The sequence below is a fragment of the Symphalangus syndactylus genome, chromosome 19, assembly GCF_028878055.3.
Source record: "Symphalangus syndactylus isolate Jambi chromosome 19, NHGRI_mSymSyn1-v2.1_pri, whole genome shotgun sequence".
Taxonomy (NCBI): Eukaryota; Metazoa; Chordata; class Mammalia; order Primates; family Hylobatidae; genus Symphalangus; species Symphalangus syndactylus.
This window is the reverse complement of record NC_072434.2, coordinates 67,610,672-67,674,057: the sequence shown is the minus strand read 5'-3', so window position 1 is coordinate 67,674,057 and position 63,386 is coordinate 67,610,672. Positions and strand designations below refer to the sequence as shown.

Here is a 63,386-nt window from a genome sequence, read left to right as displayed (position 1 = left end):
GTAGGGAAAACTAGTTAATAGCAGCTAACATTTATTGAGTACTTTATGCCCTGTTGTTATTCTAGGGTCTTTATACATATGAATTAAGATTAATCTTCACAATCGCACCTTAGAGTAGTAGGTCCTATTATGATCCCCAATTCAGAGATGACTACCTTAAGGCATTCAAGGACCTAGTGAGTGATGGAGCTAAGATTCAAACCCAGGTAGTATGCTCCTTTTTAATCACAACTCTGTAAAGACTCCATCAAGCAACAAGCAATTTTTGTACTTTCTTTCTGAGCAGGGAAGCAAAATCTTACTTAAATCATACTATACTGGATTATTTATATGTGTAATTAAAAAAGCAGGGGACGGCATGAGCAGGTCAGCCCAGAGAAGAGTGGCTACAATGCTCTCCAGCCCTGGTTGAAGAACTTGGCATTTGTCTGTGACCAGCAGCTTCTCATTGCAATCTCTAGGGTTACTCATCAACCTTGAACAACAAACCCAGCAGCTGGTTTCCCAAACAAATCATATTATTTAAAAGCAAGAAGAAAGAATGTGGCTTGTCTGTGCAATCCACTATATCGAATAAGGAAAAAACGGTAAACAGATGCTCACAAATTTTTGTCTGTAGGAGCCGTGAGAGATCCTATTGGGCCAATGTAATTCCAATGCTGTCCTGAGAAAATATACATTTGGTAAGGTCATGGACAAGCACTTTCTATCCAAGTAGTAGTTCCGCTCATTCTTCATTTCTTTTCTACTGTGTATTTATTGGTTTTAATATCTTAGATGTGTCTAATAGGCATCTCTAACAATATGTTGAAAACCAAACTCTTTATCTTTTTCTCTCAAACTCTGCTCCTTTCAGTCTTCCCTATTTGAGGAATAGGAATGACAATTTAATTCCTATCTTCCAGGTGCTTAAGCCAAAAACATACAAACCATCTTTGGCCTTTTTTCTCTCACACCCAAGTCCAATCCATTAGACAATCCCATGTCTTTTTTAATAGCTTTGTTGAAGTATAATTAACCTACAATAAATTGCACATGTTTAAAGTGTACAATTTGATAATTTTTGACATATGTCTACACCCATGAGACTATTACCATAATGAAGCTAATTAACATATTCATCACCTCTGAAAGAGTTCTCATGATCCTTTATAATCCCTCCCTCCCTTGTCCCAGCTGTCTTCAGACAACCTTCTGTCACTGCAGATTTGTTTGCATTTTCTAGAATTTGATATAAATGGAATAGTACAGTATACATTCTTTTTTTGTCTGACTCTTTCACTCAGCATAAACGTTTGAAATACATTCAGAATCTGACCACTTCTCCCCATCTCCAGTGCCAGCAGTGCAGGCCAGGCCACCCATCTTTCACCCGAATAACTGCAATAGCCTTGTCATGTTCTTGCTTCTGCTCTTGACCTTCCAAAGTCATAGTCTCAATAGTAGCTAAGGCAATAGTTTTATGAAATAAATGTGGTCATGCCTCTCCCCTGCTCATAACCTTCCCATGGCTTCCCATTTCCAAGTAAAATGCAATTACTTTTTTATGGAGTACACTGTCTTATTTAATTTTACTCCTCTGCCCTTTTACCCTCATTTCCTAACACTCCTCCCTTGCTCTGTTGGTTCCACTCAGATACACCAAGCCTAACCCTGCATTCGTGTATCTGCACTTGCAATTTTCCTTCAGCCTGGAATAATTCCGCAAATAGTCTGCCTGGCTAACTAGTTTCCTCACTTCATCGTGTCTCTGTAACAGTGCCATATCTTACAAGTGAGGCCTTCCCTGATACCCCTACATAAAACAGAACTCCTTCTCATAACTAGCTGGCTCATCACCCTGCTTTATTTTTCTTTAGAGCATTTACCACCTGCCTGATGTTTATCTACTTCACTGCCACCCAACCTCCAATATAAGCTCCATGGAAGCAGCAGATTTGTCTGTTTTGTTCACTGCTGTAGTATCAGTGCCTAGAACAATGTCTGGAATATATAAGGTACTCAACAAATGATTTGTTGAATAAACCCACGGATCTTCACATATTATAAATATATTATGCTATTAACCTAAATAAAGCCTCCATAAAAGGAATAGTACCAAAAGGGAATATACCATGAAAACAAGGCATTTGGTGTCTTCCCCTCAGCGGCATCCTTACCGCCAAGGACAGAACCTGAAATGTATTTACTGTTGAATGAGGGTGTATTTGTTGCAGAGGGAGTGCATGAAATAGCACGTATTTTTTCCCTATATACTACCAGAATATTAAAGCAGATTTAGAACATGATTTTATCTTATTTCTCCTTAGATTAGAATTAATAACAATTCATTGATAAAAAAAAAACTCCAACATGATCTAATTGAATATTATTACTTTACAAAGTGAATAATATTTACTTTGACTAATATTTACATATGCTTTTACATGAAAGGTCAGAGCTCTCTGTTACTGAAGAACTAGCTACTTAAGTGTGTAGATTTTACAGGGTTTTGATTTATCCGCATTTTTGAAAAAATTATTTTCTTAAAAAGATATTGACAAGCCTGGTGGATAATTAGAAGACAGTTCTCAGCTGACCACAATGAAGGTAGGGGTGGTGGTTCTTCCTCCTAGCGTATATAAAATTAGGGGATGAATCAGCATTCATTTTCACTCATAGCACTTGAATATGTGGCATTGATGTTTAACATATACTCTAATCCTATGTGTATTATTTGGTAACACTTCAAATGGAATTTTCAAATGGGTAAAGATTAAGAGTTAAAAATAAATTTGTCTAGTTTTGGGTGGAAGATACATAAAAATGTAAGATTGGAGGGTTTCTGACCTCAGGGAATTTGCAGTCTAAATGAGAAAACAAGAGATAACTGAAACAAATAGGAGACATCACAATAACATATATCATTGTAAACTTGACATGGTGCCTAGCAATGAACAAACAGAAGGTCTAACACTGAAGTTACCAGTAAGAACCTAGTCTATTGCCAATGATAAAATCACTCAGTGTTTAGAGAATGGAGTCAAACATTTATTGACAACTATAGCTTCCACCCAAGATGGAGTAACAGGGACAGGATCTACCCTTTCACATTAAACATCTAAAAATCTGGACAAAATATATGAAATGTTATCAGACATTGGACAATAAGCAATATAGAACAGTAATCCCTAACATAAACTTGAGAGATGAGATGAGTGCTATGATTGCCCTTGCTTACTGCCTGGAGAGTTTCCAGGACACAGCCAGGGAAGGGAAACTCAAATAGGAAATCTTCTTGAGTTAAAGAAACAGATTTGAGAGTTTGAGGAAGCCAGTGTAGCTAGAGTTCACAAAGCAAAGTCCAAGAGAGGAAAAAAAAAATGCTACATGGAAAAGAGAGAATTGTACAGAGACAGCTCCAGAGATCTACAGAGAATTTCCTTCAAGTCTTCAGCTGAAGAACAATAAGCATATGTGTGTAAGGAACTAGCTGATGCCAGGAAAAGAACACCAGGGAGGAATGGAAGAGACAATTGTTAGAGTGCAGAACAGTTTGTATTATCACCAGCCAGAGTAGAGCGAGACTCCGTCTCAAAAAAAAAAAAAAAAAAAATGAAAAATCTGTAATAAACAGGGCATCAAGTAAAGTATTCAGTAAAAGGGAAAAATTAGCCCAAGATTAGAGGCTACCCTGGTCCTGCCTAGCAAAACTTAAAAGCAAGCCTTGAAAAGATCAAAATGCTTCCAAGTAAATTAACTGCATTCCAGAATAAACCTCTAGCATATTTAAAAGAATACAAAAATATCTAACACTCAACAAGGTAAATTCATGATGTCTGGAATGCAGTGAAAAATTATAAGGTATGCAAAGAAGTAAGAAAATGCAACCCATAATGAAGAGAAATGGATCAATAGAAATGATCAAAAATGACACTAATGATGGAATTATTACACAAGGATATGAACACAGTTATAGTCCATATGTTCAAAATGCTATAGGAAAGCATACGTATATAAAAGAGAAACAAGATATAAAAACAATTGAATTCAAACTTAGGTGAAAAAAAACAATGCCTAAGATAAAAAAATACACTGGATAGGATTAACAAAAACTGTATACTACAGAAGACAATATTAGTGAGCTTGAAGATGTAGCAATATAAACTCTTCACAATGAAACCCATAGGTATGAGCTGACAGATGTACAAAGCAAAAAAAGAAAAACAAAAATTTTTAAAAAGAAAAAAATCAAACAATGAAACACAAAGAGTAAAGAGATGGAAAGAAATGAATAGACCATCGTGTGCACAACTTCAACCAGTCCAATGTATGTGTAATTGGGGTCTCTGAAGGAGATGAAGAGACAGAAAACATTTTTGAATAAATAATGAGTAAAGGTATTCCAAATTTGATGAAAACTCATAGATTCAAGAAGCCCAACAAACCCCAAGCACAGGAAACATCAAGAAAACAACACCAATGCACATCAAATTAGCTAAAACCAGTGGTAAGGAAAAAAACTTGAAAAGGATCTACAGAAAATATACATAATATATAGAAAGGAGCAAAGATAAAATGACAGTATACTTCTTTTCAGAGCCATGTCAGCCAGAACGCAGTAGATCAACATTTTTAAAGTTCTGAAAGAAAAGAAAGTTGACATTCTGGAATTATATACCAAAGATGAGGTAGTCTTTCTTTCAAAGATGAGGTAAAGTCTTTTCAATGAATGATGCTAAGACAACTGAATATCCATGTGCGAAAGGGTTAAGTTGAACCCTACCTCCTACCACATATAAAACTTAACTCCAAATGGATCACAGACCTAAATATCATAGCTAAAACCATAAGATTCTTCGAAAAAAACATAGGGGTAAATCCTGGAATAGGCAATGGTTTTTCATCTATGACACCAAAAGCACAAGGAACAAAAGAAAAGAACAGATAAATTAGACTTTATCAAATATAAAACTTCTATGCTTCAAAGGTTACCATGAAGAAAATGAAGAGACATTATATCAAAACAAAATTTAAAAAAAGAAAAATGAAAAGGCAGTCACAAAGAACAGAAGAAAATATTTGAAATTAATATATCTGATAAAGGACTTGTACCTAGAATATATAAGGAACTCTTACAACTCAATAACAAAAAGATAAATAACCCAATTTGAAAATGGGCAAAGGGGCCAGGTGCGGTGGCTCACGCCTGTAATCCTAGCACTTTGGGAGGCCGAGGCAGGTGGATTGCCTGAGCTCAGGAGTTCTAGACTAGCCTGGGCAACACAGTGAAACCCCATCTCTACTAAAATACAACAAAATCAGCTGGGTGTGATGGCATGCTCCTGTAATCCCAGCTACTAGGGAGGTCGAGGCAGGAGAATCACTTGAACCTGGGAGGAGGAGGTTGCAGTGAGCCGAGATCACACCACTGCCCTTCAGCCTGGGCGACAGAGCTAGACTCTGTCTCAAAACAAAACAAAACAAAAAAACAAAACGGGCAAAGGATTGGAATAGACATTTCTCCAAAGAAAATATTCAATGGCCCATAAGCAAATGAAAGGATAGATACTCAACATCATTAGCTAGTAGAGGAGTGTAAATCAAAACCACAATGAGACACTACTTCATACCTACTAGGTTGGCTATAATATAAAAGAGAATAACAGATGTTGGCAAGAATGTGGAGAAATGGGAACACGCATACATTGCTGGTAGGAATATCAAGTGGTACAGGCACTTTGGAAAATAGTCTAGAAGTTCCTCAAGAAGATAAACATAGAATTACCATATGACCCAATAAATCTACCCCTAGTTATATAACCAAGAGCAATGAAACTTATATCCACACAAAACCCTGTCCACCAATGCTCATAATAGCTTATTCATGAAAGTAAAAAATGGAAACAACCCCCATGTTCATTCAACTGATGAATTAATGTTAGGTATAAAATATGGTAGGTATATCAATACAATGACAATTAAAAAGGAATGAAGTAATGATACATACTACAACATAAGTGACCCTTGAATGCATTATTCTAAATGAAAGAACTTAGCCACAAAAAGCCACATACTGTATGGTTCCATTTAGATGACATTTTTCAGAGTAGAAAAATCTATAGACACAGAAAGTAGGATGCCCAGGGCTGGAAGAGATGGGAACTCAAGGACTGATAGATGAAGTGTACAAAGTTTCTCTTTGGGGTGATGGAAATGTTCTAAAATTGATTGTGCTGAAGGCTACACATCTCTATACTAACAACCATAGAACTGTACACTTCAAGTGGGTGGACTGTATGATATGCGAGTTATAGGTCAATAAAGCTGTACCCCTCCAAAAGACTCTCATGTCAAAAAGTAAATTTCTAAATATGCAAAATAAAGCAAGACAAAAATATGGTAAAATACATTTTCACATGCACAAATGCTGAAAGAATTCATCACTACAAGATCTATAATTCAAGAAACGTTGAAGCCCTTTAGGCAGAAAAAAATACCAGATGGAAATCTGGATATACAACAAAGAATAAAGAATGCCAGAAATGTATATATGTGGGCAAATATAAAATATTTTCCTACTTAAAATATATAAAACATGTTTCTTATTTTTAAAATCTCTTTAAAAGATAATTAACTGTTTAAAGCAAACTAATAACAATATATCATGAAATATACAATATATGTACATTAAAATGAATGACAATAAAAGTATAAAAGCAGGAGAGGAGAAATAGAAATAAAGATCTTAAACTATAGATGAAGTGATAAAATATTCCATGAAGGTATAGTATAATAAAGATATATATTATAAACCCTGAGGCAACACCAAAAAAGCACAGAGTTATAGCTAGTAAGCTCACAAAGGAGATAACCTGTGGTTAATTCAGAAGTAGATGATAAAAGGGTAAAAGGGGAAAAAAAAAAAACAGATGGGACAAATAGAAAGGAAATAACAAGACCCTGGATTTTATCAATCATATCAATAATCACATTAAATGTAAATGGTCAAAGGCAGGATTGTTAGATACAATTCAAAAGCAATACCCTACTAGATGCTGTCTACAAGAAAACACAATAGAAACATAATGACACAAATACATTAAATGTAAAAAAAGACAAACCACGCTAACACTAATCAAAATAAGCTAGAGTAGCCATATTAATATCAGACAAAATAGATTTAAGAGCAAAGAATATTACCAGAGATAGCCATTTCATAATGTTAAAGAAGACAACTCATCAAGATGATACAACAATTTTAAATGTATATACATTTAATAATAGAGCTTTAAAATTCATGAAGCAAAAGGTGATAAAACCTAATAGGAGAACTGCACAAATAGTTGGAGATTTCAACACCTCTCTCTCAGTAATTGATAGAACAAGAACCCAGATAATCAGCAAGGATATAGAAGGCTTAACACCATCAATTAACTTGTCCTAATTGATATTTGTAGAACACTCCACTCGACGACAACAGAATACATATTCTTTTTAAGTTTTTGTGGAATATTTACAACAATGTCATGGGCCACAGAACAATATGTTTTTAAAAATTCAAATTATGCAAAATATGTTCTCTGACCACATGGAATTAAATTAGAAATCAATAACAAAAAGATATCTGGAAGATCTCCAAGTTTTAGAAACTAAATATTATGGTTTGGCTCTGTGTCCCCACCCAAATCTCATCTTGTAGCTCCCATAATTCCCACGTGTTGTGGGAGGGACCCGGTGAGAGGTTATTGAATCATGGGGTGGGTCTTTCCCATGCTGTTCTCATGATAGTGAATAGATCTCACAAAATCTGATGGTTTTTAAAATGGAAGTCTCCCTGTACAAGCTCTCTTTTTGTCTGTTGCCATCCATGTAAGACGTGGCTTGCTGCTCCTTGCCTTCTGCCATGATTGTGAGGCCTCCCCAGCCATGTGGAACTGTGAGTCCAATAAACCTCTTTCTTTTGTAAATTGCCCAGTCTCAGATACATCTTTATCAGCAGGATGAAAACAAACTAATACAGTAAATTGGTACCAGTATAGTGGGGCATTGCTAAAAGATACCCAAAAATGTGGAAGCAAATTTGGAACTGGGTAACAGGCAGAGGTTGGAACAATTTGGAAGGCTCAGAAGAAGACAGGAAAATGTGGGAAAATTTGGAACTTCCTTGAGACTTGTTGAATGGCTTTGACAAAAATGGACAATAAGGTCAAGAAGGAGGTGGTCTCAGAAGGAGATGAGGAACTTGTTGGGAACTGGAGCAAAGGTGACTCTTGTTATGTTTTAGCAAAGAGACTGGCAGCATTTTGCCCCTGCCCTAGAGATTTGTGGAACTTTGAACTTGAGAGAGATGATTTAGGGTATCTTGCAGAAGAAATTTCTAAAAGAAAGCATTCAAGAGGTGACTTGGGTGCTGTTAAAGGCATTCAGCTTCAAAAGGGAAATGGAGCATAAAAGTTTGGAAAATTTGGCTGGGCACAGTGGCTCACGCCTGTAATCTCAGCACTTTGGGAGGCTGAAGTGGGTGGATCATGAGCTCAAGAGATCAAGGCCATCCTGGCAAACATGGTGAAACCCCATCTGTACTAAAAATACAAAAATTAGCTGGGCATGGTGGTGCACACCTGTAGTCCCAGCTACTTGGGAGGCTGAGGCAGGAGAATCACTTGAACTCGGGAGGTGGAGGTCGCAGTGAGCCAAGGTCGCGCCACTGCATTACAGCCTGGTGAAAGAGCGAGAATCTGTCTCAAAAAAAAAAAAAAAAGTTTGGAAAATTTACAGCCTGACAATGTGATAGAAAAGAAAATCCCATTTTCTGGGGAGAAATTCATGCTGGCTGCAGAAATTTGCATAAGTAACAACGAGCCAAGACAATGGGGAAAATGTCTCCAGGGCATGTCAGAGACCTTTGTGGTAGCCCCTCCCATCACAGGCCTGGAGGTTTAGGAGGAAAAAGTGGTTTTGTGTGCCAGGCCCAGGGTCCCTCTGCTGTACGCAGTCTAGGAACTTGGTGCCCTGTATGCCACCTGCTTCAGCTGTGGCTGAAAGGGGCCAATGTAGAGCTTGGGCCATGGATTTAGAGGATGCAAGCCTCAAGCCTTGGCAGCTTTCATGTGATGTTGAGCCTGCAAGTGAACAGAAGTCAAGAATTGAGGTTTAGGAACCTCCACTTAGATTTCAGAAGATGCAAGGAAAGGCCTGGATGCTCAGGCAAAAGTTTGCTGCAGGAGCGGAGCCCTCATGGATAACCTCTGCTAGGGCACCGCAGAAGGGAAATTTAGAATGGGATCCCCCACACAGAGTCCCTACTGGGGGACTGCCTAGTGGAGCTGTGAGAAAAGAGTCACCATCCTCCAGACCTCAGAATGGTAGATCCACTGACAGCTTGCACCGTGCACCTGGAAAAGCCACAGACACTCAGTGCCAGCCTGTGAAGGCAGCTGGGAGGGAGGCTGTACTCTGCAAAGCCACAGGGGTGGAGCTGCCCAAGACTATGGGAACCCACCCATTCCATCAGCATGACCTGGGTGTGAGACGTGGGGTCAAAGGAGATAGTTTTGGAGCTTTAAGATTTGACTGCCCCACTAGATTAAGGACTTGTATAGAGCTTCTAGCCCCTTTCTTTTGGCCAATTCCTCCCATTTGGAATGGCTCTATTTATCCAGTGCCCACACTCCCATTGTATGTAGGAAGTAACTAACTTGCTTTTGATTTTACAGGCTCATAGGTGGAAGGGACTTTCCTTTTCTCAGGTAAGACTTTGGACTGTGGACTTTTTTTTTTTTTTTTTTTTTGAGATAGAACCTCACTCTGTTGCCCAGGCTGGAGTGCAGTGGCACAATCTTAGCTCACTGCAACCTCCACCTGTTAGGCTTAAGTGATTCTCCTGCCTCAGCCTCCCAAGTAGCTGGGATTACAGGCGTGTGCTACCACACCTGGCTAATTTTTGTATTTTTAGTAGAGATGGGGTTTTGCCGTATCAGCCAGGCTTGTCTCAAACTCCTGACCTCAGGTGATCTGCCCACCTCAGCCTCCCAAAGTGCTGGGATTACAGGTGTGAGCCACCATGCCCGGCTGACTGTGGACTTTTGAGTTAATGTTGGAATGAGTTGAGACTTTGGGGAACTTTTGGGGAGGCATGATTGGCTTTGAAATGTGAAGATATCAGATTTGGCAGAGGCCAGGGGTGGAATAATATGGTTTGGCTCTGTGTCTCCACCCTAATCTCATCTTGTAGCTCCCATAATTCTTGCATGTTGTGGGCGGGACCCAGTGACAGATGATTGAATCACAGGGGCAGGACTTTCCTGTGCTGTTCTCATGATAGTGAATGGGTCTCATGAGATCTGATGATTTTTTTTTTTTTTTTTTTTTTTTTTGAGATGGAGTCTCACTCTGTCGCCCAGGCTGGAGTGCAGTGGCGCGATCTCGGCTCACTGCAAGCTCCGCCTCCTGGGTTCACGCCATTCTCCTGCCTCAGCCTCTCCGAGTAGCTGGGACTACAGGCGCCCGCCACCACGCCCGGCTAATTTTTTGTATTTTTAGTAGAGACGGGGTGTCACCGTGGTCTCGATCTCCTGACCTCATGATCCGCCCACCTCGGCCTCCCAAAGTGCTGGGATTACAAGCGTGAGCCACTGCGCCCGGCCGAGATCTGATGATTTTTAAAACGGGAGTCTCCCTGTACAAGCTCTCTTTTTGCCTGCTGCCATTCATGTAAGATGTGACTTGCTTCTCCTTGCCTTCCACCATGATTGTGAGGCCTCCCCAGCAATGCGGAACAGTGAGTCCGATAAATCTCTTTCTTTTGTATATTGCCCAGACTCAGGTAGGTCTTTATCAGCAGCGTAAAAACAGACTAATACACTAAATAACAAACTTTTAAATAATGCATGAGGCAAAGAAGAAGTCTAGTGGGAAATAAGAAAATGTTTAACAGTGATTGAAAATGAAAAGAAAACATATAAAAATTTGTGGCCGGGCGCGGTGGCTCACGCTTGTAATCCCAGCATTTTGGGAGGCCGAAGCGGGCGGATCACGAGGTCAGGAGATCGAGACCACAGTGAAACCCCGTCTCCACTAAAAATGCAAAAAAATTAGCCGTGCGTGGTGGCGGGTGCCTGTAGTCCCAGCTACTCGGAGAGGCTGAGGCAGGAGAATGGCGTGAACCCAGGAGGCGGAGCTTGCAGTGAGCCGAGATTGCACCACTGCACTCCAGCCTGGGCAACAGAGCGAGACTCTGTCTCAAAAAAAAAAAAAAAAATTTGTGAGATGCCACTAAAATCCTGCTTAGAGGTAAAGTTATTGCCCTAATTTGCCTCTATTAGAAAAACCAGAAAGGTCTCAAATTAATATCCTCAGCTTCTACCTTAAAAAACTAGAAAAGGAAAAGAAAATTAAAACCCTAGTGAGCAGGAGAAAGGAAATAATAAAGATAAGATTTTTAAAAACCAAGAAAATGAAAAACAAAAAGAAAATAGAGAAAATCAATGAAACTAAAAGTTCACTCTTCAAGAATATCAATAAAATTCATAAACTTCTAGTCAGACTGATCCGGGGGTTAAAAAGAGAGAAGATACTAAATACCAATATTAGAAATGAGAGAGAGGACATCACTACAAATTCTAGACATTAGAAGAAGAAATAAGTTAGACAACTTAGATAAAATATTTAGCCTCTGAAAGACACAGACTACCAAAGTTCATTCAGTTAAAAACAAGGTAACCTGAAAAGCCCTATATTTATTATAGAAATTAATTGGTGGCTAGAAAAAACAACCTTCCAGGCAAGGCACAGTGGCTCACGCCTGTAATCCCAGCACTTTGGGAGGCTGAGGTGGGTGGATCACCCAAGGTCAAGAGTTGGAGACCAGCCTGGCCAACATGGTGAAACCCCGTCTCTACTAAAAATACAAAAATTAGCCAGGCGTGGTGGCACACACCTGTAGTCCCAGCTACTTGGGAGGCTGAGGCAGGAGAATAGCTTGAACCCAGGAGACAGAGGTTGCAGTGAGCCGAGACTGCACCACACCACTGCACTCCAGACTGGGTGACAGAGCAAGACTCCATCTAAAAAAAAAAAAAAAACAAAAAAAAAAAAAAAAAGAAGAAAAAGAAAAAAAACAACCTTCCAACAAAGAAAACTCCAGATCCAGATAAATTGAATGGTGATTTCTATTACACATTTAAGGCAGAAATAATACCAACTGTATACAAACTCTTTCAAAAAATTCAAGAGAATGAAATATGTCCATATTAATTCTATAACACCAGTACTATTCTGATATCCAAACCGGAAAACAACCTTATAATAATGACATTATAAAAGACTTCATGAACACAGATGCAGTAATCCTTAACAAAATTTTAGCAAGTTGAACCTATCAGTATATAATGATGGTAATGCACCACCACCAAGCAGATTTTATCACAGCAATGCAAGGTTGTTTTACTATTCAAAAGCCAATCGATGTAATTTATCATATTAATAGATTAAGCAATAAAATGTACATGATCATCCCAGTAGATGCCACAAAACATTTGACAAATTCCCTTCCTTCCTTTTTTTTTTTTTTTTTTTTTTTAGACCAAGTATTCATGCTTGTTGCCCAGGCTGGAGTGCAATGGTGCGATCTTGGCTGACTGCAACCTCTGCCTCCTAGCTTCAAGCAGTTCTCCTGCCTCGGCCTCCTGAGTAGCAGGGATCACAGGCATGTGCCACTACGCTAAATTTTGTATTTTTAGTAGAGATGGGGTTTCACTGTGTTGGCCAGGCTGGTCTCGAACTCCTGACCTCAGGTGATCCACCTGCCTCATCTCCCAAAGTGCTGGGATTACAGGTGAGAGCCATGGCGCCTGGCCCCCACATTTATTCCTAATAAAAACTTGGCTAGGCGCGGTGGCTCACACTTATAATCCCAGCACTTTGGGAGGCTGAGGCAGGTGGATCGCTTGAGGCCAGGAGTTCGAGACCACCCTGGCCAACATGGCGAAACTCCATCTCTACTAAAATAATAAAAATTAGCCAAGCGTGGTGGAGCATGCCTCTAGTCCCAGCTGCTTGTAAGGCTGAGGCACGAGAATTGCTTGAACCTGGGAGGCAGAGGTTGCAGTTAGCTGTGATCATGTCACTGCACTCCAGCCTGGGCCACAGAACAAAACTCTGTCTCAAAACAAAAACAAAAACAAAAAACTCCCAGCACACTGAGAATAGACGGAAACTTTCCCAAATTAATAAAGAGCTTTTACAAAAAATCTACTGCTAGCGTCAGTCATGTTGGTGATTGACAGAAAACTTTCCCTCAAAGAAGGAAAAAGTCACAGAGGTCTGCTTTTACCACCTCTATTTAACAATGTAATAGAGGTTCTAGCCCGTGAAATAAGGCAAGAAAAACATAAAATGCCTACAAATCGGAAAGAAAGAAGTAAAATTTGCAGACAAAATGATTGGCACTATAGAATATCCTAAAGAATCTAAAAGCCACTAAATTAAAAAGTGAGTTTAGCAAAGTTGCAGAATAAAAGATCAATATGCAAAAATTAATTGTGTTATTACACACTCACAATAAACAATTATGACTTGAAATTAAAAGAGTAATGCTATTTGTAACAGCATCAAAAAATGAAATACTTTGGAATAAATCTGACAACAGATGTGAAAAAACTGAGCACTGAAGAATACAAATCATTGCTGATAAAAAGTAAGGAATAATTAAATGGAAAGCTATGCTATCTTCACAGATTGGAAGACTTAAATGTGTAATGATGTCCATTTTCCCCTAATTACTTGATGGATTTAATACAAGCCCGATCAAAATTCAGCAGGCTTCTTTGTAGAAATTGACAAGCTAATTTTAAGATTTACATGGAAATCATATAATAAGGACAGAAAATAGCCAAAATATCTTTGAAAAGAACAACAAAGTTGGAGGAGTTACATTGCCTTTACCAAGATTTATTATTAAGTTATATTAATTACAACCATGTGGTATTGTTGTAAACACAGACATACAAGTCAATGGAACAGAATTGAGGGTCTAAAAGTTGACCCACACATATATAGACAACTGATTTTCCACAAACATGGCAAGAGAATTCAACTGAAGAAAGGTAATCTTTATAATAAATGGTGTTGAAACAATTGCATAGCCATAACTAAAAAATAAATAAATAACTTCAATCCTTGCCACATACGATATAAAAAATTAACTCAAAATAGATCATAGACCTAAATGTCAGAACTAAAGGTATAAAACTTCTAGAATAAAACATAGGCAAAGATTTTAAAATACACACAAAAAAGCACAATCTCTAAAAGAAGTAAATTAATCTATTGGGCTTAATAAAACTAAACACTTTTGGCTGGGCGTAGTGGCTCACACCTGTAATCTCACTCTTTGGGAGGCCAAGATAGGAGGATCGCTTGAGCCCAGGAGTTTGAGATCAGTGCTGGCAACACAGAGAGACCCCACCCCCCAGCTCTTCCCCCCAAATTAAAAAAGTTAGCTGGGCATGGTGGCAAATACCTGTGCTCCCAGCTACTCAGGAGGCTGAGGTAGGAGGATCACTGGGGCCTGGGAGGTTGAGGCTGCAGTGAGCCATGGTTGTGCCACTGCACTCCAGCCTGGGCAACAGAAGGAGACCCTGTCTGAAACAACAACAAAAAACTTTTGCTGTCTCTACATTCACTGTTATGAAAATGGAAAGGTAAGCCATAGACTAGGAGAAAGTATTTGCAAAACATCTACTCAAAAAAAGAATTTTATTTAGAGCGTATAAATAATTCTTACAACTTATCAATAAGAAAACACTCCAGGCAGGGCGCGGTGGCTCACGCCTGTAATCCCAGCGCTTTGGGAGGCTGACGCGCGTGGATCACGAGGTCAGGAGATTGAGACCATCCTGGCTAACACAGTGAAACTCCGTCTCTACTAAAAAATACAAAAAATTAGCCCAGCGTGGTAGCAGGTGCCTGTAGTCCCAGCTACTCGGGAGGCTGAGGCAGGAGAATGGAATGGCATGAACCCAGGATGCGGAGCTTGCAGTGAGCCGAGATCATGCCACTGCACTCCAGCCTGGGCGACAGAGCGAGACTCCGTCTCAAAGAAAGAAAGAAAAAAAGGAAAAAAAAAGAAAAGAAAACAATCCAATTGGGGAAAATAGGCAAAATATCTGAACAGACATTTCGCCAAAGTAGATACGCATATGGCAAATACATACATGAAAAGATACTCAACATCATTAGCCATTAGTGAAATGCAAATCAAAGCCATAATATTATTATTACACATCCGCTAGAATGGCTAAAATTGGAAAGGCTGATTATAACAAAGATTGACAAGTATAAGGGCAATTGATATAACATTGCTAGCTAGAATTTAAATGGTACAGTCAGTTTGGCATTTTCTTTAAAAGTGAAACCACATCTATCATATGAACCCAGTCTTTCCACCCCTGGGTATTTATTCCAGAGAAATAAAAGTATTTGTCCACACTAAGACTTGTACACACAAATGTTCATAGTAGCTCCATTTGTAATAGTTAAGAACCCCAGATGCCCATCATCAAGTAAATAGATCATAAATTTTAGAGCACTACTGGGCAATAATAAGGAACGATCAATACCAGCAACAGGGAGGCTGAGTGAAATAAACCAGACAAAAACAATACATACTACATAATTCCATTTATGTAAAATACTAGAAAATTCAAACTAATTTATAACGACAGAACACAGATCAGCTGCTGCCTGGTGAAGGGGCAAGGAGGCAAGATAAGGAAGAGATGGACGCAAAGAAATTTGGGTGTCCTTCCCCTCTTGATCATGGTGATGGCTTCAGGTGTATATGCATGTGTCGAAACTCATAAAACTGTACAATTTAAATACTTAAATATCCTTTATACTGAAGTAGACTTGTCAAAAAAACTTATGTAGAGAAAATTTGTAAGTTAGACAGAAAGAGATAAAATTCAACTATCCTTAAAGGTAACTTAAGAGTTACAAACCAAGTAAATCCTGGTAAAGGTCTTAGTAAAAATAAAAACACTATGATTGGTCACAATACAGTGAGTCAGAAAAATGATAACAAACATACATTTCTTTATTCTATCAGGTCAGCCTGCAAAATCTCATTTCCTGCTGGGCGTCATGACGTCTCTTTCGTTTCTTCCCTCTTCTGCGAGTTCTCACTTTTTGTGTGTGTGTTTGGCCAGTGTCTAGAAGATGGATACGCCTTTATGCCTGTGCCCAAGGAGCCCTAAATTTGGCTCCATCCCCAAGGGTGGAGGATGACTCTGAATCCTCATCCATATTCTTCAGAGTGGGAACTCCTAAAAGATAAACAAGCCTCTCTTGCTAATACCAGTTACTTCTCTCAGTAAGAATAAGGGGGTGGGGCATCAGAGAACCCTGTCCTGCCACACAATAAATGCTCAGATGTGTTTTACTACAAATTCTAAGCACTAACAAGTTAAAAGAAGGAGGAAAGTAAGTGATGGTGGTGGAATCTGAACTGAGCTTTAGTGAATACATAGAATTTAGATTCTAAACAGAGAGGATAGGGCAAATGAAGAAAACAAGATAGGAAAAGACACATCAGTAGCAGAGAGCAATTTGTTTAAAGGACGGTACGGAGACCTAAACTTCCTAGAGTGAAAGAGTTCTATTAGAAAAGTGGCAGACAAGCTGGGTGTGGTGGCTAACGCCTGTAATCCCAACACTTTGGGAAGCCGAGGCGGGTGGATCACCTGAGATCAGGAGTTCGAGACCAGCCTGACCAACGTGGTGAAACCCAATCTCCACCAAAAATACAAAAAATTAGCCCAGGTGGTGGCTGAGGCAGGAGAATCACTTGAACTTAGGAGACAGAGGTTACAGTGAGCCAAGATTATGCCACTATATTCCAGCCTGGGTGACAGAGTGAGGCTCCATCTCAAAAAAAAAGAAAAAAGCAAAGTGGAGACAAGTTTGGGTGGCTAGGATGGGTCAGATTATTGAGAGCTCTTGAAAATCAAGCATGAGGATTTAGATTTAATAGAATAAAATACAGCAAGCTATCAGATTTTAAGTAAAGGGAGCATATAACTGCAGGGGAATTTATGCAAGTATCTTCTTCTGAAAGCCAGTAAGAACAGAAGTTTGTGTTGGGTATGGTTAATAGGGAAAAATCCCTCCTAACAACTAAAAAGTCATGTCAAAGGGTATGATCTATTGGGAATGAGTCATCTATAATATACGGTCTATCAGCATGTACTATTTGTCTAGTCATGGCAAATATTATTCCAATTTCTATTGTACAAAGAAAGAAACTCAAACATCTCAAATTGCTACTAATATACAGACATATATGCAAGTTCCTGTTTCCGGTTCCACCTAATTTACCTTGGCACCATTTCCACAGAAGTCAAATATTTGGTGGTTTGAAACAAATGTAGAACAGATTCCAGGGTGTGGCCTGTACAACTCAATTTTCACAGTTTGGCTTTTCCGTGTAATTTTCAGATATAAATTACTTCCCTACCAGGGCAACAGTGGAGGCAGGGAATAGAGTCAAAAGCATTGGCTAGGAATCAGAAGTCTAATTGTGTGACTATAGGCAAGCCATTAGCTTTTCTGAGTCTCAGATCTCTCTTCTAGAAAATTGGGGCTAAAGTCAAAACTTTATAGTGTTTCTTTGAGAAGGCAATCAGATACTATATAAAAAGATTGTCCACTTATGTTATATAAATAATTAAATAGCAAAATTGCAAGCTGCTACAGTCAAGAGATGTTTGATGATGCAAGAAGAATTGTTTGATGGCAAACCACTTCTACACAAAGGAGACATTTTTAGATAGTACCTTCACTGTTTAGATAGTACCTTCACTGGAAACTGTTTTCTTCTTACTAAAAGTCAGCAAGACTGGAACAGCCTCCCAAGCTGTGGTTGGAAGATTGAAAGCGCCTTCTAGAGGAGACAGAGAACTGAGAAGGAGAAAATAGATTTCTAAGAATATCATACAATCACAGCTGATTTGTTATAGCTCATACATTGAGACAAACCTCCTGAATCTTCAGCGTTTTAATTGATACATGTAGTATAAAATTAGAAACAGGAACATAAGTACCATTATGAAAACTATACTCAAGTGTGGATACTGATCAACTGACACAGAAAAAATAAGAGTACTCTGTAATTGATATGGAAGTTCACTGCTATCTAAATCCATGCGGAATGTGAAATGGTGTGGAATACATAAGAGGATCAGTGAATGACATCCAACCAGAATGATTAAATACAGCATCTAAACATGACCTGCTTTCGCTTATTTCTTACTGATTCCCTAGAACAATGCTGTCCAATAGAAATGTGTTAGCTACATATGCAATTTGAATTTTCTAGAAGTCACATTTAAAAAAGTAAAACAAAATAGGTGATCTTAATTTTAATAATATGTTCTATTTAACCAAATCTATGCAAATTATCATTTCAACTCATTATCAATATAAAAATTATGAGATATTTTACAGTCTTTATTTCACATGGAGTCTTTGAAATCTGAAGTGTATTTTACATTTACTGCACATTTCAATGCAGACTAGGAACATTTTTAAAGACAGCCACAGCTCTAGAAAGTAGGGATTGGAAATTAACAGCAGATTCACACTATATATTTGTACATTATTTTCTATACACTATTTTTAAAGAAAAGCAAAGCTTCAACTTGCATTTAGTATTTAAACTATTTCTGGCCAAGCTCTCTTGGAACTTCTGCAGAAGAGAGAAAGAATGATGATGGCTATCTGAAAAACCTTAGTTTTTTGTTTGCAATCAGAAGTTGAGATATTTTTTGGGACATCTGAGAATTTTATCATCATTTCAGATGAATGTGAAGTCTTCAATTAAAAAGTATAAGCTAGAAGCCATCATTAAGCTCCTATACTAGTCATGCTTTTATCACTTCTCATAATTATCTTGAATACATTTACTATTCATGACACACAAAATAATTAAACATTGCATTTAAATGGATAAGAAAATAGTGTGACTTCAGGAAAGCCCTTATCCCTTTAGACAGAACTGTAGGAAAACACAGTTGCAGTTAGGTAAAGGACCAGAGCATGTTATTTGTGCAAATGTGTAACATCCATGCCCTGGTCATGAACTTTTCGTAGCATCCCTAGTCATGGTAGCAAAATAAAAATTGCTCCCATGCATTTCCAAACCCCCCTTGGTGGGAATGACACCACCCTCCCAGTATGAGATGCACTGCTTGAGACTTTTGTTAAAATTTGGTCAGTTAACAAAGCACCTGTGGTTGTAAATATTCCGTTTTCTGTAGTTTCTCTTACCAGCAAAAAGGAAAAGATTATAACGTCAATGTAAAAACAAAAACAATAAAACCCAAAGAATCTCAAAAGTCTTTCTAGATTCAAGTGACTTTGCTTCACATTTTTTTTTCATTTAAAGCTAACATCACCTTAAAGGATGTCTCACACTTCTGAATTTATATTTCCTGACCTCCAAAAGGGATCCTATCTATTATTAAAAAGTCAAAAAATAACAGATGCTGGTGAGGTCGCAGAGAAAAGGGAATACTTATACAATGGTAGGGTGGATAAGAAAATGGAGTACTATGGAAGACCATGGAATACTATGCAGCCATAAGAAAGAATGAGATCATGTTCTTTGCAGCAACATGGATACAGCTGGAGGCCATTACCCTAAGCGTTAGTAACTAATGTAGAAACAGAAAACCAATTACCATATGTTCTTACTCATAAATGGCAGCTAAACATTGAGTACACATGGACACAAATAAAGAACACCAGGGGCTACTTGAGGGTGGAAATAGAAGGAGGATTGAAAAATTACATGTCAGGTACTATGCTTATTTATTAGTTGGGTGTTGAAATAATCGGTGCACCAAACCCCTGGGACACACAATTTACCTATATAACAAACCTGCGCATGTACCCACTGAAACGAAAATAAAAGTTAAAAAAAGAACACAAAAGGGGTCTTATATTGTTCTACTTCCATATTCACACATTTATTCCCTCTTCTGCACTATCTTACCTCGAATTTACATCTCAATGAGTTCTATTGTTTGTGTGTGTGTGTGCGTTAATAGTTGAACCATGGATACAATTTGACCTATTTGGAATGGATGTGAAGGACTTTTTCTTTATTTGAATTAAAGCACATGTTTCTCAATTAGGACCTAGGGAATATAGGTTGAGATGTAGTACATAGTCGTTAGAATGACAATGGAAATTGAAATTAAATAAGTATGTATCAGTTCATGATGGTTGATCTCACTTACCCCATTATAATCAGTGCCCTTCACTACAGAACAGCAAACTCACTCCTAGCATTGACATCTACTAACTGTATGTTAGAGATCGCAGAAGAAGCAATGTAGAGTTAATGACTATCATAATGACTGAGATGCATGATGACATCAGTAATTTTTTTAGTAGATCTCTTTTTGGACACAAAAATCACCACCAATATGACTACATATCTTTAAAATTATATTTATGTATATATATATATACATATTTAGGTATATAGCACAACCAAACCTCTATTGTGAGCATAAACATTTATAGGTACTCCAGAGCAATGGTTAGCAAACTATGGCCCACGAGCTAAATCCAGCCTCACATCTGTTTTTGTAAATAAAGTTTCAATAGAACACAGACATGCTCATTCATTTACATATTGTCTGTGGCTATTTTAATGCTATATAACAGCAGAGTGGTTACGACAAAGACTGTATGACATGTAAATCTAAAATATTTACTCTCTGTCTCTACAGAAAATGTTTGCTGACTCCTGATATAGATTGTAAATGAAATGTCAGCAGAATACATGTTCATTTTTTCTTTTTTATTGCTAGAATGGGTTGTATGAAATGGGATCAAGGAGCTGCTAATTGTTGGGACCAATGTCTCCTCCATACAGAGCTAGAAATCTTGGCATGGTGTCATGTCAAAGGTGAAAAACAACGAATGAAGTTCATTTTGTTGAGGTTTAAGAAATGTCTTTGAAGTTCATTTTGTTGAGGTTTAAGAAATGTCTTTTCTAGGACATTTTGAGGTGTATCTAATCTTTGGGTTGTAGAAAATGACAACAGTTTTCAAAATAGTTGGAAAGAATGTTTTAATCTGTTATGTTCACTAGTACTGAAACATGAAAAGAAAAAAAAGAAAAAGGAAGAGAAAGGAAGAGGATACAGTCTCTGGGGTGGAATTCTAGCCCATTTATTTTGGTTTTCTCTATATTATTATCTGAGATGTTTTTGTTTTTATGCTTTCATGCCACATTCCTTTTTTATTTTCGTTAGCTGTGATATAGGATAGTCTATTTATGATGAGGTCTCTTCAACTGTTTGGCTGTGTGAAGTTTAATCTTTAATAGATTGCACAGGAAGCGTTCATGGAAATAATATTCCTTAAATGACAGTTTGCAACTTTAAAAACAACATAATTCATCACCATATTAAGTTGCTCTTTAGCACAAAGCAATTGTAAGAACATCTTTTTCTTAGGACATGTTTTCTTACAGATTGAAATCTAGAAAAGTCCTTTGCATGCTTTATGTTTTCATATTTGTCATGCCTTTTTTTTGAGACATGGTCTTGCTATGTTGCCCAGGATGGAATCGAACTTTTGAACTTTTGAGCTCAGCGATCTTCCTGCCTCAGCCTCTGGAGTAGCTGGGACTACAGGTGCCTGCCATGGCAACCTTCCCTCCTTCCTTCTTGTTTATGCTATTGGATGTTATCTAGTTGACTTTTTTTTATCTCTTCTCTCCAACACATCATCCTTCCGAGTAGCTGGGACTAGAGGCATGCATCATCAACCCAGCTTATTTTTTTTATTTTATTTTTTTGTAGGGACGGGGTTTCATCATGTTGACTAGGCTGGTTTCGAACCCCTGAGCTCAAACTTTCCGCCTGCCTCGGCCTCCCAAAGTGCTGGGATTACAGGCATGAGCCACCATGCCCGGCCTCAAACTCTTTTACTAGACCCTTTAATTTCCTCTCCGATACTCTGATTCTACTCAAATTTTTCACCTTCACAGAGGAAACTCATTGATTCCTGGGGGAGCCTATGCTATATTTGTGCATCCTCATTTGTGGACAAAATTCTTTCTTGCTGTGACTTGAAAGCAGCCTCTCTTTACCTTTCACTTATTAGTCCTAGTTCTGTGCTGCTAAGAAAAAGGGTCTGATCCTTCTTTCACGATCAGCCCTCCAAATACTGGAGAAGCACACTGCGTTTCCATGGGCCTGCAGTCCTTTTCCGGGGTCATCTTCTCTAGAACCCCTCAACTGTCTCTCATTTCACACGGTTTAACCATCTTACCTTTGACCCGTATTTCATTTGTTTGTCTCAATGTCCCTCATGAAAGTTGACCCAGACAGGTCCGCAGAACAACTTTTGCTGAGAAGGCAAAAGAAATTCTCGCCCAATTGTGGAGAAGGCAGTCGAACCAATTAAACCTAAAGCTAAAACTGTAATAGAAAAGAACTTTCAAGCTCGCGATGAAAAGGCTACGCATGAATTTATCTCGTCACAGCCACTAGCCACGCCTCCACTCGTGCAATGCGCCTGCGGGCCGAGCAGAAAGCAACGGCCCATCGTAGAGAATTTCTCGGGTAAAGTGACATTCTACGCTTTTGAATGCTCCCTTCGCTCAGCCGCCAACCCCTCGTCCCAATTTCCATTTTAAATGAAAGTCTCCCACTTTCTAGCTGAGACAGACAAAAATAAAAGTCAGGCAAAACGAATCGGAGAGAGGCAGTTTATTATCACTTCCTGGGTCACTTCCAGAAGTCACTTCCGGGGTCGAGGCGAGGCCAACAATACGCCTGCTGCCGCAGGAGGAGTTACGAGCTGGGCCGCGCGCTACCTGAATGCCTAAACCAGGTTTTGCGCCTGCTCATATAAAGCTCTCCTAACGCGTCTTCCGGTGGGAATTTCTTCACTGGTCCGGAGTCGGAGACTGAGTTTAGCTTTACTGAGGAGCTCTAAATTTAGGCGGGTAAGTGCCGCAGATATCGCCCGTGGTTCCTGCGTTTAAATGGAACGGGAAGGGGTGTGTCAGGATTCATCCATGTTCTGATATTTCCTCCTAATACCTGAAACCCTTGGGGTCTGAAAACGAGAGAAGGGGATAGAGAAGCTTTGGTTGCCGTGGCAACTGCGGGTCACCAATTTGGGTTTTTGAAGATTTGGGAAGGGAGGATTTGTGTAACTACTCCTGAAAATACATGATGGGTCGGATTCAAATTCAGTTGTTACTTATAATTCATACTCCTAGCCACATAATGTGATTTTAGAAGGTTTACTCTGGGTGTAATGCAGAGAGGCAAACTCTGAGCCAGGATAATTATTTAGAAAGCTAACGCAGTAATCTAGGCACTGTTTGAAGGGGTCTTGAACTAGGGTAGTGCTGTAGGATTGAAGAGGGGAAATAGGGGAAATTTGGGAGGTAGTATCAGGGGCACTAATACTCGATTTCATATGGGGAATGAGGAAGGAGCCCTGAGCATCTTTAGGAGTAAGTCCAAACTCAGCTTGGCTTATGATGATTTTTCTAGGTTCGTTTCTAATCTTCCGCACCCCTCCTCCACACACACCCCGAATTCTAGTCACGCCAAGTAGTTTGGTGTTCTATTTCCTAAAATATCGTCCTCACCTTTTTTTGTGATGTTAGGCAGGTTCCATCATTTCACTAAGCCCCTCAGTTTTTTCAACCTTAACATGGAAGAAAGTAATAGTACCCACCTCAGGATTGCTGTGGGGATTAAATTAGATAATTTATATTTCTGGTGCATAGTAAGGGCCTAATAAATATTAGCTGCTACTACTATTCTTACTGTACTTCTCATATTGTTTTGTTATTATATGTTTTGCTGTTTCTTCGTCTAGACTTGAGATTTTTTAAATTAGCGGGGCAGTATCTTATTTTTCTTTACGTGGACTTGAAACATTAGTGGTTCGGTCTTTAATGGATCATTCATTTTGGCTATTGCTGACATAGTTGAATTCATTTTTTACTTTGAAAGAGCTGACAGGTATAATGCATTTTGCTGATCAGATTATATTTATTAATAAAAAGCTGTTTTTCTGTACAACTCAGAAGACTGTGGATTAAGATGTACAGAAAGTAACTGATATCTCAGCTTGTAATAGGTATGAGTGATTTCAGTGAAGAATTAAAAGGGCCTGTGACGGATGATGAAGAAGTGGAAACATCTGTGCTCAGTGGCGCAGGAATGCATTTTCCTTGGCTTCAAACATACATAGAAACTGTGGGTAAGTAAAATAATAACATTGAGCCATTGTAACTTTAAGGAGGTGGTAAGATTCAATATGGATACAAAATGAATAACCAGGCTGGTTTAATTTTCAAGAGGAATATGTGGAGTGTTTTTTGGCTATAAGCCAAAACGATTTTTTCTTTTAGAATTCTGTGCCCTTGGATTAATAATAGATAGTCTGTATTATGCTAGATACACATTTTTTCCAGTAATACTTACTGAGCACTTTTATCTCTGGCATTGATTAAATATTGGGGAGTCATAGATGAAGATATGGTCTCTGCCATTGAGGAAAACATGCCTGGGAAGTGTTCAAGAAGTTGCTGTTGAATTGCATTGAAATTATTTCGAATAGAATTGATCATGTCATAGATTTTTTTTTTTTTTTTTTTTGAGACAGAGTCTTGCTCTGTTGCCCACGCTGGAGTGCAGTGGCTGGATCTTGGCTCACTGCAACCTCTGCCTCCTGGGTTCAAGTGATTCTACTCAGCCTCCCAAGTAGCTGAGATTACAAGTACCAGCCACCATGCCTGGCTAGTTTTTGTATTTTTAGTAGAGACAGGGTTTCGCCATGTTGGGTAGGCTGTTCTTGAACTCTTGACCTCAAGTGACCTGCTCGCCTCAGCCTCCCAAAGTGGTGGGATTACAGGCATGAGCCACTGCACCTGGCCTAGATAAAAGAGCATTTTCCCCAATTTTTGTCTAACGTAAATGCAAGCATGTTTTTCTATGGGATAAAATTTCCCCCATTTTTATCTAATATAAATGCAAGTAGTGTTTTTCTGTGGGATAAATTCCCTATAAGAATATATTTAATATAAGTATAAATAAAAGAAGCTATTATCTGTATGCTGGCATATTGAGTGGTATAGTCCTGGGATACATTTGAACCATCATTTTACTTACTGCCCTTAAATATGTATTTTTTTGCCCAGCCTTTTCTCCCCTTGACAGAGATTCCTTGGCTCCTAAAATTTCACTCCCATTTTTTTCTTTTGATCTAAGAATCATCTCATTTAATGATCTCAGTAAATTCTAAATAAATTTTTGTGCTAGGCAGTTGAGGTAGGAGGAAACTGAATCTCAAAGACATTAAACTCTTAAGTGGTGGTATCTGGAGTCAAATCCAGGTTTGTCTGATCTCAAAGCTTACACTTTTAACCACTGAGATATATTTTTTAAAATGAGACAGTATGTGTAAAGAACCTAGCATAGTATCTCATGCATAGTGAGTGTTGAAAAATAATAGTGCCTTTCCTCTCCTCATTTTATTTTTGCTAGATTAATGCACATGGCTTAAGGCAGATTTGAATGAATGATACTTCAGAGGTAGTGCTACCGCATCCCTGGTAGGGAACTAGTAATTTAAATTTCCTATAGTTAAGTCATACTTGGGTATGTTATAGAAAGTCTGAGTCAGTCTGCAAGCAGATAGGTTGAAGACCAAAGACCAAAATTTACATGCTTAGAAATATTTTATATGTCGTGGATAGCCTGTTAAACCCAAAATACTTTTGGTCTGCAATGAGAAAATACTTGCAAGTAATATTGACATTGTGCTGGTAATTAACCATAATAGGAAAACAAAATTGCCTAGTAATTACTGTATTTATTTTTTATGCTGGTAGATATATTTTGGCATTTTGAAGGGCATGCCCAGAAACGCCCATAGAATAAAAACTTCGAAGACGGGGCCAGTCTGGATTGAAGCTGTATCATGAGTACCTGCAATAGTGCTTGGCACACAGTGGTGCCCAAAAAATATTTGTTGACAGATTGATAAGTTTCCAGATTCTTTGAGTAGCATATTAGAAGTTAGGTTGATGACACTAGTTCTTTATTGTACATCTCTATTCCATGTAAAAATGTGTTTTCCTTGACAGTTTTTTTTTTTCTTAAAGTCATCAGGATCAAGTAAGACTATCTTTTGTTCATTAAAGAATGAAATGAGAGGAGAACTTTTCCTGAGATAACTAGGCTAGGTTGGAAGACAAAAGTATTTTCCAAGCATTTAGGTATAGTTATCTAAAGTCGATTTATAATCTCAGTTGTGAAAGCTTGAGCGATAGAAGGGAGCTTAGCCTGAGAACAGTTCTTTCCTTTAGGTAAATAAAGGATGTTTTAAGGACGAGGTGTTTTGTCAGTTTCCTAGGCTAGCTGGCTGGTATTGCCACTGATGCTGAGCAGCTTTGGTGTAGATCTTATAAAATGCAGCTTCTGATTCAGAGAGCTGGGCATAGTACTCTGTAGTTGTAATGAGATTCCAGGTGATACTTCTGCTGCATGCCAGGACCACATTGAGTAGCAAGGGCAGGTCCCCAGGTGATTTGTATGTACATTCAAAAGTCTGAGAACACTAGTCTAGCACAGTAGTCTTCAAACTTTTCACTTTTGTATCCCCTACTTTTTTCTGAAAAATTGAGTACTACCTTGCACAGTTTTAAGGAATCATCTGAAAAAATTTTATTGTATGTTTAATATTTGCAAGAGATATAATTTCCAGCACGTTTGTATTTTTAAATGAATATATATTACTTTATATGTGATGGAGTCCAAATAGCATAGGAATGGCATAGGGTTTTAATACCTTGCCTTATCCATTTAAACAAAATTATGAAAAAGCTTTTAATAGATGGAAATTTTATGTTCCTTTTTGTTGTACTTCTTGCAATAAAAGTATCTATCAACATTTATACTTTTTGTGTTTATATCCTATAAATTGTAAGAATTAAAACTTTTTCTAGGTTAAGACATTGCTATCATTAATAGTTGTACACAGCTGATCAATGTAACATATGTATTAAAAGTGTTGTTGGCCAGGTGTGGTGGCTCATGCTCATAATCCCAGCACTTTGGGAGGCCAAAAGGAAGGATCACTTGAACCCAGGAGGTCAAGGCTACGGTGAGCTATGATTGTGGTAATGCGGTCCAGCCTGGGTGACAGAGCAAGACTCTCTGTCTCTTTTTTTTTTTTTTTAAATAAAGTTATCTAAAACTTTTCCCCAATTTTTTACGTATTTGTGGGTGACTTTTATGTATTTCTAGAATGAGAAAAGATTTAGCATTGATTCTGCTATTTTTTTTTAATTGACATAAATTCTGAGAAACCTTAGTCACATAAGTAAGTGGATGGCAGTGAATGGAGTTTAATTATAGCCATGTATCAGGTCCTTGAATTTTTTCTAAATTATTGATGAAAAATTGCATAATGATTTATTGTAAAAAATTATGTTGTTCTGCAGTTTTGATAAGCAAAGAATTGGGAATCGCCTAACTTGCAAAAGGACATGTTAGAGTTATTTACTTTTTCAACACCTGTGTTTTCACCTTCAGATAATATGTAATGATTTTGATTGTGAAGCTTTGACTATGTAGGCACAGCTGTCTAGGAGATTAACTTGTGGAAAGAGTATGTAAGGAAATCAAATATCTGCAAGTTAATTGTTTTAAAAGTATCTTTGTAAAGTACCTGTTGGTCTTTGTGTACTTACTGGGGTACAATTACCCAGCTGGACTAGAGGGGTCTCGTAGTTATGTGGGAAGATAAGAAGATGTAGCAATGTAACTAGTCATTCATATAATAGCACTGTATCTAAGCCCAAATGTTCTTAACATTGGGATTGCCAGTACTTTAGAGATATAAATGCTAATTTTTGCAACTGTTTTACTCTCATTTGTATATAATGTCATTGAGTTACTAGGAATTTGGTCCTTAAAAAATAAAAGCCCACTTGGAGTTTGCAGAACATGGGTAAGTAGTAAAGACCATGTTTGCCTAGAATGACCCTGGCATTTTACCCATTCTTAATACCTGGGACTGTGCTTTTGGGGGTCTGTTTGAGAGATTCTCCCCAAATTATTTAGTACAAGGATGAAAGGATGATTGAATCAGATTTAAAGGATCTGGTGACTCTAGTCGCCCCAAAACATCAAATTAGATATGTTTTTATCTGCTAAAAATAATTAATATAATGTAGAAGCGTTTGTTTCAAGCGAAGCTGGCTTTGATACTGGGAATGGGCTGGGTCAAGTAATGCCTACTGTTTACTTGTTAAAACTTCTTATCAGAAGTAAGTTTTTTGAATCGTTGAACTGGAGCCACTGTGGATAAAAACTCTCTTCTTTTTCATTTTTATAGCCATAGGAGGGAAAAGGAAGAAGGATTTTGCTCAGACAACAAGTGCTTGTTTAAGTTTTATCCAAGAAGCTCTGCTGAAGCACCAATGGCAGCAAGCTGCAGAATACATGTACAGTTATTTTCAGACCTTGGAAGATTCGAATAGCTACAAAAGGCAGGCTGCACCTGAGGTAAATAAAGTTTGAGTTTGCTGGAAGAAATGATAGATTCCCAGGAGTTTATGCCTCCAGCTTCACCTACAGTAGCTTTTACAGAATCTCAGTGATTTTGCTAAAAGCTACTAAAACTACTTTTGAGTGGAGAGTTTGTATTGGGACCTTTTTTGCACACTTCTTTTTACCTCTTATTCTAAAGGAGACAAATATTCATTCCAATAATTTTTCCTTTCCCCCCCCCTTTGTGGATGTTTCCCATCATCATGTAAAAATTTTGTTATTTCATCTTTTGTTGTTGTTGTTTTTTTGAGATGGAGTCTTGCTCTGTCGCCAGGCTGGAGTGAAGTAGCGCAGTCTCAGCTCACTGCAATCTCCACCTCCTGGGTTCAAGTAATTCCCCTGCCTCAGCCTCCCGAGTAGCTGGGACTACAGGCGTGCACCACCACACCTGGCTAATTTTTTGTATTTTAGTGGAGACAGGGTTTCATCGTGTTGGCCAGGACGGTCTCAATCTCTTGACCTCGTGATCTGCCTGCCTCGGCCTCCCAAAGTGCTGGGATTACAGGTGTGAGCCACCACGTCCAGCCTATTCTATCTTAAAATCATCTCTTGACCCAAACTTCCCCCATAGACTATGCTTCGTTGTTTTACCCTCTTTCAGCAAAACTTCTTGAAAGTGTTGTTCTCTTTTTCCAACTAGAGTGATCCTTTTTTTTTTTTTAGTTTTATCAAGACGTTGTTAATACACCGTCATCCACTGAAATTGTACAATTCAGTGTATTTTCATACATTTACAGAGTTGTGCAACCAACCATTACCACACTCTAAATTTAGAACCTTTTTTTCTCCCATGAAACCAAAACCCTGTACCCACTTGCAGTCTTTCCCCATTCCTCCTCACAGCTGCCAGACACTGGCAGCCACTAATCTATTACTTTCTTTTTCTTTTTTTGTTTTCTTTTGAAACAGAGTCTTGCTCTGTCGCCCAGGCTGGAGTGCAGTGGCATGATCTCTGCTCACTGCAACCTCCAGCTGCTGTGTTCAAGTGATTCTTGTACCTCAGCCTCTTGGGTGGCTGGGATTACAGGCATGCACCACCACACCTAGCTAGTTTTTTGTATTTTTAGTGAAGACAGGGTTTCACTCTGTTGGCCAGGCAGGTCTTGAACTCCTGGCCTTAAGTGGTCTGTCCACCTCGGCCTCCCCAAAGTGCTGGTATTGCAAGCATGAGCCACTATGCCCAGCCTAATCTATTGTCTATTCTGGACATTTCATATAAGTGGTTTTGTACAATATGTGGCCTTTTGTAAATGGTTTCTTTCACTTGGCATAATGTTTTCATGGTTTATCCATGTTGTAGCATGTTGTAGCAAAGTAACTTCATTTTATTGCCAAATAATCTGTCATATGGAAATACCATGTTTTATTTGTCCATTTATCAGTTGTTAGACACTTAGGTTGTTTTTGCTTTTCAGTTATTGGAAATAATGCTTCTGCGAACATTTGTGTACAGGTTTTTGTGTGGACGTTTGTTTTAATTTCTCCTGGGTCTACACCTGGGAGTGGAATTGCTGGTCATATGGTAACACTATGTTTAGCCTCTTGAGGAACTGCCAGACTGTTTTCCAAAGTGGCCATACCATTTATATTCTCACCAGCAATATCTGAGGCTTCTAATTTCTCCAATCCTTGCCAATATTTTGTTATTGTCCTGTCTTACTGATGATAGTCATCCTTGTGGTTGTGAAGTGGCATCATCCTGGTTATGATTTGCATTTCTCTAATGACTAATGATTCAGAGTGAGCTTTTTAAAACATATCAGATCATGTCACTCCTCTGCTGAAAACACTGTAATAGCTTTCCATTTCATTCAGTAAAAGCCAAAGTCATAATTGCCTATCAATTCCTGTGTGATGTGCTCACTCCCTTTCCTTGTTTGACCTCTCTGACTTCATCTCCTGAAACAGGTGGAGCATTCCCAATTCAAAAATGTGAAAACCAGAATGCTTCAAAGCTTTTTTTTTTTTTTTTTTTTTTTTGAGACGGAGTCGCTTCAAAGCTTTTTGAGTACTGACATGAGATAGTGACACCTTTGCTTTCTGATGGTTCAGTGTATACAGACTTTGTTTCATTTTAAGAATATTGTATAAAATTACCTTCAGGCTGTGTGTATGGGTGTATATGAAACATAAGTGAATTTCATGTTTAGCCTTTGGTCCTATCCCCAGTCTTATTATGTATATACAAATATTTAAAAAGCTGAAAAAATTTCAAGTCTGAAACATTTCTGGTCCCAACGATTTCAGATAAGGGATACTCAACCTGTATTCTCCTGCTTGTTTTTTTCTTTTCCATCCTCACTGGTCTCCTTGTTCTTACTTGAATGGGCCAGGCATATTCCTGACTGATTGCCTTTGCTTTAACCAGTTCTTGGAAGGCTCTTTCTTTGGCTATCACTATAGCTACCCTCCTTCAAGGCCCCTTTTCAATGAGGCCTACTTTGACTATTTAAAATTGCAATTGCCTTACTCCAACTGCAACCTGCACTTTCTGAATGGCACTCCTGATCTCCTTATCCTGCTCCATTCTTTTCCCCTAACACTTGACAATTTAATTATATTTCTTGGTTATTGTTTGTCTCTCTACATAGAATGTAAATTTCACAGGGCAAGGTTAAAACAGTGCCTGGCATATACTGCTAAATTTCTTCAGTAAAAGACAGTTTACCCACAAATAACTTGACATGAGTGTCTCATAGGTTTTACTAACACAGTCACCATTGCATCAATTAGTTATCTTCTAGAGCAAAAAAAAAAAAAAGCTGAAAAAAAGTTTAACCATTCATTGAAAATTTAATTTATGGACTTAAGTTACATACACCTGTAAAACATTGGACATGTTACAGCCTCTTGTTGTCCAGATTTTGTTTTGTAAAATGAAGGAATTGGATCAGTGGTTTTTGAGCACTTCTTTGGCTCTATTTGGATCACCTAGGGCTTTCATTCAAAGTATAAATTCCTTTACTCCACCCCTGTCCTATTGAGTCAGAGTATCTTTTTTTTTTTTTTTTTTTTTTGAGATGGAGTCTCACTCACTCTGTCACCCAGGCTGGAGTGCAGTGGCACGATCTCGGCTCACTGCAAGCTCCGCCTCCCGCCACGACGCCCAGCTAATTTTTTGTATTTTTAGTAGAGACAGGGTTTCACTGTGTTAGCCAGGATTGTCCCGATCTCCTGACCTCGTGATCCACCCGCCTCGGCCTCCCAAAATCCTGGGATTACAGGCGTAAGCCACCGCGCCCGGCCCAGAATATCTATTTTTGACAGGTGTCCCATGTAATTATTGTGTACACTGGTGGTGAGAATAGCTATAATAATCTCGAAGTTTTCTTTTTTTTTTCCTGCTTTTTTTTTCACCCCTGCATTTACCCATCCCTGGTGGTAGGTGATCCAAGACCCAGGTTTTCTTTAAGTTCCCAAATACTACAGTGTGATATTCTACAAATGAAATCTTGATATCTCTGAGTTGGGAAGATGAGGATCTTTATACCGAATGATAATATGTGTATCATATATAACTATAGCAGTGATAGTATGTGTATCCACATATAACCAATATGTATGTTCATAGAAATAATTGATTTACAGTTCAGTTTAATTTACTTTGAAGTTGGTATTATTGATGTACTTTAAATTGAGGTTAGCGAAATAGAGATTGTCTCTCGTGAAAAAAGAGCTCCAAGTTCTGCCCCCAAAGTTTTGGTGATCGGAGGATAAAAATTTTTTTATTAAGATTTGTCCATAGCTAATGAAAATTCTTAAATTGGCATTCTAAATATAGAATAAATGTAGTTAATAGTTGTAGAATTTGATGGGCTCTCAGGAAATATGTAGTTAGTTGCCCTCATTTTGCAGATGATGAAGATGGGGCTGAGACCAATGAAGAAGCCGATATTATTAGAACCCAAATTTTCTGACTTTAATATTCTTCCTTCTATGCCAATTAAACATTTTATATTAAATATGTATCTTCACTGCCTACTTTCTTTAAACTACTAAGTTAATAATGATGCTATTATACTATCTGATATTTTAATAGAAATTCGAAAGGTTAAAACTTTTATCACATAAGGAAGTGGTATTAATTTTACATGGCAAAGTAGAGTAAAATGTTGATGGTAGTGGTCTCTAGGAAAAGGAATCACAGGTTATTAATGTTGTAATCAGGAAAACAGTATCTTAGACAGAAATTGGTTAAGGCAAAAATTTTACATTTTGGCAGTAATTTCTGCTTTGACAGATTATTTGGAAGCTCGGAAGTGAAATTCTATTTTATCATCCCAAAAGCAACATGGAGACTTTCAATACTTTTGCTGACCGGATGAAAAATATTGGCGTCATGAATTATTTGAAGGTGAGAATATGGGCTTTGTGAATTTACACTTACAGTATTCTTTTTTTTTTTTAATTGCTTGTGTCAGTGATAAGGTAGTTAACCTAAAAAATGTGGGACAAGGATAAGACATCTGGATAAATAAGAGAAACTGAAAGAAAAGAGCGTTATGAGACCCATTTACTTCTTGATTTTCAGGCACCTCCTGTGTTCTCTGACTAAAAATTCCTTTTCTTTGTGTATTTCTTCTGGCTGCCAAAACCAGTTATTCGGAGATTGCAGTGGTATGATGATGGGCCAAATTCTAAAATGTTTGCTGAAGTTACTTGAGCTTAGAGTTGGTGTTTAGAAAAAGGAAAGAGCTAAACAAGTTGGGAATTTAAATACGTGAAAATATTTTAATACTCCTAATGTTTAGGTGGAATCTTCACCTCCAAGTTCATATATTCTTTTGTAAAAGTCTTATCTAAAAAGATTGAGACATTTTCAAAATATTGTATCTCCCTCTCTATGTTTTTGTCTCAAAGAGCACTTTTTCAATACAGGTTTGCAAATGCTTTGCTTTAAAAAAATGTTTTGAGTGTCTACTTATGTGCCAGATGCTCTTACGATTTTGTTTTCTGGTAGACCAGGTATACTGTGAGTGGAAATTAAATGGAGGCAGTTTACGGTTCTACTTAAGAAAAAGCTTTCTAACTAAACAATTGGAAATGGGAATGGCCTACCCTGATGTGTGCTCTGCGTCTCTTTTTTCAGGTCTAAACTGGATAGCCATTTGATTGGGGAGGGAGTGTGAAGTTTAAACTGTTGGTTAGATCCCTTTTGGCTCATAGAATCTACTCAGTTGAAGTAAAGAAACTGAAAGGGAACCTCATTTCTCAATAAGAGTCTGAGAGTGATAATTAGGATAGATAATAAAACATTTTTTTGTTGTTAATAATTTTAAAAACACTTATTGCCACTTACCAGGCAATGTGCTGGACATGGTTCTTATAGTAGAGGAAGATCATGTAAATGGAATGAAGTGTTATGGGTACCACAGTAGAAATGTAACATATAGTGAGAAGATAAAGGAGAAAATGGCCAGTTCTCTGGAATTAGAGAGGGTTAGGATTTAAGGATTTAATGGGTAGGGGAATCAGGAAAAGAATGAAAGTGATACTTGAGATAAGTTTGCAAAAGCAATTGGCTGTTCACCAGGCAGATTGGGGAAAGGGCAGCCCTGCATGGCAGGGGTTATAAAGAGTTTAAAAGCCCTACATCTAATAGTTTAGTTACTCTAAAAATCACTTGGGTAGAAGTCGGGAGAAGTAGGCTGGGCCCTGTGTGCCATACCCAAGGAACTTGGATTTTGATTCTGTAGTCAGTGGGAGCCATTGAAGGAGTTTATGCAAATGACTAACAAGATGGGATTTCTTTGGTAGCCACTTGAAAGGTGGATTGTAGGGAGGCAGGAATGGAGAGGCCAGTTGACAAATTATTGCAGTACTTTGGCTCTACCCATATGATTAATTGTAGTTCTCATTATTCTCCTCTTTAATATCTTCCCTTCTTGTAATACTCAATTCTTTGTATAATTTTTCTTCCTGCTTCTCCTGTATCAGGGATACACTTTCCTTTCCATCTGAACTGAAGCCATTCTTCAACATCCCTTATTAAGATATTTTCTCTAAGCTTATATAACATGTATAAAATAGTAATGTTTGTTGAATGTCTGCTGTGAGCCAAACTATTAGGTGATTTGCAAGTATTATCTCATTTAATCTTGAAAACACCCTTCTGAAGGAGCAGTAATGTTCCGTAAAACAAATGAGACTCGCAAAGGGTGAATAATTTACCCAGGTTTATTTAGTTTTTAAGTGGTGTACGAACCAAGACACTCCATCTTCAAATCCTCTTTTTTCCCTGCTATATCACACTGTCTTTTGTTTGTAAGTTTACATAATTTAGCTCATATTTACGTAGTGTTGTTTCCTATGCCTTACTTCTTTGCCAGATTGTACCCAACATCAAAATTTTCAATGTCAAGTTATTTGTATCCTACTAAGGTCTTAGCCCAGCATGTATTATATATTTAACTGAGCTTTTTGACTAATGGTTATCTAATGGCTTAAATGGCGGTGTGCCCTTATTATTTTTGCAGATCTCCTTACAACATGCATTATACCTTCTGCATCATGGAATGCTTGAAGATGCTAAGAGAAATCTGAGTGAGGCAGAGACATGGAGACATGGTGAAAATACGTCTTCCCGGGAAATATTAATCAACCTTATTCAGGCCTATAAAGGGCTTTTACAGTATTATACCTGGTCTAAAAAGAAGATGGAATTGTCAAAGCTTGGTGAGTGGATACAGGTAAACTTTTTCTTGTGATGAGACTGAGGGGCAGAGGGATCTTAAGGAGTAATCTAGTATTTTCCCTATTGACTTCATCCAGATATTACAGAGAACAGACTTTTTATGGATTTAAAATTCTTGATCCTTTATAATATTTCTGATATATATAAAGCTTCAGTCATAAATTAGATGGTTCATAATTAAGTTCATGATTATTTTAGGTTCATTGCTCTTTTGAATGTGATTTAGTCAAGGATAAACACAGCCAGACATTAGAGCAGTGAAGACAGGTTTGATTCAGTAACTACTGACAGGAGGAAGAGCTAAGCTCCATTCCAATTTCTATGGAGGTGACTTGGGGTTGTAAAGGGTGGGGGTGGGGAGCTTAAAAAGCAGAAGGCAGAACCACCAGTAAATTCTTCTGGAGTTTTCCCAGGCAAACATTTCAAGAGGGGCTGGGGTCATCCTGGGGATGTGGCCTTGAGCTGTTAGAAACTATGTTAGTGTCTGTTCAAGTATTTATTGGCCAAGTTTGAGGCCTAGTCCAAAAGAGAGCTCAGAGGAGCCTGGCTGGAGTTTGGTCAAGAAGAAAGTCTTTGCCAATTTCTAAGAAAGGCTACAGATTTTCTTCAGCAGTCATTATTACATATAATAAACATTTCTTCCTGTGTGCCTAGAATGGAATTTAATTTACTTTGTAATGTTATTTCTCAGAATAATATGTTTAAAGAATAGGTCAAGATGGTCATTTCATTTTTGTATAAAGGTTATAATGGACAATTTTCTTACTGACTATACCAGAAGTTGACCATTCAGTTCTCAAACTGATTCCCCTTCTCGTAACCTTCAATGGTGTTATCATCTTCATTTATGCCTAGATTTGCATTCATTGGAGCTGTATGATTCTTTGCAATTTGCTTGCCTTGTATGTTTCTCCATAGAGAAGCAGTGAAGACAGGTTTGATTCAGTAACTACTGACAGGAGGAAGAGCTAAGCTCCATTCCAATTTCTATGGAGGTGACTTGGGGTTGTAAAGGGTGGGGGTTTCCATAGAGAAACATACATGTTTTCATTCTCCTCCATATCTTAGTCCTAGTATTTATCACTTCTTGTGTGGTAAGCAGTATTTCCTTATTATCCTTATGTGATAAGTGGTATTTCCTTGGTGTCTGGCCATGTAGTTTCACTAATTTCGATTCCCTTCCCTCTTCTTTCGAGATACTCTGAAATGCTGTCTTCATCACGATAATCTTGTGAGGTCTTTGTAGAGTCTCCTCATCTAGAATGCTCTCTACTCTTCAAGACTCATTGGATCGCTGTCCCAATCCCTCATTCTTACACCTTAAACTTAATATATAAGCTGCATGTTCAGCCTGAATCATTTGGCTATTCATCTCTTGCTTTCTAATTGTGCTAAGTTTTTTCATGTGTATTTTATTAGTCCAGATGTCTTCCCATTTAGACTAATCAATCTTTGATGTAATATTCCTCTATTTCTTTTGTTAGTCTTGTCATATTTTCTGGTGTAATATTTCTTTTTCAAAAAAGCTTACTCATTGATTAGGTTAGTTTTAAAGTCAGTATTTACTTTTCTTCTTACACAGGGTTAGGTAAAACTCAAGCAAATATCTGATGATTAAAGCCGTTGGAACATCGCATTTGTAATGTTACTCTTGTGGATAGATGATTCAGTACCTTTCCATAGCTGACAGTTCTGTAGCAACAATAGATGATGATGGGATAATATGTAGAGCTCTTAGATGATCATTCACCTCAGATGTCTATTTAACGAGAAAAAAAGTTAGGACTAGTTCTTTATAACCAAACTCATAGACACTTACCGTGTGAACTTGTACTTGGAGTCAGCTTGGGACTTTCTTGCTGCTATGTATGGCTCTGTCTTGGTTGAGATCGATGCACTTGGTGACTAGGAACCTCCTTCTATAATAAATTCAAACCCAATTTATACTCAGAGATCTGCCCCTTTCTCTTTGAGACAGAGTCTTGCTGTCTCAGGCTGGAGTCTCTTGCTGTCAAGCTGGAGTGCAATGGTGTGATCATGGCTCATTGCAGCCTCGACCTCCTGGGCTCAAGTGATCCTCCCACCTCAGCCTCCCAAGGACCTGGGACTACAGGTGTGCACCATCAAACCTGACTAATTTTTTTTTTTAAAGTTGGGGTCTTACTGTGTTGCTCAGGCTGGTCTTGAACCCCTGGGCTCAAGCAATCCTCCTGCCTCGGCCTTCCAAACTGCTGGGATTACAGGTGTGAACCACCATGCCCAGCCCTTTTTTTAAAAAAATTGTTTTCCATATCATGTCTTATCTACTTTCCTATCACCTCATTTCTAAGTTCATATTGATATGTATTTAACTGATCCACTGGGAAAAAGATAACCAGTGCCTCTGTTTGGTTTGCAGTATCTTGTGCTTCTAATAACTATTTTTGAAAGACTTGAGTAACTTTCCTTGTAAACCTTTAAGATTGAGAAATAGATACAGAAAAAGCATATAAAACAAATGTGAGATATAATGAATAAATTTAAAATGAACATTCACATAACCACCACCCAGATTAAGGAACACAAAATACTGTCACCCTAACCTAAAAGTTCTCCCTGTGTGCCTTCCTGACCGCATTTCCTCCCATTCTCTCTCAAGAAAATCCCTGTCCTGACTTATGGTAATCACTCGCTTGTTTTTCTTTATACTCTTTCCACTCATGTATACATTTGTAAACAATGTGATTTAGTTTTGCCTATATCTGAATGCTATATTTGGAGTCATACTGTATATATTCTTTTAGGCTTTGCATATTTTGTTCAAAATCAGTTTTAAGATAATATATGTTATTGGATGTAGCTCTAATTTGTTCATTTTTTACGGTTATAAAATATTTTATTTTATGATAGTCACACTATTCCTTCTATTACTGATGGCCATTTAGGTTACTATTTTGGACTATTATAAATAATTCTGCTTTGAAATTAACGCCTATTAATTTCTGTATACTGGTGCACGTAAGTATGCATTCTAGGAGTAGAATTGTCATAGAATATGTTTTGTGCATCTTTAACTTTGGTACATAATATACTAAACTCTTTCCAAAGAGGTTACCAATTTGTACTTTACTGACAGTCTGATTAGAGTTTTCTTTTGTTTGTATTCTCCTCAACATTTGTTATTGTCAGAGTTTTCCTGTCAGCCAATTTGTTGGGTGTAGTGATCTCTCATGGTTTTTTTTCTTTATAGCTTTTTTGAGAATTAAGATATAATTCACATACCATACAAATTCACCCATTAAAATATACAACTCAGTGGTTTTTAGTATATTCATCGAGTTGTAACCATCACTACAATTTTAGAATATTTTCATGACCTTAAAAAGAAACCCTGTACTCTCCATTTCTCCCCATCCCTCCAGTCCTAGGCAACCACTAATCTGCTTTCTGCCTCTAGAGATTTGCCTGTTCTGGACATTTCATACAAATGGAATCATACAGTATGTGGTCTTCTTTTACTTAGCATAATTTTTTTTTCCCTAACAGAAAATTTTGACAAAGAAAGCATAATGTTTTTAATGTTATAGCATGTAATGGTACTTCATTTCTATTATTGAATAGAATTCCATTTTTTGTATATACCACATCTTAGGTATTCATTCATCAGTTGATGGACAATTAGATTGTTTCTACTTTTGACTATTTTGAATAACATTGCTGTGAACATTTATGTACAGGTTTTTGTATGGACATGTGTTTTTATTTCTCTTGGGTATATACCTAAGAGGGAAATTGCTGGGTCATATAACTCTAAGTTTATCCTTTTTAAGAACCACTGGACGGTTTTCCAAAGCAACTGCACTATTTTACATCCCCAGTAGCATTGTATGAGGGTACAAATTTCTCCACATCCTCACCAACACTTGTCATTATCTGTCTTTTCTATTATAGTCATCCTGGTGGGTGTGAAATGGCATCTTGTAGTTTTGATTTGCATTTTCCTGGGAGTTAATGATGTTGAGCATCTTTTCATGTGCTTATGGGCCATTCGTATATCATTTTTGGAGAAGTTTTCACTCAGATCTTTTGCTCATATTTTAATTACCTGCTTTTAGATTATTGAGTTGCTGTAAGAGTACTTTAGTTGTTCTAGACAGAATTCTCTTATCAGATATATCAGATTCATGACTTGGAAGTATTTTCACCTTTTCTATGTGTTTTCACTATCTTTTTATTTTATTTTACTATTATTATTTTTTGAGACGGAGTCTCTGTCACCGAGGCTGGAGTGCAGTGGCGCAATCTCAGCTCACTGCAACCTCTGGCTTCCAGGTTCAAGTGATTAAGAAGCTATTGCCTACTGCAAGGTCACAAAGATTTTCACTTCTTCTGAGAGTTTTAAAGTTTTAGCTCTTACATTTTGGCCTTTGAGTTAATTTTTATGAAGTAGGTAGGGTCCCAACTTCATTATTTTGTATGTGGATATCCAGTTGTTGTAGCATTTATTGAAGAGTCTATTATTTTCCCACTGAATTGTCTTGGCACCCTTATTGAAAATTAGTTAGCAGCCGAGAGCAGTGGCCACGCCTGTAATCCTTGCACTTTGGGAGGCCAAGACAGGTAGGTCGCATGTGCCCTCAGGAGTTCGAAACCAGCCTGGGCAACATGGTGAAACTGCATCTCTACAAAAAATACAAAAATTAGCTGAGTGTGGTGGCATGTGCCTGTAGTCCTGGCTACTTGGATGGCTGAGGTGAGAGGTTCACTTGAGCCCAGGAGGTAGAGTGAGGCTGCAGTGAGCTGAAATCATGCCACTGCAGTCCAGCCTGAGAGACAGAGTAAGGCCCTGTCTTACACACACACAAAAGAAAATTAGTTACCTATAAATGTAGAGGTTTATTTCTGGACTCTAAATCTTCCATTGATCTACATATGTCTCTCTGCCCATATCACACAGTCTTGATTACTACAGCTTTGTAGTAGTTTTTTTTTTTTTTTTGAAACTGAGTCTTGCTGTGTCACCCATGCTGGAGTACAGTGGCAGGATCTCAGCTCACTGCAATCTGTGTCTTCCAAGTTCAAGCAATTCTTGTGCCTTAGCCTCCTGAGTAGCTGGGACTACAGGCATGCATCACCACGCCCAGCTAATTTTTTTGTACTTTTAGTAGAGATGGGGTTTCACCTTGTTGGTCAGGCTGGTCTCGAACTCCTGACCTCAGGTGATCCACCCACATTGGCCTCCCAAAGTGCTGGGATTATAGGCGTGAGCCACCATGCCTGGCTGTAGTCATAGAGTACATTATCCAACTTTGTCCTTTTTAAAGATTCTTTGTTCTTCTTTGGTCCCTTACATTTTCATATGAATTATAGAATCAGCCTGTCAACTTATGCAAAAAGGCCAAGTTTTTGATAGGAATTACATGTATCTGTAGATCAATTTGACAATAGTAAGTCTTTCAACTGAACACAGAGTGTCTTTTCATTCATTTAGGTCTTTAAAAATTTTTTTTCAACAGTATCACTTTTCAGAGTAAAATTTTGCATCTCTTTTGTAAAATTTATACCCATTTTGTTACTTTTGATGCTTTTACAAATGGCATTGTTTTCCTAATTTTATCTTCTGATTGTTCATTGCAAGTGTATGGACATACAGTTGATTATTGTGTATTGATCTTGTACTCTGCAACCTTTGTGAACTCATTTATTAGTTCAGTAAATTTTTAGTGGGTTCTTAGGATTTTTCTGTGTACAAGACCATGTCATCTACAAATAGAGATAGTTTTACTTCTTCCTTTCCAATCTTGGATATCTTTTTGTTATGTTCTTGCTTAATTGTCCTGACTGGAACCACCAATATAATGAACAAAAGTAGTGAGAAAAGACATTTTTGTCTTATTCCTGATTTTAGGGGGGAAAGCATTCAGTCTTTTATCATTCAGTTCAATGTTAGCTATGAGTTTTTCATAGATGCCCTTTATCAGATTGAGGAAGTTCCTTCTATTCCTACATTGTTGAGTCTTTTTATCATGAAGGGTTATTGTGTTTTTTCAGATGCTTTTCTGTATCTATTGTGATGATCATGCAGTTTTGGTCCTGTATTCTTTTGATTTGGTTTAGATCAATAGATCTCTATTTTATTATTTGCATTAATTGATTTTCAGATGTTAAGCCAACCTTGCATTCCTAGTATAGATCCCACTTGGACATGATGTATAATGCTTTTTATATGTTGCTGGACTCAGTTTGCTAGTATTTTTGTTAAAGATTTTTGCAGCTATATTCATAAGAGATACTGATCTGTAGTTTTATTGTGTTGTCTTTGTTTGGTTTTGGTATCATGGTAATACTGGCTTAGAATAAGTTAGGAAGTATTCTTTTCTATCCTTTTTTGGGAGAATTTGTGAAGAATTAGTATTTTCCTTTAAATATTTGTTGGAATTTACCATTGTAGCTATCAGGAACTGAGTTTTTCTTGCAGATAGTTTTTTAAATTACTAATTTAACAGAAGTCCTCAATGTTTAATGAATGTTAAAAGATATTTTATCTTTGGGCAGATAAGGATGATTATGCTTACAATGCAGTAGCCCAGGATGTGTTCAACCACAGCTGGAAGACATCTGCAAATATTTCTGCATTGATTAAAATTCCTGGAGTTTGGGACCCTTTTGTGAAGAGTTATGTAGAAGTAAGTAGAATTTTCATAAAATTATTGGTTTTATTTTGTCAAAAGCCTATACAAAGACTGCATGCCTAATCTTTATTGATCAGAAAGAAACTAATGGAAAAAATTATTTAAAAGAAAACAAAAATATGATGTCTCTTTTTTGGTCTGAATTTGTTTATTTTCACCACTGTATAACCTGTCATGGCCAAGTATCTATAAAGTAAATAGCAGTGTAGTTGTAAATATTAATTTGATCTTATTCTTGTTGAGCTTAAAAGAAATGCAGTAAGATACCTTATGATTTGGTGGGATATAGAAGGAAAGAGGACAAAAATCTGAAAAAGTGGGTCATAATATATGAGATGAAGAATGATGGCTTTTTAGAAGTTCGTAAGAATGTCCTGTCATCCCAGAGTCATTGTAAAAGGACTGAGGGCCCTGGTGCTGGGCATTAAGAATAAATCTTCAAAATAATTTGCTTTGTGAAAGTTAATGAGTGGCAAGTTGATAATTGTGTTGTCAGAAGATAATCTCCAAAATCATAACCTGGAAACTCCTGTCTAAGGATGGGAACAGAATGAAAGGAATTACAATTCTCATGCACTCCTTTTGTGGCTGCAGTGATGTAAGGCACTGAGGTTAGTTGCATCACATTTTCAAGCATTAGTGTTTCCTGCTTTGAGAACTCTTATTTTTTATAGGAAGAGAATTTATGTTGAGGTTGCTGCATTTTTTATTAGTAGTAACAAAATACAGGTAAAAAATGGCAACCTTGTCAGTTTTGTGATTTTTAAAAAATACCCATCAGTAAACTTATGCTTTGTATTATCTTTTGTATAGCTGTCTTATAGAATTCAGCTAAGATATTATGACTTATTTTATATAGATGCTGGAATTCTATGGGGATCGAGATGGAGCCCAAGAGGTACTCACCAATTATGCATATGATGAAAAGTTTCCATCAAATCCAAATGCCCATATCTACTTATACAACTTTCTAAAGAGACAGAAGGCACCAAGATCAAAATTGATAAGTGTGCTTAAGGTATAGAATTTTTATCTCAATGTTTGACCAGGGTTGGGAATCTACATTAAAACAATCTTAGGCCATTGCTTTCTAACTTTTATAGCATCCACAGAAAATTACAATAATGTACAGTACACTGAGATAAACAGAGAAAGTTGGCTCCAGCTGCCATCTGCATGTATGTATCATCCACACTATCCCCCACTGCCCAGGTGACACTGAGGAGAGAGGATCAGAAGTCTTGTGCAACCCTGGTTGGAATACTCTGCACTGATATTTTTTGAAAATCAACTTTATTGAAATTTAATTTTCAGAGAGTAAACACACTTATTTTAAGTATGTGCTTGGATGCATTACATTCATGAACCACCATGGTAATCATGATATAGAACATTTCTGTTGCCCCCGGAATGCCTTTCATTTCCCTTTGCAGCCAGTCTGTCCCCACACCCATGGCCCCAGACAATCACTGATCTGCTTATTGTCACTATAGATTAATTTTTATCTCTTCTAGAATTTCATATAAATGGACTCTTATGTAGTCATTTTAATCTGGCTTCTCTTGCTCAGCATAACATTTGAGATTCATCCATGTTATTATGAATATTAGTGTATATTAGTAATTTGTTCCTTATTACTGCTGAATAGTATTTCATTTTTATACGTTCACTTCTTGATGGACATTTGGGTAATTTTTACTTTTTGGCTATTGTGAATGATGCTGCTGAGAACATTCATGTATGAGATTGTGTATACACATATATTTTCATGTTTCTTGGGTAGCTACCTGAGAGAAGAGTTGCTGCCTAAGAGTAGTAAGGAAAGTGTATGCTTAACTACCTAAGAAACTGCCCACCTGTTTTTTGAAGTGACTGTACCATTGACATTCACACAGCAATATGAAAATTCAGTTTCTCCACATCTGTGCCAGCACTTGGTACTGGAGGCCTTTTGAATAATAGCCTCTTGTGGGTGTATATAGTGGTGTCCCACGTGGCATTAAATTGTGTTTCCCTAATGACTAATGATGTTGAGCATCTTTTAATATGTCTATTGGCCATTCCTATATCTTCTTTTGTCATCTGTCCAACTACTTAGTCTATTTTTGGGGGGATCAATTGTCTTCTTAGTGATTTGGAAATTTTTATATAATCTGGATGTAAGTCCTTTGTGAAGAATATTAATTATGAATATTTTCTCTCTGTGCTTGCCTTTTGGTTTCCTTAATAGTATCTTTCAAAGAGTAGAAACTTATAATTTTGATGTTCAGTTTGTACATTTTTTTTCTTTTATGGTTAGTGCTTTTTGTCTAAGAAATCTTTGCCTATCTCAAGATAATGAAGAGTCTCTTCTTTTTTTTCCTTTTCTTCTGGATGTGTTATATAGTTTTATGTTTAGGTCATGGTAGATTTTTAGCTATTTTTTTGTGGGTAGTGTGCGGCAAAGGTCAAGGTTCATTTTTTCCCATATGGTTGTTCCAGCATTATATTGAAGACTCTCCTTTCTCCATTTAGTACATTTGGAACTTTGTTGAAAACCAGTAGGCTGTATATGAAGTCTGTTGTGTTCTAGTGATGTATATGTCCACATCGATATATGAAAATTCAGTTTCTCCACATCCTTGCCAATACTTGGTATTGTAGGTCTTTTAAATTTGAGTTATTGCCATTCTAATGGGTGTGTAGTAATATCTCATGTGGCCTTAATATGATTACTGTAGCTTTGTAGCAAGTCTTAGAATCATATCATGAAAGTCACACAAATTTGTTCTTTTTCGAAATTGCTTTTGGCTTTTCTAGGTTCTTTAACTTTCCATGTATATTGTATAATCAACTTATCTGTTGCTACAAAAAGGTCTTGCTGAGATTTTGAATCTATGGATCAGTTTGAGAGAATTGACATCTCAACAGTATTGAGGTTTCCAAAGTGTAAACATGGCATGTCTCTCCATTTATTCAGGTTTTAAATTTCTCTCTGAGCTGTTTTGTAGTTTTTAGTGTATGTATTTTGTTAAATTTGTCCCTAAGTTGGGGTTGTTGTATATAATATTGCTTAACATTTTAAATTGTGGGAAAATATATACAAAAATAAATGTTACCATTTTGATCATTTTTAAAGCACATAATTTAGTCGCTATAAGTACATTCATTCACAGTTTTGTGCAACCACCATCACTATTTCCAGAGTGTTTTCATTATCCGAAGTAGAAACTATTCATTAGACAATAACTCTTCATTGCCCGCGCCTCCCAGCCCCTGAAAACGTCTATGCTAATTTCCATCTTTGTGAATTTGATTATTCTAGGTACCTCATATAAGTGGAATCATATAACATTTGTCCTTTTGTGTCTTGCTAATTTCACTTAGCATAATGTTTTCAAGGTTCATCCGTGTTGTAGCATATATCAGAATGGCCATTTTTATTTAAGGCTGAATAATATTCCATTTTATGTACCTACAACATTTTGCTTATCCATTTTTTGGTAGACATTTGGGTTGTGTTTGTTGTTTGGCTATTATAAGTAATGCTGCTCTAAAGATTAGTGTACAGGTAATTGTTGGAGTCGCTGCTTTCACTTCTTTTGGGTGTATACTTAGGAGTGAAATTGCTGGATTATATGGTAATTCTTTTAACTTTTTGAGGAATTGTCAAACTGTTTTCTACAGCAGCTACACTATTTTATATTCCCACCAACAATTCCACATCCTGGCTAACAGTTTCTATTCTCCATCCCCTTTTTTGATCATTGATATCCTAGTGCAGGGATCCCCAACCCCTGGGTCATGGACCGGTATCTGTTTGTGGCCTGTTAGGAACTAGGCCACACAGCAGAAGGTGAGCATCAGGCAAGTGAGCATTACTTGAGGTCTGCCTCCTGTCAGATCAGCGGTGGCATTAGATTCTCATAGGAGCCCGGACCGTATTGTGAACTGCACATGCGAGGGATCTAAGTTGTGTGCTCCTTATGAGAATTTAATGCCTAATGATCTGTAACTGTCTCCCATCACCCCCAGATGGGATCATCCAGTTGCAGGAAAACAAGGGCTCCCACTGATTCTACATTATGGTGAGTTGTGTAATTATTTCCTTATATATTATAATGTAATAATATAAAGTGCACAATAAATGTAAAGTGCATAAATAATGCAATCCCGAAACCATCATCGACCCTCACCCTGGTTCGTGGAAAAATTGTCTTCCACGAAACCAGTACCTGGTGCCAAAAAGGTTGGGGACCACTATCCTAGTGGGTGTGAAGTGGTATCTGTGTCTCATTGTGGTTTTGGTTTGCATTTCCCTAATGTCTAGTGATGTGTATCTTTTCATGTGCTTATTGGCCATTTGTTTATCATCTTTGGCAGATGTCTGTTCAAGTCCTCTGCCCTTTTATGAATTGGGTTGTTTGGTTTTTGTTGTTAAATTATAGGAATTCTTTGTATATTTTGTGTTCAGTTTTTAATCATGGCATTTTAGAGGTGAAAGACAAAGGTCCTTTCAACCTAAAGAAATGATAGAGAAAAGTTCTTATCTCTGTTTTCTTTTAAAAGGCCGATTATCTTTATACTTTCGTGATCAAAATTGGCATTATCAAACCTTCAGATGTGGAAACTACATTTTATAAATTTTTCAACAGGCTTTGTTTTACTAAACAATCCTTTGCTGCTGCTGTTTGAAACAGGGTCTCACTCTGTTGCCCAAGCTGGAGTGCAGTGGCATGATCACATGAGGCTCACTGTAGCCTCCACCTCCCCGGCTCAGGTGATCCTGCCACCTCAGCCTCCCGAGTAGCTGGGACTACAGGCACATGCCACCATGCCTGGCTAATTTTTTGTATTTTTGGAGAGACGAGGTTTTGCTATGTTGCCCAGGCTGGACTAAACAATACCTTTAAAGTTGCTATTTTTATTTTACTCTCTTAAGATAGCTTTTGGCTCATTTATATTACAAAATATTAAGGATTGTGTTGAAAACAAAAGCGAGACTGTGCTTTCATTCAGGTTATCAATCACTAATGGTGTTTTTGAAAAGATTTTTTTAAATGCTACAGAAAATAACTGTTGAATACTTATATTTATATTCAAGACAAGATGGATTTAGAGAAATTCTGTTTTTCCTTTTGAAAAATACGGTATTTGGAATTAAGATCTCAATACATGGGTTTAATAGCAGATTGAACATAGCAAAAGAGAGGATTAATGAACTGCATAGAAAATATCAAGCTAAACGATGGAGAACAAAAAGGATGAAAGGTACAGAAACGAGCATACAAGTGAATTGGTGAAAACATCTGACATACTTGTCAATTGGAGTCCTAGGTGGAGGACCTCTGAATAGAACAGAGCAAAAGCAAGCAGACTAATTTTTTAAAAACCCTAACATTTGAAGGGCTCATGACTAAGAATTTTTCAGAACGAATGGAGAATTTCTAGTGTTCTGGTGATGTGCTATTATTTGATCTGGGTGCTGATTACCTGAGTGTTTAACTTTGTGAAAACTGACTGGTGTCATGATTTGTATACACTTCTACTACATGTTATATTTTAATAAAAAAATCTAAGTGAATTGAGCCATATACAGAATTCTATAAAATCATGAGACAAATGTGACTTTCATAGGAACTGAATTTCAGTAATATTCTCTGATATTGATGTATTGATCTTGATTGATCTTTTTAAAAATGATTAAGAGAAATTAACAAAATTTACTTTTAATTTTGTTGGAAATTATTTCAATGTAAGGTCAAACTACTTTAGTAAGCAGAATGAATTCATTTCTAGTATTAAATGTATTAAAATGAAAAATACAGCTTTGCTTTAAATTCCATTTTTTGAATATTCATAAAAATAGTCCTTCCTCTTTTTTAAAAGAAAAATCTTTAATTTTTTCATTGTGTGAAAGGTTGTTAAAATATTTACTCATATAACCTTAGTAAACTGTTCCTGAGCACCATCTGTGAAATTAACTCCCAGCCTTTCTAGCTTTTTTGCTTTATATAAATATTCTGTGATCTCTTCTGTTTAGTAAATAAGTATATTTTCTGTGTGATAATTGATTTTTTTCTTTTTTTCTTCAGTCCTGGCTTCTGAAAGAAATTGTTTTAAGTTGTTGAGCGTGGTAAACAGTATAGATGTATATAAGGAGCAAATAAAAAGTCCCTGCCTGTTTCCCTCGCTTCTCCTGACTATTTTGTTATCAGGGACTTTTTTTTTTTTTTAAAGCTTTACAGAGAATGCTTTTGTATACTTAGATTGAAACTAGATAAAAAGCCAGGGTACTTTAAAAATACTTAATAAATTTACAGAGAGCATATTAGGAAGAACTTTATTTTGAAAGTAAGCTGAAATTTGAGAAATGCTTTTACAAGTATGTAAAAATTACCAGACTGTTCTTTCTTTCAGATTTTGTATCAGATTGTACCATCTCATAAATTGATGTTGGAATTCCATACATTACTTAGAAAATCAGGTAATACATAAATTTTGTTTTATACCTTGTGTAGACAAGCTATAGACTAGGGACTAGCGAACTATGGCCCATAGGCTAAATCCACCCCTTTCCTGATTTTATAAATCAAGTTCTGTTGGAGTCCATCTGCTTATGTATTGTCTGTGGCTGCATTTGCACTATAGTGACAGAGCTGTGTAGTTGTGACAGACTGTATGCCTTGCAAAGCTTAAAATATTTACTATCTGGGCCTTTATAGAAAAAGTTTGCCTACTCCTGTTATACAATGTGAAGGCAGTAGTTTGCAAAAGAGAAATGGCTCGATTTTATATAATTCACGCCATTTTAATCCCTGCTAGATTTCAGCACACCATAGAAAAGAGCATACTCCTTCACAGAAGGAAATCAGCTGGCTAAGCCCAAACTGGTCCTAGGACTGCCTAGGTTCCTCTCTGAATATGAAAGAACATGTATAAAATGCCCAAACAGGGCAGGTACTTTAAATAATGTTCTCAGTAGAGGAGTGTAACCCATATTGAGATCAAATTCACCACCATTACCTCATTAGCAGGGATTTTTATTGAGTTTTTCAGATTCATTGCAGGAGTAAGAGCATAATGAATTTTTAAAAACTGTTAACCAGAAGGCTTATGATTCAGTATTTTATCAACAACATATATGTAAAGTATATATACAGTTGATAAAATGTATACATGTATATTTTAGCTTTGTACACTTTAATACCTTATGTAAACTTGAACTGTTAAAACCATTGCAGAAAAAGAAGAACACCGTAAACTGGGGTTGGAGGTATTATTTGGAGTCTTAGATTTTGCCGGATGCACTAAGAATATAACTGCTTGGAAATACTTGGCAAAATATCTGAAAAATACCTTAATGGGGTAAGAAACATACAGTATTTATTACTAGGTCATCATAAGTAATATTTCCCAATATTTTAGCTAATATCTATCAATTTTAAAAGATCTTTGCTTATGTTTTGTAATTTCTTGAACTGTGTCTTCAGCTGTTTTCTGAGTACATTTTCTTCTGAAGCAAAGAAATACAGAGGCATAAGGAGAACATACAAAAATTCTATCAATTTTTTTATGCCATCAAAATAAATCCTGTACTTAGCACTACTGTTTGCTAAGGAATACATATGTGTTTTCCATTTGGAAATAAAAATTAGCAGGGATCACTCTTTGCTAAAGACTGTGATTTGTGCGTCATTAACTTGTAAGATCACATGGGAAGTAGCTTTCCTCCTACCTGTGTTTGATCATTTTCAGTGAGTATTTTTAGGACCTCACAAGATCATCATACACTATTCATTCAACAAATACTCATTAAATCCATTTTGACCTGGGTATCTAAAAGTGTACCTCTGATCATAATATTGTTAGTGTCACATTTTGAGTAAAAGAAAATGAATTTCCTGTTATTTTCATTTAGTGTGTGAGAAGTAGGGATATTACAAAATTGTTTCATATATTTATTATATCCAATTTAGTTGTTAGGCAATTCAGTGTCAGTTGGAACTTGTTTCAGGCTTCGGATCTGACTTGTCCTGATGGGACAGTGCTGTTTATAAAATGGTTTTGGTGTCATATGTTGACGCACTCACTGTAAACCACTTTCTAAATCTGAAGCCCTGAATGAACTCCTACTAGATCATAAGGTCCTTGAAAGCAAAGAGGTTCATTTTTTCAAACCTCTATTTGTTCTACCATAGGGGGCACATGGGTGCCAATAAGTATTTGCTCAATTAAATTATAGAGATCTAATGTGCAACACAGACTATAGTTAATATTGTATTGCATATCGGAAATTTACTGTGAGTAGAGTTCAGGTGCTCCCACCACACAAAAAAGTTTATGTATATAAAACATGTTGTATACCTTAAATATATAAATGAAAAAATTATTCACAGACACACAGAATTGCCTGCACTTAACAGTTTAACATATGTCTTAATGTATTTGTATAATAATGGTATCTTAATTTGGATAGTAATTCATGGCAGCATATAATTTTAAGTAAGGTTTTACTTAAGTAATAGTAATAATATTTATTGAACATTTACTGTGTACCAGACACTATGCAAAGAGCTTTATATGAGACCTGCTGTACCCTACTACTGGAATAGTTTAATCTTAATAACATTCCTATGAGATCAGGACCACTAATGTCCTCAAGGGCACTGAAGCTCAGAGAGGTTCAACAGCTTGCCCAGGATCACATACATAGTAAATGGGAGAGCTGATATTTGAATCCAGGATTCTGGCTTCGAGTCTGTTCTGTAACCACTGTGCTAAACTGTCTGTTTAATGAAATGGAAAATGGGATATGGAGATAGAAGAGAACAAAAAAGGATTTGCTTTCCTCCTGTTGCCAATCATGTGTTATGCCTTGGCTATATTCAGAATTTAGCTTGGAAACATCTTCCTTGTCATCTTTCCGTAGACTCTAATTAAGTCTAAATTCTGATAATATAGATTTGTTTCCATCATTGATCCTCTCTTTTGACATTTTTCTTTTCCAGAAACCACCTTGTGTGGGTTCAAGAAGAGTGGAACTCCAGGAAAAACTGGTGGCCAAGCTTTCATTTCAGCTACTTTTGGGCAAAAAGTGATTGGAAGGAAGATACAGCTTTGGCCTGTGAGAAAGCTTTAGTGGCTGGTTTACTGTTAGGAAAAGGTACATGTTTTTGTTTTCATTTTATCTAGACACAGCTTTTGGCTGATTTTGAAATTACGAAGTATGGCCTTCATTTAGAGCTTACCTAACATGGTACCTAAAAATATTAGGTGCTTAAGACATAACTGCTCAATGGAAGAGTGAATCCTAGTTGGGACCATGTGCTTAGATTAGAAGCAGTGATTTCATATTGATTGTGAATGGTTTTCATCTCCTGACGTGAGTGTTGTTAGGGAGCATTAAGATACATGATACGGACTTTTCACAATAATTGACCATTTGGCCTTGTTTTATAGAAAGTTTACTGAGATTTTCAAGTGTCAAAATATTCTTTATTGACCTCACTGTTCTTTAATAGCTTCATATTATACTAATATTTACTTATCTGTTTCTGTAAGCGTGAAACATTTCTTCCACTTAAGAGAAAGAATACCTCCTACTAGCATATGAAAAAAATTCTCTTCAAAGAAAAGGGATATTGATTTTTTCTTCAAAGAAAAGAAATATTTTGGGTGGTAAAATTCTTACCTGCTTTCTACCACTGAAATTATTAAAAGGTGTCCAGTATCGAAGTGAAACTACCACAGAGTATGTCCAGAAATGAAGAAAATAAATCTTACAGTGACCACTAGTAAGCAGTCCATTGCTAGGGAGCTTAAGGTGTCCTGAAGAGATTCTCCAATTCACTTTTGAATATGGTTTCTATTATTTTAGAATTAGTAGTCTCAGTGAATGTAATACAATGTTGATGAAGAAGAAAATAAAAATTAATACACTGATGACAAGGAACAGAAAGGTGATTTGGATTGTCATTTTTCTACTACTTTATGAGTAGAGAGGCATCTAGCACAATTATCAAGAGGTCTCTTTGAGCAGAGTAGGAAGATCTGGGTTAATTTTCCAATTCACTTACTTGCTGTGTAGCTTAGGTCAAGCAATTAACTTTTAGGAGCCTTTTCTGTGAAGTGGGCATGCATTGTAACACCCATCTTATTGTCGTAAGTATCATGTGAACATCGCAGCAGAGTGCTTCGTAATTTCTAAAGTGCTCTACAAATATCAGGCACCAGTTACTCCCGCAAGAGCCACATCTCCTCTCAGGCTGTTAGTGTGGGGTTGAGTCAGTCTATTCATTAGTTAAGCTGGGTTTTCTTCTTGCTCTGGTTACCAACCTTACTTTATAGGATTCCAATTCTGGGTGTGGTCTGCCTTTGCTTTGTGCTTAGAGTGGGGTATGGTGGCTCTCTTTCTTTCCATGCCCCACTAAAAGCAAGCCAGGCCCATTTCTCCTTGGAGGGGCCTTTCCTTGTTGGGACTGAAGCTACTTGGTTGCCCTGTGACTTCAGCTCTCATGGACTTGAGAGTTAGTTTATTAAGCTTTTTCTCTACGTTAGGGTGGGAACGAAGTTCTTTCCAGCTTTCTATATAGGTACAGGCAAAAATCTGTGTGCAAAGTATTTTGTTTTTCACTAAGGTAGTGTGATATGTTTAGAAACACAAATTATTTTAGTAACACTACAGACACCACTGCTTCCCAGCTAGTAAAACGTTACTAGCTGGGTGCGGTGGCCATGCAGTGTGCCTGTAATCCTAGCTACTTGGGAGGCTGAGGTGGGAGGATTGCTTGAGCCCAGGAGTTTGAGACCAATTTGTGTCCCATAGTGAGACCCCATCTCAGGAAAAACAACAAAACAAAAATGTTAGCAATTCTGGCATACTAGTTTCAGGAATAATAAAAATGGCTACTATAGGTACAGTATATGTCCTTGCATTTTCTCAGAGAAGATGGATGCATACAAGCTGAAACTGTAATGAAATTAATTTTTCATATGTGATTTATGGTCTTACTCATTTACCAACTCTAAAAAACCTCAATATCCAGTTTACGTTTTTCTTACAGAAATATGATTCACTTGTCTGAAATATTTGACAGATGCTTGACAGTCCCTTTGTGTTGTAAGACTATGAACAGCAGGTGGAACTTCTAATGAGCATGAGGCACATCTGTGAGAGCTTCATGGTCTCTACCTTGCTTCTCGCTGCATGGCTAGAATGAATAGATAGTGTTTGACCGTTTCTAACCTATGATTTGTTTATTCTAATCCTTCACACCAAGATTTTCTACAGAGAACTTTCTTACTGTTATGAATGTGACTTTGGCTGATTTACAAGGTAACATTGAGAAGGAAGCTATATGAATGCGCTTTTGGAGAAGGATCATTTAATATGTGACTGTATATAATATGCCTGCCACCATCACTAGGGTGTAGGAGGAAGGGTAGAAAACAAGCTAAACTCTATGCTTTAATCATGGTGGATTAGAAACATCTTTGTATATAGGAATAAATATATTTCATTGGGAACAGCTGAGAATATTCTTATGCCATATTGGTAATACAAATAAATTTTGTATATAGGAAGAAATGTATTTCACTGGGCACAGCTGAGAATATGCTTAGGACATATTGATAATACAAATAAATCTATTTTCATAATCATTAGTGTGCTAAACTTAAAGCAGAATTTTAAAATGTAGAAATATACTTGAAAAATATGATGAGTATTAAAACTTTTTATTTTGCTTTACTTTTTAGGTTGTAAATATTTCCGGTATATTTTAAAGCAAGATCACCAAATCTTAGGGAAGAAAATTAAGCGGATGAAGGGATCTGTGAAAAAATACAGTATTGTAAATCCAAGACTTTGATACTGAATTTTAGTTATTTCACAGTAGTAGCTACACAGTAAGTAGCTTGGTAGATAGTTATTGAATGTATTTATGTAGTGTATTAAGAAGCTTGTATTACTACAAAAAACTTATTTTTATATGTTTTTATATTTTTGTATTATTTATAGCTAGAGAAACAATATTACTGCCTTTGCTCTTTGTAACTATGTCTGTTTTCTTTTTTGTAATGTTAAATGTTACATTTGTTAAGGAATAATTCTTCAAATGACAGACTAATTAGGGAATATAGCTCTACAGCAGTTATTGTTTGCAAATACTTTGCCTCTGGCTATTGTGTAATAAACTGTAACTTGTGCTGTGAAATGAATTTATATTCTCCTTTTATATTCTAATTAATCCATTTTAGGTATACCACCATGAAGAAATATATTGGTGATGAGTTCTGTTGAGGAATTTTGAAAAGAGAGAAGGATTTAGAAAAAGACTTTCTTGGCTGGGCGTGGTGGCTCACGCCTCTAATCCCAGCACTTTGGGAGGCCGAGGTGGGTGGATCATGAGGTCAGGAGTTCGAGACCAGCCTGGCCAACACAGTGAAACCCTGTCTCTACTAAAAATACAAAAATTAGCTGGGTGCGTTGGTGGGCATTTGTAATCCCAGCTACTCGGGAGGCTGAGGCAGGAGAATCGCTTGAATCCGGGAGGCAGAGGTTGCAGTGAGCCGAGATCATGCCACCGCACTCCTGCCTGGGCGACAGAACTAGGCCCTGTCAAAATAAAAAAAAAAAAAAGTCTCTCTTTCAGTATAAAGACATGACAGTTTGGGACAAAATAACCTCCTCCTAGAGAGAGACCTTTGACTCTAGAGGACTAATTTGGGTCATAGCAGTAGAGTGGGCAGGCTGTTTTCAGCTAGCACTGTCCTAACTTTAAAGGGCTCGGCTTTTTTGGTGCCTGGCACAGCAGTCTAAGATCACGAGGTCAAGAGATTGACACCATCCTGGCCAACGTGGTGAAACCCTTTCTCTACTAAAAATACCAAAAAAAAATTAGCCGGGCTTAGTGGTGCACGCTTATAGTCCTAGCTACTCGGGAGGCTGAGGCAGGAGAATCACTTGAACCTGGGAAGCAGAGTCTGCAGTGAGCTGAGATCGTGTCACTACACTCCAGCCTGGTGACAGAGCGAGACTCTTGTCTCGGAGAAAAAGAACTCACTCGTCCCCTCTCCTTTTTCTCTTGGAAACTAGGATGCGGCGGTATTTAGCTGGACAGTGGAGGAAACTCACCAGTGGAATAGTGTCCCTGAGTCACACAGTAAACCCACGGGGAAAACCTGGCCAGAAGCCAACAGCAACTTTCCTGGAATATGAGCTGAGCTTTATAATATGTTGAGAAAATTGGTAGACTAAGTGCTTCTTCAGAAATGTCTTGGCTTTTACATTCACTGCTGGGATAACTAGTAATTGAGTTCCATGAAGACTCACTAACTTCAGAGCAAGTCTAATATTTAGATGGCGAGACACACATTTCCCTTTGGCTTGTATTGCTACTAATTCTAAACCATCTGCAAGAAGATTAGGGGGCAAATTGTGCTTTGTCAATAGTTTATATTTCAATATTACTTAGTAAGAAAGGTCTATCATTAAAGAAGTACTTAGAAATAAGTACATGTGAAAATGAGTAGGCGTTCCACAGAGCCAAAATAAACCAAGTTAAAGCTTCCACATAAATAGGGGTAGCTTTACTGCTGGGAGTCCATGATTTGGTTGTGTAGGAGTTCTGTATAAGACCAATACTCTAGCAATGAAATGCGCAGATGATGTGGAAAAAATCTGAAAGCATAGGCCAAGATCCACTTCCTGAAACTTTTAGTCAGAAGCTGTAAAATAGGATTATGATTTCTCCTGATCTCAGAAGATGGAGATGAGAATAAAAGAAATGAGTAGATATGATTCTTGGTTTCCATACAAAGCTGTCTCAACATTTTTACATCAAATGTTCTTATCTAATTGTTCAGTAAGAGTAGTGCAAGTCACTGGTGAAACTTGTCCACTGATGTTTAAGCTGCTTCCATGAATAACAGTAATAGCTAAAATTGGGCTTTACCTTTCATTGTAAAACCACCACAGTCCTATGAATTCCTATTTTACCAATAAAGAAAATGAAGTCATTGGAGATGAAGTAACTTGCCAAGGTCACAGCTCATAGGTATTGGCACCAGGATCCTAACCAATCAATGTGGTTCCAAAGATCACACTCTCACGTAGTATCTGTGTGGCCTCCCAATGCGGTCAGTGTTGACTACATGCAGAGTGCTGAGCCAGGTGGTGGAGTGAGACAAAGCAGCAAAGGTAAGAACCCAGGTCTGCTCATTTCTGCCTGCCAGCATCATTTCACAAAGCCCCTGACCCTGTGACGACATGCAACTCTCTGGAAAGATGCCTTGAAGACAAAACAGCATAGAGCACAGGGTACCCCCATATCTCTTGCCTGAGTCACTACATTCCTTAAATGACCCCAGTTCTTGCCTTTTCCTACACTTGAGATGTCTGATGGGATTAGTGATTATGCTTCTGTAATCCATAACCAGATGTATTCTTACACCTAAACCTTGATGAGATTCTGCTTGAATGTAACTTTTCAGCAAGTTTGATGTGATTTTGCACTGTACTGAACCCTACCCACCTACATATAAGCAGTGAGCTGAAATACTGTGCTGGAACAGTCTGACAGGACTGCTTGCTTATATGGTTACTACTTACAACCATTCATCACAACTACTTTAAGACACTTTAGCAATAACTAAAAATAATTTAAAGTCTTGTTTTCTCCTTGAAACCTCTGAATGTATATATTTAGGATGTACAACCTGATGTTTTGATATACATTCTGAAATAATCACTATAATCAAGCTAATTAATATCTTCATTACCTCTACATAATTACCATTATGTATGTATTGTGTATGTATGTGTGATGAGAAGATTTAAGATCTTTCTTAACAAATTACGAGTATGTAATACAGTACTGAACTGTCATCACCATGCTGGACATTGAATCTTCAGAAATCGTTCATCTTGTATCACTGAAACTGTACCATTTGACCAATATCACTCCATTTCCCCCTTCCCTCAGCCCGTCGCAACCATCTTACCCTCTGCTTCTATGAATTGGACTCAGATTTCACGTAGAAGTGAGATGATCATGCAGTATTTCTCTTTCTGTGTCTTGCCTATTTTAATTTTACTCAGCATAATGTCCTTCATGTTCTGAATAGCAGGATTTCTTCCTTTTATAAGGCTGAGCAGTATTTAATTGTAATTTTATAAACCCTATCTTTATTCATCTATCAAAGGACATTGAGTAATGCTGCAATGAACATAGGAGTGCAGATATCTCTTTGCAATCTTGATTTCAATTCTTTTGGGTATATACCCAGATATGTCTATTTTCAGTTTTTTGGGAGGACCTCCATATTTTCCATAATTTACATCCCCAACAGCAGTACACAAGCGCTTCCTCTTCTCTTCATCCTCCCTAGCACTTATCTTTGACCTTTGATACTATTCATTCTACCACGTGTGAGGCTGTATCTCCTGGTTTGATTAGCATTTCCATTGTGACTGGAGATGTTGAGCACTTATTCATATACCTGTTAGCAATTGAATTTCTTTTGAGAAGTGTCTATGTAGGTCCTTTGCCCATTTTTAAAATTGAATTATATTTTTGTTACTGAGTTGTATGAGTTCTTTCTATATTTTGGATTATTAGCCCCTAGCTGATTAATTATATGGAATGTGAATTACATCTCTGTAAAGCCGTCAACACCCCGTTCCCTTCCCACCTCCCCTCATAAAAAGAAATAAAAGAATGTTCTATGGAGTCAGAAAGGTCTGGGTTCAAATTCCAGCATGGCTGAAGCCCCCCACCTAGCCTGGGCCTCACTTTTATTCTGTAAAATGGAATGGTCTGGAAAGGTTGATATAAAGTGCTGAGCATGGGTCCTGGTAAATGTTTTTTCTCAATAAATAGAAACATTGTTTTATGTTAACATTTTTGAAAAAGGAAAAGCAACAAAAATTAAGAGAAAAACAGATAGGTGTGCCCTTTTGGACCCAGTTATTTACCTATATTTACAGCCCAAGGGCTTTTTCTGCTGGATTGAATTAGAATCTTTGTATTTTAAATATTCCAAAAGGAAACAAGCAAGACCCTTGATGGATGATCTACAAATAATATGACTAACATCTGAATAAGTCAATCCAAGATTCATGCTTCTAAACCAATCTGCCACCAAGTAAGAGTCGACTCAGTCCCACAAAAAATACGGAGCCGACTTCTATGTTGTTTTCATAGTAATGAAGGAAGCCTTTAGCTCAGTGAGTAGAGGCGGCTCTTTGTTTCTGCCCGTCAGTCCCATAGTGATACCACTGCCAGTTGTTTAATTACAACTCCCCTCATGCCTATACCAAGAACTCCCAGATAATCTTATCAATGGAACTGAATCTTCAGTCAATACACTCTTCAGCATCTGACACACATTTTTCCAAATGAAGAACAAATAAAAGTGATAACTGTACTTTCATTGTTTTTGGGTACATCATGATGGAGTGAAAAAGATCTGGGCTGTAATTCACAGCACTTGAATTGTGTTGCCATCTCTATTCATCTAAAGTGGGGCCCTAAAATATTTCACTGAACCCCTCTTGGTCTTCATTCATTCATATGCTCACTGGTAATAAATCTACCTTGCTGACTTAATTGTCTTGAGAGAATTGAATATCAAATGAAATTCAGTGTGAGAAAATACTTTGTAAACTGTAATGCTTTGTACAAGTGAGTTGTTATACTTTCTCTAATCTCAGGTACCACCTGTTCATCTTTAGACTGTGAGAGAGGGAGTCTGAAGGCAGATAGATAGTTACATCAGTAAACTATATGAGAAGCTACTGAGCTAGAACATTTCTTTTTATATTTTTTGTGTTATGTTCCATGACCTGATTTAGTATAAACGCCTGACTCTCAACATCACTTTTTAAAAGGCACTTGCACTGGGCGTGGTGGCTCATGCCTGTAATCCCAGCACTTTGGGAGGCCGAGGCGGGTGGATCACTTGAGCCCAGGAGTTCAAGACCAGCCTGGGCAACATGGGGAAACCACCGTCTCTACAAAAAAAAAAAAAAGAAAAGCAAAAAGTAACTGAGCGTGGTGGCACACACCTGCAGTTCCAGCTACTGGCACTCCAGGCTGGGTGACACTGAGACCCTCTCTTGTGAGGGGTAGGGGGAGTTAAAGGGCACATGCTATATGAAACTGTGCGTGTGTGTGAATGTGTGTGTTACTGCTATGGGCTGAATTGTGTCCCCTAAAAAAGAATGGTTGAAGTCCTATCCCCCAGTACCTCAGAATGTGACCTTATTTGGAGATAGTTTTTACAGAGACAATCATGTTAAAATGAAGTCATTATAGTGGGTACTAATCCAGTATGACTGGTGTCCTGATAAAAGGGGAAATTTGGACATAAACGCACACAGGGAGAAGGAGCACCATGTGAACATGAAGACAGAACTCGGGGTGATGCATCCACAATCCAGGAATGCAAGATTGCTGGCAGACCCCACGAAGCTAGGGATCAGGCATGGAGCAGTGTCCCTTGCGGCCTTCAGAAGGCACCAACCCTGCCAACATCTTAATCTCAGACTTCTGGGCTCCTGAGCTGTAAGACAGTAAATTTCTGTTGTTTAAGCCACCAAGTTTGTGGCTGTGTTAAGAGCAGCCCTAGCTAATTTTTTAAAGGATTATGTTTGCTTCAAAAGTGGAAACTGAAGTGATTTCAGATACTCTGGTCCTAGCTTATAGTTTCAGAGTTATTTTATAAGCTCACCTGATGTTCAGTGAAAATGTGTTTTCTGTTCTTTTCCATCCATAACTTATCTAAAAGCTCCAGTCAACTTTCATTATGATATTCTTAATCCCCTGCAGCTGAATGTCATCTCTCCATCCCTGGGATCCCTAATGGCAGTTTGTTCCTCCCTTACTGTTACCTTAATCTTATATCTGCCTGTATTATTTGGATACTTTAATCCTTTTTTCTCAGAACATAAACTCCTTGAAAAACTTTGTTTTATATGTCAGTTTTCTGTTAAACATTTCTCTTCCAGCATAATACTTCACACAAAATAGTATGTATTTACTGAATTGACACCAAGACATCTTTTGTAAAATTATTGCATGATTATTATATAATTACATATATATGTGTGTGTGTGTATATATGTATATATATATGTGTATATATATGTATATATATGCGTGTGTGTGTGTGTATATATATATATATATGTATATATATGCTGAGTCTCACTCTGGCACCTGGGCTGGAGTGCAATGGTGCAATCTCTGCTCACTGCAACCTCCGCCTCCTGGGTTCAAGCGATTCTCCTGCCTAAGCCTCCTGAGTGGCTGAGATTACAGGTGCATGCCACCACGCCCAGCTAATTTTTGTATTTTTTTTAGTAGGGATGGGGTTTCACCATGTTGGTCAGGCTGGTCTCCAACTCCTGACCTTGTGATCTGCCTACCTCGGCCTCCCAAAGTGCTGGGATTACAGGCGTGAGCCACCATGCCTGGCCATAATCACATATACAATTATATCTAAAATGTAGTATCTGAAATGTTACATATTTTAATAATCAGAAACTCATGCTGTCACTCTCTGATCAGATTCTGCCCACCCATCTTTCCCTGCTAATCTTGCAGTGACTCTGCTCAAAACAATAAGATCTCCATATGTTTCACGACAAAGGGAAAATGGAGACATAAATGTCATGAGAAGATCAGAAAATACTCTCAGGTCCTACATGAATGAGATAATGCACTTATTCATACATATCCCAGGGTTTGATGGTTCTGAGAAGGCAATGGGGGTGAATTCACTGGCTGAAATTAGTCCATGTTACTACTCCTGCTTAAGGCTTCCAGAAGCATGACATTCTGTGACATTTGAGCAAATAACCCAGAAGAAATAGCACAGTCAACAGTGGATCATGGATGACATTTATTTTATTTTAATTTTTATTTATTTTGAGACAGGGTCTCACTCTGTCACCCAGGCTGAAGTGCAGTGGTGCAATCATGTCTCATTGCAGCCTTGAACTTCTGGGCTCAAGCAATCCTCCTACCTCAGCCTCCTGAGTAGCTGAGACCACAGCCATGCACCATCACATCTGGCTAATTTTTTATTTTTATTTTTTTTTGTAGAGACAGAGTCTCACTACGTTGCCCAGGCTGGTTTCAAACTTCTGGGCTCAAGCCATCCACCCACCTCAGCTTCCCAAAGTGTTGGGATTATAGGTATAATCCATGTTTTAAAAAGCACCACTCAACTAGGTATACTTTTTTTTTTTAGACAGAGTCCCACTCTGTCACTCAGGCTGGAGTGCAGTGGTGTGATCTTGGCTCACTGCAGCCTCCTCCTCCCGAGTTCAAGTGATTCTCCTGCCTCGGCCTCCTGAGTAGCTGGGATTACAGGTGTGTGCCACCACACCCAGTTAATTTTTTTGTATTTTTAGTAGAGACAGGGTTTTGCTACATTGGCCAGGCTAGTCTCAAACTCCTGGCCTCAAGTGATCCACCCGCCTCGGCCTCCCAAAGTGTTGGGATTACAGGCATGAGCCACCGCACCCGGCCAACTATGTGTAATACTGAACAGTACAAATAGGAAAGCAGGACTATGCTGATGATCATTCTGACTACTCCCTCCTATCTGTCTGTCTGTCTGTCTGTCTATCCATCTATCTGCCTACCTACCTATCTACAGGATCTTCCTGTGTCACCCAGGCTGGAGTGCAGTGGTGTGATCACAGCTCACCACAGCCTCGAACTCCTGTGCTCAAGCAATTCTCCCACCTTAGCCTCCCAAGTAACTAGGACTAAAAATACACGCCACCACACCCAGCTAATGTAAAAAATTTTTATAGCAACAGGGTCTCACTATGTTGCCCAGTCTGGTCTCAAACTTTTGGGCTCAAATGATCCTCCCGCCTTGGCATCCCAAAGTCCTGGGATTATAGGCATTAACCACACCTGGCCAATTTTTTTGTATTTGAAATGCTATTTGGGGCTTTCATAATCCAGAACATTGTGAGTATAGACTTGGCTAGACTGAGGTTCACTGTCCCTTCTTGATGATACCCTGGCAAATACTGTTTCTGGCGATGAGTTGGGCAGCCAGGTAGGGCGCCCTCTGTAGCAGCACATCTGGAACAAGAAGAAACTTGGACTTCATCTGCATTTCAAATGGAAGCTTTTGCCAGTAAGGAAATTCAAGGTGGACCAGAACCATGGAAAATGCTGAAAGGAGAGTTAGCTCAAGTGCCAAATGTCCCCATTGACCTATGCCTTGGCTCATGCCTGTTTGGGTTTGGGGCTGTGTGAGTTTGGGACTCATGTTCTGCATTTATTCATTCAAGAAATATTTATCAAAGCCTGTTATGTGCAAGGGATGTGAACAAAGGAAAACACATTTTTTAAATTTTATATTTATTTTATTATTATTACTTTTTGAGATGGAGTTTCACTCTTGTTGCCCAGGCTGGAGTGCAATGGCACGGTCTCGGCTCACTGCAACCTCTGCCTTCTGGGTTCAAGCGATTCTCCTGCCTCAGCCTCCCAAGTAGCTGGGATTACAGGTGCCTGCCACCACGCCCAGCTAATTTTTTTTTTTTTTTTTTGAGACAGAGTCTTGCTCTGTTGCCCAGGCTGGAGTGCAGTGGCATGATATTGGCTCACTGCAACCTTCGCCTGCTGGGTTCAAAAAATTATCCTGCCTCAGCCTCCTGAGTAGCTGGGACTACAGGCATGCGCCACCATGACCGGCTGATGTTTTGTATTTTTAGTAGAAACAGGGTTTTACCATGCTGGCCAGGCTGGTCTTGAACTCCTGACCTTGTGATCCACCCGCCTTGGCCTCCCAAAGTGCAGGGATTACAGGTGTGAGCTACCGCACCTGGCAGCTAATTCTTGTATTTTTAGGAAAGAAGGAATTTCACCATGTTGGCCAGGCTGGTCTTGAACTCCGGACCTCAGGTGATTCACCCACCTCGGCCTCCCAAAGTGCTGGGATTTCAGGCATGAGCCACTATGCCCGGCCACAAAACACATTTTTAAAATACTAATGTGGGAACATATACTAAGTGAAGAGGAGTGTCCCTACAGCAGATATAGATTTGGCAAAGGAAGGCACCCAGTTGTCCTGTGCTTCCTGAGGAAATTGTCCCAAACAGTCCTTGTTGACTCCTTGTTTTCCCTGGACCACCCTCCCTCTTCTATGGTCTGAATGTGTCCCTCCCTACCTCAGATTCATATATTGGAATGTAATCGCCAATGTGATAGTATTAAGAAGTGGACCCTTTGGTAGGTGATTAGGTCATGAGGGCAGAGGCCTCATGGATAGGATTCGGGTCTTCATAAAAGGCCTTGAAGGAGTGGATCTGAACCATTCTGTCCTACCGTGGGAGCAACAAGTCACCATCAATAAGGAACA

The 63,386-nt window shown here is 37.8% G+C and overlaps 1 protein-coding gene and 1 long non-coding RNA gene across 6 annotated transcripts; one reads left to right on the top strand and one right to left on the bottom strand.

The window, feature by feature from the left end:
- Positions 1 to 13,916: 13,916 nt before the first annotated feature.
- LOC134732001 (uncharacterized) lies at positions 13,917 to 22,555 on the bottom strand. The gene is made up of 2 exons (XR_010114785.1): positions 22,333 to 22,555; positions 13,917 to 17,940 (listed from the first exon to the last, which is right to left on the bottom strand). It is a non-coding gene; the product is annotated as an uncharacterized lncRNA (long non-coding RNA).
- A 179-nt stretch (positions 22,556 to 22,734) lies between these two features.
- On the top strand, positions 22,735 to 54,208 carry TAF1A (TATA-box binding protein associated factor, RNA polymerase I subunit A). Of its 5 annotated transcripts, none has more exons than XM_055235001.2 (11): positions 22,735 to 23,011; positions 24,166 to 24,288; positions 28,432 to 28,601; positions 32,887 to 33,000; positions 35,123 to 35,321; positions 41,875 to 42,005; positions 42,871 to 43,029; positions 48,411 to 48,477; positions 49,235 to 49,358; positions 51,002 to 51,156; positions 53,751 to 54,208. In XM_055235001.2, the coding sequence occupies exons 2-11, from the start codon at positions 24,168 to 24,170 to the stop codon at positions 53,861 to 53,863; spliced, it is 1,353 nt and encodes a 450-aa protein (XP_055090976.1). In that variant the 5' UTR covers positions 22,735 to 23,011; positions 24,166 to 24,167; the 3' UTR covers positions 53,864 to 54,208. The 5 variants fall into 5 exon arrangements, with proteins under 5 accessions (XP_055090976.1, XP_055090978.1, XP_063470032.1 ...); XM_055235003.2 differs by having other exon boundaries at positions 24,156 to 24,288; XM_055235005.2 differs by lacking the exon at positions 24,166 to 24,288 and having other exon boundaries at positions 22,814 to 23,011; positions 32,869 to 33,000.
- The last annotated feature ends 9,178 nt before the right edge of the window (positions 54,209 to 63,386 follow it).

Bases quoted from the DNA above. Each gene is read 5' to 3' on its own strand.
- TAF1A (XM_055235001.2), top strand. From the start codon at position 24,168: ATGAGTGATTTCAGTGAAGAATTAAAAGGGCCTGTGACGGATGATGAA. The intron at 24,289-28,431 runs GTAAGTAAAATA...TCATTTTTATAG, and splicing joins AACATACATAGAAACTGTGG to CCATAGGAGGGAAAAGGAAG. The intron at 28,602-32,886 runs GTAAATAAAGTT...CTGCTTTGACAG, and splicing joins AAAGGCAGGCTGCACCTGAG to ATTATTTGGAAGCTCGGAAG.